The sequence below is a fragment of the Rattus norvegicus genome, chromosome 9 (genome assembly GCF_036323735.1).
Source record: "Rattus norvegicus strain BN/NHsdMcwi chromosome 9, GRCr8, whole genome shotgun sequence".
Lineage (NCBI taxonomy): Eukaryota > Metazoa > Chordata > Mammalia > Rodentia > Muridae > Rattus > Rattus norvegicus.
The window spans coordinates 16687682-16759770 of NC_086027.1; the positions used below are offsets into that span (position 1 = coordinate 16687682).

Below are 72089 nucleotides of genomic sequence, written 5' to 3' on the forward strand. Positions count from 1 at the left end.
TGCCAGGCAGCGGCCAGAAAGAATCAAGGTAACTCTTAGCTCAGTAATTCAGCTAGCTTTCTGTTCCTTGCACACAATGACTCTCATAAGAGTTCCAGTAGCTTGACTTAGTTTACTAGTATATTATTTTATATATTCTATACTTCCATATCCAGGAACCAGTCTGAAATATTATGGAAAATTTATATCCTAACTTCAATAACTTTTCCCTTTCTTAGGGTCCCAATGTTGTCTCTAATTTTCTCTTATTTTCTTCAAGCTATCTTTGCAAGTCAAACCTTATTCTGGAACTACAATTGTGCAGTTATTACATTTTTTCCAAGATGAGAATACACAGTATGCAACTGGGCCTCTAGGGCTATGCTGTGCTGTGCCCCTATGCATCAATTTCCAATTTTCTAAAATCATAACATCAAGGAACATCTAGTTTCACAGAATTCACCAGAGCAGAAGGAGAAAGAAGTAGGAAAGTCAGATATAATACAATAATTGTGCACATCAAGGCCTACTGATAGGCAGTCACACACAAATGAAATCTATACAGCCCTTGTCCAGTGATAAGGTTAGGGAAATGGAAACAACCAGTTTTTACAAAGAGCTACTGTGGGCTACTGAGATGTCTCCATCCCGGACTACTGTAGGCAGCCTCTTATTTCACATGGTGGGCCCCTGGTGGGATGTGTCTCCTGATACTCAGGGTTCCAGAAGCCACCCTACTTTACAAGGAGCTGCTGCAGGCTTCTGAGATGTCTCCATCCCGGCCTATTGCTGGCAGTCCCTGTCATTGTATGTTGTCCCCAGCATTAGCCAAAGCAATCAGACAAAAAGAGGAGGTCAAAGGGATACAGATTGGAAAGGAAGAAGAAAATTATCACTATTGAGGACGATAGGACAGTATAATTGAGACACCCAAAAAGTTACACCAGAGAAATCCTAAGACTGATAAACAACTTCGGCAATGTGCCTGGGTATAAAATTAACTCAAACAATCAGTAGCCTTCCTCTACTCAAAAGATAAACAAGTTCAGAAAGAAATTCGGGAAATGACACCATTCATAGTAGTCCCAAATAACATAAAAATACCTCAGTGTGAATTTATCAAACAAGTGAAAGATGTGTGTGAAAAGAACTTCATGTATATGAAGAAAGAAATTGAAGAAGATATCAGAAAATGGAAAGATCTCCCATGCTCGTGGGTTGACAGGATGAAGAGGGTAAAAAATGTCCATTTTTCCCAAAGTGACCTACAGATTCAGTGCAATCCCCATCAAAATTCCAATACAATTCTTCATAGGTTTAGAAGGAATAATTTGCAAATTCATCTGGAATAACAAAAAACCCAGGATAGCTAAAAGTATCCTCAACAAAAAAAGGACTTCAGGGGGAATCACTATCCCAGAACTCAAGCAGTATTAGAGAGCACTTGTGGAAAACTGTATGGTATTGGTACAGAGAAAGGAAGATAGACCAGTGGAATAGAACTGCAGACCAAGAAATGAACCCACAAACCTACTGTCACTTGATTTTTGACAAAGGAGACAAAATCATCCCGTGGAAAAAAAGATAGCATTTTCAGCAAATGGTGCTGGTTCCACTGGAGGTCAGCATATGGAGGAGTACAAATCATCCTCTTCTTATTGCCCTGTAGAAAGCTTAAGTCCAGGTGGATCAAGAACCTCTACATCAAACCAGATACACTCAAACTAATAGAAGCAAAAGTGGGGAAGCATCTTGAACACAAGGACACTGGAAAAATTTCCTGAACAAAACACGAATGGCTTATGCTCTAAGATCAAGAGTAGACAAATGGGACCTCATAAAGGTACAAAGCTTCTGTAAGACAAAGGACACTGTGGTTAGGACAAAACACCAATCAACAGATTGGGAAAAGACCTGTACTAATTCTACAACTGATAGAGGGCTAATATCCAAAATATACAAAGAACTCATGACGTTGCATTGTAGGGATACTAATAATCCTATTAAAAATTGCGGTTCAGAGCTGAACAAGAATTAACAGCTGAGGAATATGGAGTGGCTGAGAAGCACCAAAAGAAATGTTCAACATCTTTAGTTATAAAGGAAATACAAATCAAAACAACCCTGAGATTCCACCTCACACCAGTCTGAATGGCTAAGACAAAACACTCAGGCGACAGAAGACGCTTGCACGGATGTGAGAAAGAGGAACACTCCTCCATTGTTGGTGAGATTGCAGACTGGTACAACCATTCTGGATATCAGTCTGGAGGTTCCTCAGAAAATTTGACATTGCACTAACTGACGACCCAGCTATACCTCTCTTGCACATATACCCAAAAGCTGCTCCAACATACAACAAGGCACATGCTCCACCATGTTCTTAGCAGCTGTATTTATAATAGTCAGATATGAAAAGATCCCAGATGCCCTTCAACAGAGGAATGGAAACAGAAAGTGTGGTTCATCTACACAATGGAGTACTACAGAGATCTCAAAAACAATGACTTCATGAAATTCATAGGCAAAGAGAATGAACTAATACATATCCTCCTGAGTGAGTAAACCCAGTCACAGAAACACACACATGGTATGCACTCATTGATAAGTGGATATTAGCCCAAATGCTCAAATTCCTCAAGATTCACAGACCAAATGAAATCCAGTGAGGATGACCAAAATGCTGATGCTTCACTCCTTCCTTTAAAGGAGAAGAAGAATCCCTACTGAAGGGATAGGGAGGCAAAGTTTAGAACAGAGCCTGGAGGAATGGCCATTCAGAGTCTACCCCACGAGTGGCCTATACATATACAGCCTTCAAACTAGATAAGGTGGATGGAGCTAAGAGGTGCAGGCTGACAGGAACTGGATATAGATGTCTCCTGAGAGGCACAGCCAGATCATGTCAAATATCTGGTGAATGCTAGCAGCAAACAATTGAACTGAGAACTGGACATCAGTTGGAGGAATTACAGAAAGATTGAAAGAGTTGAAGGGACTTGCAACCCCATAAGAATAACCATGCCTGCCAAGCAGAGTTCCCAGAGACTAAACCTCTACCCAAACACTATACAGGGACTGTGCCATGGCCCCATCTGCATGTGTATCAGAGGATGGTCTTCTTGGACACAAATGGAATGAGCAGCCCTTGGTCCTGCCTAGGCTGGGAAAGTGGATGGATGGTGAAGGGAATACCTTTATAGAAGAGGGGGAGGGCAATGGTATTCGGACTTATTTCTGGAAAACAAGGAAGGAATAACATTTGAATTCGAAATGAAAAATATCCAATTAAAATTCAACAACAACAAAATGGTGTTTAGAGCTTCAAATAACAAAAGCCACAATAAGGAAACAGAGAATTGTATGCCTCTGGTTTTCTTCAAATATGCTCAGGGCCCTATGCTCAGGGCCCGGGTCGGTACTGGGCTCAGGCTGGACCAAGCAGGTTCCTGCCGCTGACTGCTCCTCTATTCCTGTTTCCAGAGGCATCATGCAGATTAATATTGTGCCAGAGATGTGGGCAGAGCTGGGCAGAAGTGGCTTTGTTTCCTGTGGACTCAGGATTATCTGCATTCCTGGGAGTTCAGCACTCTCCGCCATGGAATTTGGGTGCAGGATTCCCGATTGCTTTAAACTCCCTTATACCAGGTTTATATGTCCTGGGAGATGTTACAGAAAAATTAATGTTTATCCCATTAATTTGTTCAACACTCTCATCCACAGAGTATAATTTAGAGGTAACTATATATTTGACAGCAAGCATACACAGTGGGTAATATATGTATGATGAAGTTGAAATTCACAGAGTTGGAAACACAGTGAACTGTGTAATTGCCCTTGAATCTCAGTCTGACTGGGAAGTGATTTGATGCCCAGTCCCCATGAGAATTCAGAGATCCATCCCTCCCTGATCGCTGTGGGACTTCAGATGTTGACACTAATGATCAATAAAGAAGGTTCTTAAGAGTGAAGAGTTTGAAATTACTCCTTTATTCACCAGAATACATCCAATTTACTTGATAGTAACCAGATGCAGGTAGTCAATATATACAGTCTATATCCTTATCAAAATAGAAAAGCAAATGAACAAAACAACAACAGATTAATAACAAATCTTCAAATGAATAGAAGGAAAACCAAATAACCAAATTAACCAAAACCGAAGCAAACTTTAAATAGAGGAATTGCACTAAGCATTCTTTTGCTGCTCCTTTTGCAGAATTGGCTTATAGCCTGTGGCTTGCCTTGGAGACATAGTAGACAAGCAGTTACTGATGGTAATAATATTTTCAAGAGAAGTGGAAGTAGGTCTGTTTTGTTGGAGTGGGGGTATTAAGGCAAAAGCCTACCAATACTGAGTATAAATGATATTACAGACTTTGTTTCATAGTCTTTCCAATGTTGTAAACTGATCTCCATGAAACTCTTCTGGATGACCCATCAGGACAAGTACAAATTTTCACGTGCACAGTCTTTCTGGATGACCAGCAGCTCTTGATTGATGTGCATCAGCACTTCTCTTGGTCCCTCTAAAAGTGCACACTTGCTGGAGAGAGCTGGGGTGAAAGTATGGCCTATTCAGTCCAAAGAAGTTAAACTAAAGGAGGAAAATGCAGTCCACAATTGCTATGGACATTACAGGTGAGATGCAATAGTGGTGTATTTGCTGTGCACACTTAGTTCTCCTCCTGTAGCACTTCTCTCCAAGGGAGATCTTGTCCTGGTCTGTGTCATGTTCGAGTTTCTGCTGGAGAATTTCAGACCTAGCAGAGCAAGGGAATAAAGGTTTAGCGAGTGGTTGTCAATTCAGCTCTCCCTCTTACATCAGCTCTATTCAGTTGGACAATAACCTGAGGTCAGTCCCTGCATCCCCAAGTGTCATAGAGTACCTGGGCTTGGATAAATATCTCAGCTTTTCAAACTGCTAGAATTTGAATTGTGGACTATGCACTGTACTGGAATTAAGAGAAAAATGAGCATATTTTGTCACTGGTCCAGGTTTATTATATTGAATAATAACATTGTAGCTGGGTCTGAATCTGAGTTCAAGAATGGCATGAGCAACCTAGAATACCATGTGGATTCCTTCTGGAGAACATGCACAGAATTGTGGTGAAAGTTCTGATTATGTTAGCACTGAAGGAACCTGCCTAGGTTCAATTTGTAACCACTGAATCTGCAAATACACAGAGAAGCCATCACACTTCAAATTCATGCTCACCGCACAGATCCTGTAATCACTGAGAATGTGCTCCATGCAAATCCTCACAGCATACACAAGGAACAGTAAAGTTTATGGTGATGGAGATACATAACAGCACCCCAGTAAGACTATGGTTATTGTAATGCAATTTGTGAGACAACAGAAGAGAAAATGTCCTCAGATCTTATCATAGAGTTAACAGGAAGAAAGAAGTACAAAATACAAAGAAATCCTGAGGATTATACATATTGTGTCATGGACAAAATTCACATAAACTGTACCAGAACAATACTCTGGGTAGTTCTTTAGGTGACTGATGGGGAAAACCTTGTCAGTGGTCAGCCATCCAAAAAGGATAGTTATATAGAGACAGGAAATCCAATTGGCTTCTTCCAGTCTGTGTTTCTACCTGATCTCAAAAATATCAGAATGCTTCTACAATGTTCCTCCCAAGCCACTTTCCTGGGTGATCGGTTCTTTCTGCTTCAGAATGTCCTGCATTCTTTCCTCTAATACTTCCTTATCCTGGACATCAGATGAGTGTACTGTCAATGGAAGCATGCATGCATGTGTGCACACAGAAACAGACACACAGACACACAGACACACTATACAAACTCGTAAACACACAAGCCATTTGTGCTTACACAATATAAACATAGTACATTGCAGTGTTTACTTTCCCTTTTAATGCTTAAAACAATGATTCCCCAGGATACTCTGCAGGCCTAAAAACAAATGTTGAGTGGGATATGTACATAGTGGTCATAGCCTACAGACAGCTCAGTCAGTGATGTGGTGTCCTCCAATAAGCCGACATAGAATCAGTGTTCTTTCCCTATTACCAATCTGGCTTAGCAAGTTCCCAAGCCTGAGTAGAGCAGTATTGTTTCCCAGCAAAGGATCATATGTTGGTGGTGGACTAGACTCCTGTTCTTGTTCACTGTTTCAGACTGTCCCCATAGTGTGCAGCTTCTTCTAATAGGAGCTGTCTTTACCATACCCTGAGTGACTTCATGCCCAAAGCTATGACCCCAGAATCTTATGAAATCTCCATAACCAGGATCCATATGAACAATGTTTCTACCTATAATGTGATTGTGTCACAGATATTTGGAGTAAATATATAAATGCTTACATGGATAATCTCACACTGAGTCATAACCCATTGAAGGGCTCCAACCTCTCATACAGTTTCCCTCCTTGGACCACTACAACCCAGATGTGCTCTAGTTGCTCTAGTTAGACACCTATTCTTTTCTCTGGGATCTCTGGGTCAACTAAAACTTCTGTTCCACTTAAAGAACATGGCTTCTCACAGGCCTTTTTGATCGTCCACTAACAGACCCATCTGAATTTCATCATTTCTCCTGACTCCATTGAGGCTGAAATTAACTGAGAGAAAATGATGTTGATTGACAACACTTGCAGAATGCTACACAGATAACATAGGGGAGTGCTTTAGATTATCTGTGCACCTAAAGGGGCTCCTGAAACTGCCCTGTTCTTGCACCACAGCATAGCTATGGGACTTTTGCTGGATGACGATACAACTCCAAGCAATTCAAATTCTCAATGAATAAAATCCAAGCCAAATTCCCAGGGGAAGCTGTAGTGTGCCAAGATAGCTGGAAAGAAGTGGTAGCAGGCAATGTGGAAAGCAACCTTGGAGAAGACACAGTGAGTGACACAACATTCCAGTGGGCTTTCACAATTCACAAAGAACAGAAAAGGATCATAAATCAATGGATTTTATAAAGAAGCCCCCCTTACCTCCATGTACTCCATTCCTTTGATGTGATCCAAAGGATTTCAATGCAGATGAGTCATTTTTCCCTAATCACTTGAAAATCTAACTTTAGAAGTGTTTTGGGTTCTTTTGCTGTACAGAGCTAGGTGGAGATTCCAAGTGCTTGGGGTTCTATATTTGATATTCATGGAGGCAAAGTGAACACTTAGATTCTTTTTCTCATGAAACATGGCAATAGAGACTCACCTGTGCAATTATGCACAGGGAAACACACACACACACACACACATACACACACACACACACACACACACACACACACACACACACACACACACATACAAAAGAACCCATACTAGAAGCACTTGAAAAATCATCCAGAATTAAACCAACAACATGAGCATAAAGATGCTGAGCCACAGCTGGTACACACACACACATACACACACATACGCAAAAGAACCCATACAAGGAACACTTCAAAAATCATACAGAATTAAATCCACAACATGAGCATAAACATGCTGAGCTACAGCTGGTACACACACACAGGCACACACACACACAGAGTCACATGTACACACACTCACTAACACACACTCACACACACACAAACACACACATACTCTATCACACACACATACAGACACACACACAAACAAGCACAAACAGACACACACACAAACAAGCACAAACACACACACACACACACACACACACACACACACACACCCCAAAAATCGCAAGTCGGCAGAAAACAATGAAAATCCCATCATACTGGAGGAACAACATAATATAGACTATTCAAAGCAAGTATTTTAAGAGAGGATCACTACTCAGCCACTTTTCCCGAGAGGAACAAAAAGGCCTAGATAGCACTCTTCTTGATGAGAATGGGGGTAGATAACTCTGTTCTTGAAGTCTCAAATCTCTCATGCCAATTGTCAGGTTTTGAGAACACCTTTCCACATCCCTGCTTTTCCAAGCATCTACAGAGTATAAGGTCAAGATATGAACTCTCCAGCAACACTCGAACAAAACAGGACTGACATGCTGCTACTCATTCTCTGTCAGGTACCCATGATTTAGGAAGCATGAAGAGATGGTCTTGATATACAGGGAAAATGGTGGAGAAAGAACGAATCCACCAAAAGATGACAATGACAACCATTTCTTTGGCATTTCCACCAGGCTCTCCTCCTTCTAAACTATTTAGTTCCTGGAATCTCACAGGACCCCTGCAAAGAAAATGGGCTCTGGGCTTTTGCTTCATCCCTCAAAGCCCTGCTCTAGTCTAAAGAGGGGCACCCACATAGCACCCTCCACACATATGGCATGTAGTGCTGTGATGTGTGATCAACCCATCTCCCTTAATAAACTGCAGATTCTCGAAGAGCAGGAGCATTTGCTTTCCAAACACGCAGTTTCCTGAAGAGGGGCTATCTCCACAGAAAGCCATGTAAACCATCACATAAATGAACACTTGGATGAGACCTAGGTCAGGACATAGATCCGTCAATAAACAGTTACATTGGTTGACTATGTTTATGGTAAGACATGAGGACAGCCTGACCCTGAGTCCTAACCCTACCTGCTGTTGCTTGGCACTGGGGTCACAGATGATCATTCCGGCCTCTTCACAGAGCCTCTTTGCCTCCACAGAGGATGCTGGCAGTTCAGTCTGCTCCACCAGCAGTTTTCTCTTCTCATTCAGCAAAATCTGTATATTGTTCTTCAATTGAGTTTGTTCACGCAGGAACTGGGAGTGCCTGATGCTGAACCCAAACAAAAAATGGTAAATCCCAGCCAGCTTCTATTTGCCTGTCACTCTTGCAAGTACAATCATCCCTTTAAGGGTCCTCTTCCCCAGAAGTCCCCAGACTAGAGCCACACTATACAAGTTAGCACCAATTAGAGGAGGTCAAATCCAGAGGACACATTCCCTGTGAATGAAAGTACTTCTGAAAATCCTGACACTAAGACGGTTTATATAAATCAAGGTAGAAGAAATGGTCCATAAGGGAGCTCATATGTCCATAGTATGCTGAAATCATCTGCAAGTAGAGGTCAAATCCCCTCTGAGGGAGGATAGAAGACCCAATAGCTATATAGTCTTTCCATGGGTTTCTCATGGATCACAGGTCTTTAAACCTCCTGTTAGAGTCCTAGAGATTCAGAGTTGATTGATATTCCCATCATGGTGCAAACCTTTTCTATCTAGAGGATCCTTATTGGGGAAAATAACAATTGGAGGGTCTTCTACACCCTTCACATGTAGGACAACTGAGTCCAAGAGCTACAAATCTAAGACCCTTGCCAGGAGGCAGGCTTCTTGTTAAGAGTCAGACACCATGGAACCAGAGCCCTGACTTTTGTTCAAAGTCATACAGGACAGAAGCATTCCCTGCCTAGTGCTGGGTTCTCATCTCTGTCAGCGACTCACCGGTAGGAACTGTTCACTTGTATGAGCTCCTTGTACCTCTCCATGGCATCACTTATTGAGTTGGTCATCATTTGCATAGCCATCATTCTCATCTCATGTTCGGACTGAAGTACTGGCAATTCGACATCCAGCCTGGGTTAGGTCATGGCCAAAGGAACAAATAACGTTTTGAACTCACGATTTCAGAATTAGGAGAAATGTAAATAAAAATATATAATAAAAAAGTTCAAATTCAAGGAATGGTGGAAGGGAAGAAAGTGGCAAAGTCAAAAACCAGACCAAAACCCAACAGTGTGACTCAATCCACAGAAAATATTTCCATGTAAATAAGCAAATTTTGTTTTGAAATAAGGACTCCTTAAAAGCCTGGGGAGATATGGTTCTGCAAAGACTTACTATATAGGAGTGGGCAGAGCCTGAGACCTGCCTGTTTGGAATAACAACTGTCAAGAATTTATTCCCACAGTGACCCTTTCTAGGTCACAATAAACCATCACTGGATAGTTAAAAAAATAAAAAACTAACGATCAAAGCAGGTAAAAAAAATTAGGTGAAATCAGACTGTTCTCTCAATTACTTAAACCCAGTATATAGCACATACTTGCTCCTTTGAAGTAGTTGTACTGATTAAACTTATTATCCTGGGCACAGGAGAACTGAGCCACGGTACCAATTGGAGGGACCTGACCTTCAAGAGCTGGCCAGGTGAGCATGATGGAATTGACTAGTTCAGGAAGAAGATTGCTCCAGTCTGTGCCACAGCTTTGGGCCCAGCGAATGCTGTAATGACATTTCTCTTGTTTTGAAAGCAGGTATACTCAATCCTTGGTTTCTATTGTTACATGAATTCTCAGAGGGCATAACTAAGTTTGACAGGGAAGAGGATTTATAGCACCTCCTACCCTCAGGAGAGTCCTGGGTGCCACCAAGGTATACAGAAGGAGCAAAGTGCTCTTTTGATCAGTGTGGGCCTCCACGTACTCATCACTATCATGACCTGCAAACTGTTGATCAAACAAATCCTCAGACCCCATCAAAGGTCCCAGACGTCCTGATCCTGAGTAAAACACCACATATACTTCCACATACATACATACCAACCCATATCCAAACACATTTAGAATGCCAACTACATGCATGGAGGTGCCATAGAATCAGAGTATAATGAACAAATTCAGAGGAAAGAGTGATGACGTGCAGGCATTTCATTCACACACACAGTTGCAGCAAGTGTGACCAGGTCCTTCTAGCTGCTGACAGAACCAATGCCTCTCCAACCACCTCAGGCTAAACTACAAAAAAGGTTAACCCGAAACACACACAGCACCTAGCTTATCTCACAAGGTAATGCCTGCCAAGGCTCCTTAAAATCCAGGATGAGAGGTGAAACTCTCTCGTGCTATGAGGAAATCTCGGGTTAGCAGAAAGAGAGCACAAGAATGTGAACAGGTTACTGGGCATAATAACTACCTGTGGTCCCACTCATCATAGATATAAAAGTCCAGGATTTGATAAAGTTCATCCCTCTCAAATTGACACTTCTTGATTTCAAATTTGAGCTCCTCCAGTTCCTTTAGAAGCTCCTCTTGCTTACTGATGACACTTTGGGATGATGCCTTCCTACCAAAACCTGTAGATAGATAAACCCAAGTGAATTTGTATATTTGATGGACAACGGGCAGAAAAGATCCTTCTGAATCCCAAGAGGAGGTTGAGGAAGGGAAAATGGTAGAGACTGGGTGAATCCCTAAAAGAGCAGAAAAGCTTTCTTAAAGGTGGATTCTTAAGCTATGTCCCTCTTCCCAACCTCTAATGCCATACTCGTGCCACACTCACTATTACAGGACCCCTCACCCTGAAAAGTATAACCTGACTGATACATAAACATCTGGGACAATGTTATCTCATATCAGATGTGGTGCAGTCAATCCTGGAGTTCATAATGCTTAGCACCATCAAGCTCTAATCATCTCTGTTGCAGCCCAAAGTGTCTAAGAACTCAATTCAAGACTAGGGGTGCATCCTTCCTTGCTCTCGCCATCAGAGACTTATGTAACCTACAGTAATCTAGAGGATGAAGTGCTTCAACTCCCAACCATGGATGGTCACATTGTTAATCTCACAGTGCCTCCTCCTGCCATTCATTGACACTCACAGTTAAAAAGCTTCAAGAAAAGACACTGAAGGCACCACTTTCTGGCTTTCTCTCAAATTAAAGATTAGGAACTCCTGACTCTTGGTTTGCCTTTGAGAAATCCCAAGGCTCCTGCTTGTAAGGCCTAGTCTTAGAAGGCACATCTCAAACCTACCTCCTTGAGGATATTCCCCAACTCTGCCTAGGACTCACCAAGCCTTCCCCAGCATGATTTCCTCCTTCTTGTTTCACTAGAGAGGGGGTCAGCTTCCCTCTGACCTGGTGTGGTCTCTCCTTGATCTCCCCTTTCCTTCGAAATAGCCTGAGCAGCTGGCGAAACATGCCTGCTTGTGAACCCAAAGGGAACTGAAGGAATATCTCAAAGGCAGTTGGTGTCACCACAACACTGGTGACATCACAGAAGATTCTAGGGATCTCTTAGATACAAAAGATTGTCCAGTGAGGGGCTTACTGATGATGTCAATGGAAAGTTCTATGGCCTACCTACTAACCAACTCTCTCCAAAGTGATGAATTTCTGTGGAGACCCATTCCTCCAGTCTCTCATGTGTCACTGGGAATACCATTTGGCAACCTCTATTTCAAAGCTAGATGTTTCTCTCTGCTTAATTAAAAGTCAACAATGCTTTTGCTGGGGAGAGTTGCTTACAACCCTCAATTGGAGAACAGATTCTTCTTAGCACCCAAATCTCTAGGGGCCAAGGGGGAGGCAGTTTTTTCTTTTTTCTTTTTTTTTTGATAGTCTCTTTGAAATTTTATTTCTTAGATTTTACCAACAATTCTGGTACGTACAACATGAAGATACCACCTTTTGCAGCTACAAGTTACTTACAAAATATTTAATGAGTTTGAATTTCAATCACGAGCTGTGTTCTTTAGTGATGTGACCAGAATTTACATGGGGATAAAAGCTTGAATTCTGAAATGACAAGTGTCTAATACCTAAAATATTATCTTCCTTTCTTTTTTTTTTATTAACTTGAATATTTCTTATATACATTTCAAGTGTTATTCCCTTTCCCGGTTTCCGGACAAACATCACCCTCCCCCCTCCCCTTCCTTATGGGTGTTCCCCTCCCAAACCTCTCCCCATTGACCTTTCTGGGAAGAGCTCTGCCTTTTACTACCATCTAGAGTTATACAACATCACTTTACAAAGCTCAGAAGAGAGGGGTGCAGATGTGCACCCCTTAGAAGTTGAGGATCTTTTCTTCTAATTAAGGCACTTGTTTTTCCTATGTAATTTTTCCCTTGCTCTTTTTCTAATGGTGGCTGACTTCTTTCCTGGCCTGAGGTAAACTAGAGTCCAATCTTTTGGATTACTGAACCTTCTATTTTTGAGATGACAGGCCCACCAAGGGTCCTACTGCATACAGAAGGTATGAATAAGTCTCATGGGCTGGAGTAAGTTAAAAACGTCTGTGACAACAAAGAACTGATTAAGAAAACAAGAGACCAGCTTCTCATCAAGATCACAGTTGTATGATAGTAAGAAAATGTGAATAGGCATCAGGTGAAAAGATAAATTAATTAGGAGGTCATAGACCTAGAAGGGTTATCCTTTGCTCTCAGTGGAGCTGCCATTCTCTCTGCCATTCCTCGCCCTCTGCCACAGGACCAGAGACTTACCCAAACAACTGGCTGGCCTTGTCAAAGACCTGGCAGGGCTTCTCCCTGTAGAATAGGACACTTAGAGTCCTTGTGGACTCACCAAGAGGTCTCCTCCACACAGGTTCCTTGTTGTCAAAGGGAAATGTTCCTGCAGAATCCTGCCATGGTAGCAGGAATTTCAACCTGGCTGCTCTTGGTCCAGCTCACTGGATGCAGGCCTGAGGCCCAGGGGTATCTGGGGAAAGAAGCAGCAGGCACTACCTCACAGCTCTCTCTTTGTTGGATGCAACTGCTAGGACTGTGATGGGATTTTTGTTTCTTTGTGTGTTTATTAGAAATACCTACAAAGCTGATTAAAGTTGTAACATGCCTTCATACCCAGCGTGCAGAATGTTTTTAAATCATTGTTGTTCCTGTTTTATGTTTGGATTTTGTTTTTTAATCCCCTCAGGAAATTTCCCTGTGCTTAGAATGTTAAGCATGTGCTTGGGAGGGATCGATTATTTAAGTTAGGCAAAGCTTTTGTTCTCACCATCCACTCCACAGATGATGCCATTTCTTACTTTCAAATAAGAAAACAGTCATAGAGAAGTAAATTAACCTGTAAGCTATCACAGAAGAAACACATCGTGATTGTGGCGTGGCACCCGAGTATTTTGTATTTCCTACGTTATTTTTATTTTAAACTTTTTTTTCTTTTTCTTTTTTCTTCTTTGTTTTTTTTTTTTTCTTTTTTTTTCCGAGCTGGGGACCGAACCCAGGGCCTTTCGCTCGCTAGGAAAGCACTCTACCGCTGAGCTAAATCCCCAACCCCTATTTTAAACTTTTTTATTGGATTTTTTGGGTACATTTCATTTTTTTTAAATCCTTAAAGGTATCTTTTATTCCTCTCCTCCCATTTACAAGGTGGAATTTCACATGTAATTGTTAGTCCAGATAGTTTGGTCAATGGCTTAGATATCACCTTGGCCTAGTTTCCTTGGCATAAGCTGTGTTAGAAGCAGACTCAAAGGTTCAGGACCAACAAATAATGAATTCCACTACATCTGGATCCCTAGCCTCACAGCCAGGAAGGGACTGGATTTCCATTCAGTATTTAAAAAAAAGATGCAGTTCATTAACATGTAAAAATATTTCTCACGTATATTAATGTGTTTACCATGGTCATACAGTTTTTCAAGTACCTGGCATTCATCTTTTTCCAAAGCCTAAAATTTCTTTCTTATTCACATTTTCTTTTTTTTGATTATTTCTTAGTATTATTATCATATTTTTAAATTTTATTTTTTTAATAGATATATACTTTTTATTTACATTTCAAACCTATTCCATTTCCCAGCTTTTGGTCCATAAGCCACCCTGCCGTGACCTCTCCCATATGTATGGTCCCCCAATCCATGCCACTTAGAAACCCCTTCCTAGACATTTCCCTGCAGTCAGGGTCCCACCTTGTTAAGAACAAGGGCTTCCCCTTCCACAGGTGCCCCAACAAGGCTATTCTCTCCTATATATGCAGTTGGACCCCTGGGTCAGTCCATGTATAGTCTTTTGCTAGTGGTTTATTTGGTTGGCATAGAGTTCTTATGGAGTTGCAAGCCCTTCAGCTCTTTGAATCCTTCTTCTAATTCCCATAAAGGGCGTCCTGTTCTCAGTTCAGTAGTTTACTGCTAGCACTGACCTCTTTATTTGACATGCTCTGGATGTGTCTGGAGATATATATCCGGTCCCTTTCAGTAATCACTTTTTAGCTTCATCAATCTTACCTAGTTTTGGTGGCTGTATATATATGGGCCACATGTGGGGCAAGCTCTGAATGGCTGTTCCTTCAGTTTCTGCTTTAGATTTGGCCTCCATATCCGGTCCTATGGATATTTTTGTTCCCCATTTTAAGAAGGAGTGGGAGCATCTGCACTTTGGTCATCCTTCTTCTTGAGTTTCCTGAGATCTGCAGATTGCATATTGGGTAATTCGAGGTTTTGGTCAATATCCACTTATCAATGAGTGCATACTGTCAACGAGGGGTGCTGAGTACCTGGAAGAGAATGAGGGACAAGAGATGCGAAGAAGGACTCCAAGACAAGAGTCTGATCAAGGCGACAATTTTATTTTTCCCCAAGGCTGAATTTGTACCATAAAATGGGTAACAGAGAGAGGAGAGAAGTAAGAAACATTTACGCACGCCAAGGACACAATATTCATGTGGTCAGGGAATCCGCTGATGTTGACAGGTTGTCAGAAAGGTCACAGGTTTGTCATATCTATTAGTCAGCAGGCTGTTGGTTTTTCAGAGAGGTTACAGGTCATGACATTTGGTATCTTAACGTCACACGTTATCATATGATTATTCATCTTGACCACCACATTTGTATTAGTCTTCTGCACCTGGCTGGGGATTTTCCATGAACCCAGACAAACTTAATGCTAACCATAATAATAACATCAATAATGGAGGGCTTTAAGACCATCGCTCCCAACAGCATACCAAGTGTGTTTTTCTGTGATTGGATTACCTCACTGTGGATGATATTTTCTAGTTCTATCCATTTGCCTATTTATTGAACGTAGTCATTGTTTTTGATAGCTGAGTGGTACTCCATTGTTTAGATGTACCACATTTTTCAAATCCATTCCTCTGTTGAAGGACATCTGGGTTCATTCCAGCTTCTGGCTATTATGAATAAGGCTGCTATGAACTTAGTGCAGCATGTGTGTTGTTGTATGTTGGAGCATCTTTCGGGTATATGCCCAGGACAGGTATAGCTCTGTGCTCAGGTAGTGGAATATTCAATTTTCTGAGGAACCTTCAGACTGATTTCCAGAGTGCTTGTACCAGCTTGCAATCCCAGCAACAATGGAGGAGTGTTCCTCTTTCTCCACATAGTTGCCAGCATCTGTTGTTGCCTGAGTTTTTGATCTTAGCCATCCTGACTGGTGTGAGGTGGATACTTAGGGTTGTTTTGATTTGCATTTCCGTGATGACTAAGTATGTTAAGCATTTCTTTAGGTGCTTTCCAGCTGTCAGATATTCCTCAGCTGAGAATGTTTTCTTTAGCTCTGAACCCCATTTATTAACAGGGGTGTTTGGCTCTCTGTTCTCTAACTTCTAGTGTTTTGTGTATACTTTGGATATTACCGTCCATCAGAAGCAGGATTGGTAAAGAGTATAGTTTTTGCTATCCTGGGATTTATGGTATACCGAATGATGGCAAATTGCACTTTCTACCTTTATATAGAATTGAGTAGGAATATTGTTGGTGATGGCATTGAATCTGTAGATTGCCTTTGACAAAATGGTCATTTTTTACCATATTCATCCTGCCAATCTATGAGCATGGGAGATCTTTCCATCTTCTGAGATATTCAATTTTTTCAGAGATTTGAAGTTCTTGTCATACAGATTTTTTACTTGCTTGGTTCTAGTAACAGCAAGTTATTTTATATTATTTGGGACTGTTGTGAAGGGTGTCATTTCCCTCATTTCTCTCAGCCTGTTTACCCTTTGAGTAGAGGAAGGCTACTGAATTGTTTGAGTTAATTTTATACTCGGACAGTTTGCTGAAGTTGTTGATCAGGTTAAGTAGTTCTCTGTTAGAATTTTGGTGTTGCTTATGTATACTATCTTATCATCTTCAAATATTAGTGTTTTGATTTCATCCCTTCTAATTATTACCCTTTGACCTACTTTCATTGTTTGATTTCTATGGCTAGGACTTTAAGTACCATATTGAAAAAGTAGGGAAAGAGTAGGCAGCCTTGTCTCGTCCCTGATTTTAGTGGGATTCCTTCAATTTTCTCAGTTTCGTTTGATATTAGCTACTGGTTGGATGTATTTTGCATTTTCCTATATTTAGATATGGGCCTTTAATTCCTGATCTTTCCAGGACTTTATTAATAAAAGGGTACTGAATTTTGTCAAATGATTTCTCAGCATCTAATGAAATGATCATGTGGGTTTTTTTCCTTTGAGTTTGTTTATATGGTAAATTTCGTTGATGGATTTCTGTATATTAAACCATCCCTGCATCATTGCCATGAGGCCTACTTGATCATCATGGATGATTGTTTGGATGTGTTCTTGGATTCAGTTTGCAAGAATTTTATTGAGCATTTTTGCATCAATATTCATAAAGGAAATTGGTCTGAATTTCTCTATCTTTGTTGTATCTTTGTATGGTTTAGGTATAAGAGTAATTGTGGCTTCATGGAAGGAATTTGGTAGTGCTCTGTCTGTTTGTATTTTGCGGAGTATTTTGGACAGTATTGGTATGAACTCTTCTATGAAGGTCTGATAGAATTCTGCACTAAATCCATCTGGTCCTGGGCTCTTTTTGGATGGAAGATGTTTAATAACAGTTTCTATTTCTTTATGAGTTATGGGGTTGTTTAGATGGTTCATTTGTTCCTGATTTAACTGTGGTACCTGGTATCTGTATAGAAAATTATCCATTTCCTCCACATTTTCCAGTTTTGTTGAATATATGTTTTGTAGTAGGATCTGATGATCTTTTTAATTTCTTCAGATTTTGTTGTTATGTCTCCCTTTTATTTTGGATTTTATTAATTTGGATACACTCTCTGTGACCTCTGGTTAGTATGGCTAAGTGTTGATATATCTTGTTGATTTTCACAAAGAACCAGCTCCTGGGTTTGCTGATTCTTTTGATTCTCGGTTTTATTTCTTCTTGTTTGATTTCAGCCCTGAGTTTGATTATATCCTGCCTTCTACTCCTCTAGGGTTTATTTAATTTTTTTTCTAGAGCTTTTAGGTGTGCTGTCAAGCTGCTGACATATGCTCTCTCCTGTTTCTTTTTGCAGGCACTCAGAGCTGTGAGTTTTCCTCTTAGCGTTGCTTTTATTGTGTCCTATAAGATTGGGTATGTTGTACCTTCATTTTCATTAAATTCTAAGAAATCTTTAATTTCTTTCGTATGTCTCCAATGACCAAGTTGTCATTGACTTCACCCTCCATGTATATGTGGGCTTTCTGTACTTTTTCTTGTTATTGATCAGCAGCCTTAGTCCGTGGTTTTTTGAAAGGATGCATGGGATTATTTCTATCTTCCTGTACCTGTTGAGGCCTGTTTTGTGACCGATTATATGGTCAATTTTGGAGAAGGTACCATGAGATGCTGAGAAGAAGGTAAATCCTTTGGTTTTAGGGTGGAATGTTCTATAAGTATATGTTAAATCCATTTGTTTCATAACTTCTGTAAGTCTTTCTATGTCTCTGTTTAATTTCTGTTTCCCTGATCTGTCCACTGATGAAAGTGGCGTGTTTAAATCTCCTACTATTATTGTTTGGTGCTTTGTATGATTTTTTGGAGCTTTAGAAAGGTTTCTCATTGTTTAGGGACACAACTGCCATATACTTGACAAATATAGCAATAACCCAGAACATCCGCAGGAAGCTGTGACCATTGGCCACATGAGGATGACTGTCTTTCAAAATTCATCATGATTTTTGATAAGATCTTCCACATAATTGGTGGCTTGGCTTCCCACAAACATGTTCCAGTTGTCTAGAATCTCCTCCTTGGACAGTATCTCATGCTTGTTTTTGTCTGACTCATACACCAGATGGTGGGCCTCAATCTGTGCATGGTCATAGTCCTGAGGGAGGATCCAATGGTGAATCTCATCCAAGTCCAGCTTCCCATCCTTGTTCAGATCTGGCAAATCATTGAACTGCTCCCCAGACAAAACCCAGTCTGTCTCAGGGCAATTGTCCTCATGGGAAAAAGATGTCCACAATGTACTCATCCTAGTCCACAAAACCATCCCCGTTCTTGTCGATATCCTCCAGGGTTTCCAGAACTACAATCTCCTCATATGTTCTAAATCCTCTTAGTGTAGAAAAGCAATGAACCCGTCCTGAGTAGCTGTCAGGTCACCGTCAAGGCCTTAAACCTCCTCTCATCTCGTGGAGGCAACTTTTTAAAGTTGTGATGAGCAGAGCTATCTTGGAATTCAGCAAGGTTTCCCAGGTAGTAACCATAGGTGGCCTGCCTGTATTCTTCCCAGGAGATCTTTTCCTCTATGTCGCTATCATAATCCTTCCAGAGTTTAGTCACATTATGGTAGATGTATCTTTTCTGTACCAGTTTGGTCCAAACTTTCAGGTCTTCAGTAGTAACAAGGCCACCTCCATCATTGTCAATTGGATCAACAATTTTCCCCAGCCTCTCCTGCTCTCGTCCAGGCTTAGCTATCAAAGGTCTTGGAGTCCTCCTTGCCCAGGAAGACCTCATGATCGTACAGGAAGCTGTGCTTGTCCTCTGGTGGCCACTGGCCCTACTCTGAATCGGGACAAACCATGTGCTCCTTGTTCATCATGCTCTTGGCCCTGAACGCCAGGACCAGTGCCAGCAGCAGCCCATGGAGTGTCCCAGGCTGACACCATGCACCACAGTTGCGATCAAAGGGAGGCAGCAGGGAAGTAGGGACTCAGAGCACCTTAGCCCCTGTCCATCCAGAGAGGGCTTTTGTTACATTTCCAATGTTATCCCTTTTACTGGTTTCCCATCCAAAAAACACCTTATAACACGCCTCCCCCTTCTACTATGAGGGTCTTACCACACCCACCCAAACATCCAGGTCTACCTGCCTCCCTGTTCTGGTTTCCCCTACACTGGGGCATCAAGCCTTGACAAGACCAAGGGCTTCTCCTCCCATTTGTGCCCAAGAAGGCCAGCCTCTTCTACATATGCAGCTGTAGCCATGGGTCTGTCCATGTGTACTCTTTCGATGGTGGTTTTGGCCCTGGGAGCTCTGGGTGTTTCTTAGTGTTGTTCTTATGGGGCTGTAAACCCCTTCAGCTCCCTCAATCCTTTCTCTTAGTCCTCCATTGGGGACCCTGCTCTCAGCTGAATGGTTGGCCTCAAGCATCTGCCTCTGTATTTGTCATGCTCTTTACCCCACTCTTTTGAGCAGATCACCACAGAGCAACGAAGATGTATTGTCTTGGAGTGATGATGTATAGACAAATAGATGATTTCTTAATTCCTAATGATGGTTCTATAAGAATTCTTAAAATTAGATTAGTAATTTTAAGCTTTTATATTAGGACTGCTATTATGTTCTTTCTGATAATCAAAATTGCATTGAGAACCCTGCCATTCTTAAAGTGTCATGAGTGAATTGCTTCTGCAATACCAAGGAGGCATCTACAAATTAGAGCCCATCCTAAGAGGGTATAAACCAATTAACCAAGGTTCATAAAAAGAGAACCAATGATTTACTATAGGTGAAAGGACTGAACATAAATAATTGACTGGATTTGCCTATAGGTAATTTCACTTATTCTTTTCTCATAAAAATTACAGCTTTTACTCTCCATGAACGTGCAGAGCCAGTAACAGATGGTGACAGTTTATCCTGATGATTACTCTTCATGGATGTGCATGTAAACATTCTATGTCGTAAACTGATTATCCAACTTATGATTTGAATTCCTGTGCAAACTTGTGGTGAACTTTTCACCATGTGATGCTGTGTTCAGAAAGATATACAAATGCTGCAGACAAAGAGAGAGAAAGCTTTTTAGACAGAACTGAACAGAACAGAACAGAACTGAAGAAGAACTTAGAAGTAAAGGCATAGCATTGAGAGTAAGGCATTGAGAGTAAGGAAATCATTGTGTGATAAGAGCAAGAGGAAAGGAGATAAGAAGAAGAGAGCAAGGAGAACCTTTAAAGCCAAACTTTATGGAGGCAAACTTTTGTAGAAATTTTAGGAAAACTGAAGAACTTAGAAATAAAGGTTAAAATCACTGCTCTTCAGCCTTCAGCCTGGCTCACTGGCTAGCCTCTGCTCTTCAGTCAGGCTCACTGGCTAGCCTCTGCTCTTCAGCCTGGCTCAGTGGCTAGCCTCTGATCTTCAGTCAGGCTCACTGGCTAGCCTCTGCTCTTCAGCTAGGCTCACTGACTAGCGTCTGCTCTTCAGTCAGGCTCACTGGCTAGCCTCTGCTCTTCAGTCAGGCTCACTGGCTAGCCTCTGCTCTTCAGTCAGGAGTGGCTAGCCTCTGCTCTTCAGTCAGGCTCACTGGCTAGCCTCTGCTCTTCAGTCAGGAGTGGCTAGCCTCTGCTCTTCAGTCAGGCTCACTGTCTAGCCTGTCCTCTTCAGCTTGGCTCATTGGCCTATGGGGCCCTAGCACATCGCTTAACCATCTGCTCATGACTGCCTGACCACAATGACAACCTGACTGCCCTGACTTCTTAAAGTCGTCCTCTAGAAAGAGCACAAGAAACCAAAGAGAAAAACCACAGGGACCTTTTCCAATGGGCTTTTTTCAACCTTAAGTACTTTCGTTATTTCCTTAAAAAAAGTGAAATATAATTTCTGTAATTCATATGGCCAAGAGAGCTGTGCAGTAGTCATTGCTTTATGGAATTTGGTGCTAAATCAAAAGATTCCTTTATTCTATTACGACGTTATCTGTATGTTGTAAGATGTATCTTTGGAAAACACAACACCAAATTCCTAAAATCTAGATGTTTTAAGACGTCAGCTCATGGACAAACATAACTGCTTACCTATCTAGACTGGCCTTTTTTGCTATACTGCAGGTACAATCAATTTTCCACATTACTTCCATGATTTTCAAGAATGATTAAGAGAAAAATAAGTTGAACATAATGGCCAGAAAGGGGATTCTGTCAAGTTGTCTTGTGTGGGACCAGATACCAAGCTATGACTGGTAAGCCTAAAATCACCTGTTCCCGAAACTGACAGAACTTACAGAAAATACATACTTTCTTATCATTCCTCTGCCCCGATGGTCAGAGATTTAATGAGCACCTACTATGATCCTAGCACTGTGCATCTAAGGGTGTAATGGTTAATCAAAAACTTAATAAAAAGCTTAATTAAGGAATAAAGAAAAATGAACCATAATTTTGAAACTCAGAATTCAATATAGGCAAAACCACCATTTCTTTTTTTTTTTATTAACTTGAGTATTTCTTATATACATTTCGAGTGTTATTCCCTTTCCCGGTTTTCGGGCAAACTTCCCCCTTCCCCCCTCCCCTTCTTAATGGGTGTTCCCCTCCCCATCCTCCCCCCTTGCTGCCCTCCCCCCAACAATCTAGTTCACTGGTGGTTCAGTCTTAGCAGGACCCAGGGCTTCCCCTTCCACTGGTGCTCTTACTAGGATATTCATTGCTACATATGAGGTCAGTGTCCAGGGTCAGTCCATGTATATAGTCTTTAGGTAGTGGCTTAGTCCCTGGAAGATCTGGTTGCTTGGCATTGTTATACATATGGGGTCTCGAGCCCCTTCAAGCTCTTCCACTTCTTTCTCCGATTCCTTCAACGGGCGTACTATTCTCAATTCAGTGGTTTGCTGCTGGCATACGCCTCTGTGTTTGCTGTATTCTGGCTGTGTCTCTCGGGAGAAATCTACATCCTGCTCCTGTCGGCCTGCACTTCTTTGCTTCGTCCATCTTGTCTAATTGGATGGCTGTATATGCATGGGCCACATGTGGGGCAGGCTCTGAATGGGTGTTCCTTCTGTGTCTGTTTTAATCTTTGCCTCTTTATTCCCTGCCAAGGGTATTCTTGTTCCCCTTTTAAAGAAGAAGTGAAGCCCACAACGGCGGATCCCGGACCGCAGCAGCTCTCTGCTCCCAAACCCCGTGGGAGAGAGACCTCACCGCCTGATCAAGTGGGCACTACTGAGGCTATAGAGCGGAGGAGACCACCAACACTGCCCACCCCTGCCCACATCCCTGGCCCAAGATGCAACTGTATAAGGCCTCTGGGTTCCCGTAGGGGAGGGTCCGGGAGCGGCAGGACCACTGCGTCTGAGACACTGCCAGAACCTGAAGGAAACAGACCGGATAAACAGTTCTCTGCAACCAAATCCCGTGGGAGGGAGAGCTGAACCTTCAGACAGGCGGACACGCCTGGGAAACCAGAAGAGACTGCACTCTGTGCACATCCAGGCGCCAGAGGAAAACACCAAACGTCATCTGAAACCCTGGTGCACGGAGGCTCCCGGAAGGAGCGGCACAGATTTTCCCGGTTGCTGCCACAGCGGAGAGGACTTAGGCAGTACCCCACCAGCAAACTTGAGCCTTGGAACCACAGGTAGGACCAACTTTTCCCCTGCAAGAAACCTGCCTGGTGAACTCAAGACACAGGCCCACAGGAACAGCTGAAGACCTGTAGAGAGGAAAAACTACACGCCCGAAAGCAGAACACTCTGTCCCCATAACTGGCTGAAAGAAAACAGGAAAACAGGTCTACAGCACTCCTGACACACAGGTTATAGGACAGTCTAGCCACTGTCAGAAATAGCAGAACAAAGTAACACTAGAGATAATCTGATGGCGAGAGGCAAGCGCAGGAACCCAAGCAACAGAAACCAAGACTACATGGCATCATCGGAGCCCAATTCTCCCACGAAAGCAAACACGGAATATCCAAACACACCAGAAAAGCAAGACCTAGTTTCAAAATCATATTTGATCATGATGCTGGAGGACTTCAAGAAAGACATAAAGAACTCCCTTAGAGAACAAGTAGAAGCCTACAGAGAGGAATCGCAAAAATCCCTGAAAGAATTCCAGGAAAACACAATCAAACAGTTGAAGGAATTAAAAATGGAAATAGAAGCAATCAAGAAAGAACACATGGAAACAACCCTGGACATAGAAAATCAAAAGAAAAGACAAGGAGCTGTAGATACAAGCTTCACCAACAGAATTCAAGAGATGGAAGAGAGAATCTCAGGAGCAGAAGATTCCATAGAAATCATTGACTCAACTGTCAAAGATAATGTAAAGCAGAAAAAGCTACTGGTCCAAAACATACAGGAAATCCAGGACTCAATGAGAAGATCAAACCTAAGGATAATAGGTATAGAAGAGAGTGAAGACTCCCAGCTCAAAGGACCAGTAAATATCTTCAACAAAATCATAGAAGAAAACTTCCCTAACCTAAAAAAAGAGATACCCATAGGCATACAAGAAGCCTACAGAACTCCAAATAGATTGGACCAGAAAAGAAACACCTCCCGTCACATAATTGTCAAAACAACAAACGCACAAAATAAAGAAAGAATATTAAAAGCAGTAAGGGAAAAAGGTCAAGTAACATATAAAGGCAGACCTATCAGAATCACACCAGACTTTTCGCCAGAAACTATGAAGGCCAGAAGATCCTGGACAGATGTCATACAGACCCTAAGAGAACACAAATGCCAGCCCAGGTTACTGTATCCTGCAAAACTCTCAATTAACATAGATGGAGAAACCAAGATATTCCATGACAAAACCAAATTTACAAAATATCTTTCTACAAGTCCAGCACTACAAAGGATAATAAAGGGTAAAGCCCAACATAAGGAGGCAAGCTATACCCTAGAAGCAAGAAACTGATCATCTTGGCAACAAAACAAAGAGAATGAAAGCACACAAACATAACCTCACTTCCAAATATGAATATAACAGGAAGCAATAATCACTATTCCTTAATATCTCTCAATATCAATGGCCTCAACTCCCCAATAAAAAGACATAGATTAACAAACTGAATACGCAACGAGGACCCTGCATTCTGCTGCCTACAGGAAACACACCTCAGAGACAAAGACAGACATTACCTCAGAGTGAAAGGCTGGAAAACAATTTTCCAAGCAAATGGTCAGAAGAAGCAAGCTGGAGTAGCCATTCTAATATCAAATAAAATCAATTTTCAACTAAAAGTCATCAAAAAAGATAAGGAAGGACACTTCATATTCATCAAAGGAAAAATCCACCAAGATGAACTCTCAATCCTAAATATCTATGCCCCAAATAAAAGGGCACCTACATATGTAAAAGAAACCTTACTAAAGCTCAAAACACACATTGCACCTCACACAATAATAGTGGGAGATTTCAACACCCCACTCTCATCAATGGACAGATCATGGAAACAGAAATTAAACAGAGATGTAGACAGACTAAGAGAAGTCATGAGCCAAATGGACTTAACGGATATTTATAGAACATTCTATCCTAAAGCAAAAGGATATACCTTCTTCTCAGCTCCTCATGGTACTTTCTCCAAAATTGACCATATAATTGGTCAAAAAACGGGCCTCAACAGGTACAGAAAGATAGAAATAATCCCATGCGTGCTATCGGACCACCACGGCCTAAAACTGGTCTTCAATAACAATAAGGGAAGAATGCCCACATATACGTGGAAATTGAACAATGCTCTACTCAATGATAACCTGGTCAAGGAAGAAATAAAGAAAGAAATTAAAAACTTTTTAGAATTTAATGAAAATGAAGGTACAACATACCCAAACTTATGGGACACAATGAAAGCTGTGCTAAGAGGAAAACTCATAGCGCTGAGTGCCTGCAGAAAGAAACAGGAAAGAGCATATGTCAGCAGCTTGACAGCACACCTAAAAGCTCTAGAACAAAAAGAAGCAAATACACCCAGGAGGAGTAGAAGGCAAGAAATAATCAAACTCAGAGCAGAAATCAACCAAGTAGAAACAAAAAGGACCATAGAAAGAATCAACAGAACCAAAAGTTGGTTCTTTGAGAAAATCAACAAGATAGATAAACCCTTAGCCAGACTAACGAGAGGACACAGAGAGTGCGTCCAAATTAACAAAATCAGAAATGAAAAGGGAGACATAACTACAGATTCAGAGGAAATTAAAAAAATCATCAGATCTTACTATGAAAACCTATATTCAACAAAACTTGAAAATCTTCAGGAAATGGACAATTTCCTAGACAGATACCAGGTATCGAAGTTAAATCAGGAACAGATAAACCAGTTAAACAACCCCATAACTCCTAAGGAAATAGAAGCAGTCATTAAAGGTCTCCCAACCAAAAAGAGCCCAGGTCCAGACGGGTTTAGTGCAGAATTCTATCAAACCTTCATAGAAGACCTTATACCAATATTATCCAAACTATTCCACAAAATTGAAACAGATGGAGCCCTACCGAATTCCTTCTATGAAGCCACAATTACTCTTATACCTAAACCACACAAAGACCCAACAAAGAAAGAGAACTTCAGACCAATTTCCCTTATGAATATCGACGCAAAAATACTCAATAAAATTCTGGCAAACCGAATTCATGAGCACATCAAAACAATCATCCACCATGATCAAGTAGGCTTCATCGCAGGCATGCAGGGATGGTTTAATATAAGGAAAACCATCAACGTGATCCATCATATAAACAAACTGAAAGAACAGAACCACATGATCATTTCATTAGATGCAGAGAAAGCATTCGACAAAATTCAACACCCCTTCATGATAAAAGTCCTGGAAAGAATAGGTATTCAAGGCCCATACCTAAACATAGTAAAAGCCATATACAGCAAACCAGTTGCTAACATTAAACTAAATGGAGAGAAACTTGAAGCAATCCCACTAAAATCAGGGACTAGACAAGGCTGCCCACTCTCTCCCTACTTATTCAATATAGTTCTTGAAGTTCTAGCCAGAGCAATCAGACAACAAAAGGAGATCAAGGGGATACAGATCGGAAAAGAAGAGGTCAAAATATCACTATTTGCAGACGACATGATAGTATATTTAAGTGATCCCAAAAGTTCCACCAGAGAACTACTAAAGCTGATAAACAGCTTCAGCAAAGTGGCTGGGTATAAAATTAACTCAAATAAATCAGTTGCCTTCCTCTATACAAAAGAGAAACAAGCTGAGAAAGAAATTAGGGAAACGACACCCTTTATAATAGACCCAAATGATATAAAGTACCTCGGTGTGACTTTAACAAAGCAAGTAAAAGATCTGTACAATAAGAACTTCAAGACACTGAGGAAAGAAATTGAAGAAGACCTCAGAAGATGGAAAGATCTCCCATGCTCATGGATTGGCAGGATTAATATAGTAAAAATGGCCATTTTACCAAAAGCAATCTACAGATTCAATGCAATCCCCATCAAAATACCAATCCAATTCTTCAAAGAGTTAGACAGAACAATTTGCAAATTCATCTGGAATAACAAAAAACCCAGGATAGCTAAAGCTATCCTCAACAATAAGAGGACTTCAGGGGGAATCACTATCCCTGAACTCAAGCAGTATTACAGAGCAATAGTGATAAAAACTGCATGGTATTGGTACAGAGACAGACAGATAGACCAATGGAATAGAATTGAAGACCCAGAAATGAACCCACACACCTATGGTCACTTGATTTTTGACAAAGGAGCCAAAACCATCCAATGGAAAAAAGATAGCATTTTCAGCAAATGGTGCTGGTTCAACTGGAGGGCAACATGTAGAAGAATGCAGATCGATCCATGCTTATCACCCTGTACAAAGCTTAAGTCCAAGTGGATCAAGGACCTCCACATCAAACCAGACACACTCAAACTAATAGAAGAAAAACTAGGGAAGCATCTGGAACACATGGGCACTGGAAAAAATTTCCTGAACAAAACACCAATGGCTTATGCTCTAAGATCAAGAATCGACAAATGGGATCTCATAAAACTGCAAAGCTTCTGTAAGGCAAAGGACACTGTGGTTAGGACAAAACGACAACCAACAGATTGGGAAAAGATCTTTACCAATCCTATAACAGATAGAGGCCTTATATCCAAAATATACAAAGAACTCAAGAAGTTAGACCGCAGGGAAACAAATAACCCTATTAAAAAATGGGGTTCAGAGCTGAACAAAGAATTCACAGCTGAGGAATGCCGAATGGCTGAGAAACACCTAAAGAAATGTTCAACATCTTTAGTCATAAGGGAAATGCAAATCAAAACAACCCTGAGATTTCACCTCACACTAGTGAGAATGGCTAAGATCAAAAACTCAGGTGACAGCAGATGCTGGCGAGGATGTGGAGAAAGAGGAACACTCCTCCATTGTTGGTGGGATTGCAGACTGGTAAAACCATTCTGGAAATCAGTCTGGAGGTTCCTCAGAAAATTGGACATTGAACTGCCTGAGGATCCAGCCATACCTCTCTTGGGCATATACCCAAAAGATGCCTCAACATATAAAAGAGACACGTGCTCCACTATGTTCATCGCAGCCTTATTTATAATAGCCAGAAACTGGAAAGAACCCAGATGCCCTTCAACAGAGGAATGGATACAGAAAATGTGGTACATCTACACAATGGAATATTACTCAGCTATCAAAAACAACGAGTTTATGAAATTCGTAGGCAAATGGTTGGAACTGGAAAATATCATCCTGAGTGAGCTAACCCACTCACAGAAAGACATACATGGTATGCACTCATTGATAAGTGGCTATTAGCCCAAATGCTTGAATTACCCTAGATCCCTAGAACAAAGGAAACTCAAGACGGATGATCAAAATGTGAATGCTTCACTCCTTCTTTAAATGAGGAAAAAGAATACCCTTGGCAGGGAAGGGAGAGGCAAAGATTAAAACAGAGACTGAAGGAACACCCATTCAGAGCCTGCCCCACAGGTGGCCCATACATATACAGCCACCCAATTAGACAAGATGGATGAAGCAAAGAAGTGCAGACCGACAGGAGCCGGATGTAGATCGCTCCTGAGAGACACAGCCAGAATACAGCAAATACAGAGGCGAATGCCAGCAGCAAACCACTGAACTGAGAATAGGTCCCCCGTTGAAGGAATCAGAGAAAGAACTGGAAGAGCTTGAAGGGGCTCGAGACCCCATGTGTACAACAATGTCAAGCAACCAGAGCTTCCAGGGACTAAGCCACTACCTAAAGACTATACATGGACTGACCCTGGACTCTGTCCCCATAGGTAGCAGTGAATATCCTAGTAAGAGTACCAGTGAAAGGGGAAGCCCTGGGTCCTGCTAAGACTGAACCCCCAGTGAACTAGACTATGCGGGGAGGGTGGCAATGGGGAGAGGTTTGGGAGGGGAACACCCACAAGGAAGGGGAGGGGGGAGGGTGATGTCTGTCCGGAAACCGGGAAAGGGAATAACACTTGAAATGTATATAAGAAATACTCAAGATAATAAAAAAAAATAATAAAAAAAAAAGAAGGAGTGAAGCATTCACATTTTGATCATCCGTCTTCAGTTTCATTTGTTCTAGGCATCTAGGGTAATTCGAGCATTTGGGCTAATAGCCACTTATCAATGAGTGCATACCATGTGTGTTTTTCTGTGATTGGGTTACCTCACTCAGGATGATATTTTCCAGTTCCGAACATTTGCCTACGAATTTCATAAAGTCATTGTTTTTGATAGCTGAGTAATATTCCATTGTGTAGATGTACCACATTTTCTGTATCCATTCCTCTGTTGAAGGGCATCTGGGTTCTTTCCAGCTTCTGGCTATTATAAATAAGGCTGCTATGAACATAGTGGAGCATGTGACTTTTTTATATGTTGGGGCATCTTTTGGGTATATGCCCAAGAGAGGTATAGCTGGATCCTCAGGCAGTTCAATGTCCAATTTTCTGAGGAACCTCCAGACTGATTTCCAGAATGGTTGTACCAGTCTGCAATCCCACCAACAATGGAGGAGTGTTCCTCTTTCTCTGCATCCTCGCCAGCATCTGCTGTCACCTGAGTTTTTGATCTTAGCCATTCTCACTGGTGTGAGGTGAAATCTCAGGGTTGTTTTGATTTGCATTTCCCTTATGACTAAAGATGTTGAACATTTCTTTAGGTGTTTCTCAGCCATTCGGCATTCCTCAGCTGTGAATTTTTGTTTAGCTCTGAACTTGCTTCAGGCTTTTGAGATGTCTCCATCCAGGCCCTCTGCTGGCAGTCCCTGTCATTGTATGTTGTCCCCAGCATTAGCCAGAGCAATCAGACAACAGGAGGAGGTCAAAGGGATACAGATTGGAAAGGAAGAAGTCAAAATATAACTATTGCAGAGGATAGGATAGTATACATGAGACACCCCAAAAGTTACACCAGAGAACTCCTAAGTCTGATAAACAACTTCAGCAAAGTGGCTGGGTATAAAATTAACTCAAACAAATCAGTAGACTTCCTCTACACAAAAGATAAACAAGCTGAGAAAGAAATTAGGGAAATGACACCTTCCATAATAGTCTCAAATTATATAAAAATACCTCAGTGTGACTTTTATGAAGCAAGTGAAAGATCTGTGTGACAAGAACTTCCAGTATCTGAAGAAAGAAATTGAAGGTCTCAGAAGATGGAAAGATCTCCCATGCCCATGGCTTGACAGGATGAAGATAGTAAAAATGGCCATTTTTCCAAAAGTGACCTACAGATTGAAAGCAACCCCCATCAAAATGCCAAATAAATTGTTCATAGGGTTAGAAGAAATAATTTGCAAATTCATTTGGAATAACAAGTAAGGCAGGATAGCTAAAACTATCCTCAACAATAGAAGACTTCCCTGGGAATCACCATCCATGAACTCAAGCAGTTTACAGAGCATTAGTGATAAAAACTGTATGGTATTGGTATAGAGACAGGAAGATAGACCAGTAGAATAGAACTGCAGACACAGAAATGAACCAGCACACCTATGGTCACTTGGTTTTCGACAAAGGAGACAAAAGCATCCAGTAGAAAAAAGATAGCATTTTCAGCAAATGGTGCTGGTTCCACTGGAGGTCAGCATATGGAAGAGTCCAAATCATCCCCTTCTTATTGCCCTGGACAAAGCTTAAGTCCAGGTGGATCAAGGACCTCTACATCAAACCAGATACACTCAATCTATAGAAGCAAAAGTGGGGAAGCATCTTGAACACAAGGACACTGGAAAAATTTCCTGAGCAAAACATGAATGGCTTATGCTCTACGATCAAGAGTAGTCAAATGGGACCTCATAAAGGTACAAAGCTTCTGTAAGGCAAAGGACACTGTGGTTAGGACAAAACACAAACCAACAGATTGAGAAAAGACCTTTACCAATCCTACAACTGATCGAGGGTTAATATCCAAAATTTAGAAAGAACTCATGAAGTTGGACAGTTGGACTGTAGGGAGACTAATAACCCTATTAAAAATTGTGGTTCAGAGCTGAACAAAGAATTCACAGCTGAGGAATATGGAGTCGCTGAGAAGCAACAAAAGAAATGTTTAACATCTTTAGTTATAAGGGAAATGGAAATCAAAGAAACCCTGAAATTCCTCCTCACACCAGTCTGAATGGCTAAGATAAAACACTCAGGTGACAGAAGATACTTGCAGGGATTTGAGAAGGAAGAACACTCCTCCATTGTTGGTGAGATTGCAGACTGGTACAACCATTCTGGAGGTTCTTCAGAAAATTAGACATTGCACTAGCTGAGGCCCAGCTATACCTCTCTTGCACATATACCCAAAAGATGCTCCAACATACAAGAACGCACACCCTCCACTATGTTCATAGCAGCCTTATTAATAATAGTCATAAAATGAAAAGATCCCAGATGCCCTTCAACAGAGGAATGGAAACAGAAAGTGTGGTACATCTACACAATGGAGTACTACAGAGGTATCAAAAACAATGACTTCATGAATTTCATAGGCAAATAGAATGAACTAAAACATATCATCCGGAGTGAGTTAACCCAATCACAGAAACACACACATGGTATGCACTCATTGATAAGTGGATATTAACCCAAATGCTCGAATTCCCCAAGATTCACAGACCAAATGAAATTCAGGAAGGATGACCAAAATGCTGATTCTTCACTCCTTCCTTTAAAGGAGAAGAAGAATCGCTATTGATGGGGTAGGGAGGCAAAGTTTAGAACAGAGCCTGGAGGAATGGCCATTCAGAATCTACCCCACGAGTGGCCTATACACATACAGCCTTCAAACTAGATAAGGTGGATGAAGCTAAGAGGTGCAGGTTGACAGGAACTGGATATAGATGTCTCCTGAGAGGCACAGCCAGATCATGTCAAATACAGTGGCAAATGCTAGCAGCAAACCATTGAACTGAGAACTGGACCTCAGTTGGAGGAATTACAGAAAGATTGAAAGAGCTGAAGGGACTTGCAACCCCATAAGGACAACCATGCCTGCCAAGCAGAGTTCCCAGAGACTAAACCACTACCCAATCACTATACAGGGACTGTGCCATGGCTCCATCTGCATGTGTATCAGAGGATGGTCTTCTTGGGCACAAATGGAATGAGCAGCCCTTGGTCCTGCCTAGGCTGGGAAAGTGGATGGATGGTGAAGGGAACACCTTTATAGAAGAGGGGGAGGTCGATGGTATTCAGACTTATTTCTGGAAAACAAGGAAGGAATAACATTTGACTTCGAAATGAAAAATATCCAATTAAAATTCAACAACAACAAAATGGTGTTTAGAGCTTCAAATAAAAAAAGCCACAATCAGGAAACAGAGAATTGTATGCCTCTAGTTTTCGTCAAATATGCTTGGGGCCCAGGTAGATTCTGGGCCCAGGCTGAACCAAGCAGGTTCCTGCCGCTGACTGCTCCTCTATTCCTGTTTCCAGAGGCATCATGCAGATTAATATGGGGCCAGAGATATGGGAAGAGCTGGTCAGAAGTGGCTTTCTTTCCTGTGGTCTCAGGATTATCTGCATTCCTGGGTGTTCAACACCCTCTGCCCCGGGATTTGGGTGCAGGATTTCCGACTGCTTTAAAATCCCTCATACCATGTTTATATGTCCTAGGAGATATTACAGAAAAATTAATGTTTATCCCATTAATTTGTTCAACATGCTCATCCACAGAGTATAACTTAGAGGTAACTATATATTTGACAGCAAGCATACACAGTGGGTACGATATGCATGATGAACTGGAAATTCACAGAGTTGGAAACACAGTGAACAGTGACTGTATAATTGCCTTTGAATCTCAGTAAGACGGATGCACAGTGCCCATGAGAATGCAGAGATCGATCCCTCCCTGATAGCTGTGGGACTTCAGATGTTGACATTAGTGATCAATAAAGAAGGTTCTTAACAGTGAAGAGTTTGAGATTACTCCTTTATTTACCAGAATACATCCAATTTACTTGATAGTAACCAGATGCAGGTAGTCAATATATACAGTCTATATCCTTATCAAAATAGAAAACAAAATGAACAAAACAACAACAACACATAAATAACAAATCTTCAAATGAATAGAAGGAAAACCAAATAACCAAAATAATCAAAACTCAAGCAAATGTTAAATAGAGGAATTTCGCTAAGCATTCTTTTGCTGCTCCTTTTGCAGAATTGGCTTATAGCCTGTGGCTTGCCTTGGAGACATAGTAGACAAGCAGTTACTGATGGTAATAATATTTTCAAGAGAAGTGGAAGTAGGTCTGTTTTGTTGGAGTGGGGGTATTAAGGAAAAAGCCTACCAATACTGAGTATAAATGATATTACAGACTTTGTTTCATTGTCTGTCCAATGTTGTGAACTGATCTCCATGAAACTCTTCTGGATGACCCATCAGGACAAGTACAAATTTACACGTGCACAGTCTTTCTGGATGACCAGCAGCTCTTGATTGATGTGCATCAACACTTCTCTGAGTTCCTCCAAAAGTATACACTTGCTGGAGAGAGCTGAGGTGAAAGTAAGGCCTATTCAATCCAAAGAAGTTAAACTAAAGGAGGAAAATGCAGTCCACAATTGCTATGGACATTACAGATGAGATACAATAGTGGTGTATTTGCTGTGCACACTTAGTTCTCCTCCTGTAGATCTTCTCTCCAAGAGAGATCTTGTCCTGGTCTGTGTCATGTTCGAGTTTCTGCTGGAGAACTTCAGACCTAGCAGAGCAAGGGAATAAAGGTTTAGTGAGTGGTTGTCAATTCAGCTCTCCCTCTTACATCAGCTCTGTTCAGTTGGATAATCCAGCATGACCTGTCAGCTGAGGTCAGTCCCTGCATCCCCAAGTGTCATAGAGTACCTGGGCTTGGATTTATATCTCAGCTTTTCAAACTGCTAGAATTTGAACTGTGGAATATGCACTGTACTGGGGTTAAGAGAAAAATGAGCATATTTTGTCACTGGTCCAGGTTTATTATGTTGAATAATAACACTGTAGCTGGGTCTGAATCTGAGTTCAAGAATGGTATGAGCAACCTAGAATACCATGTGGATTCCTTCTGGAGAACATGTCCAGAAATGTGGTGAAAGTTCTGATTATGTTAGCACTGAAGGAACCTGCGTAGGTTCAATTTGTAACCACTGAATCTGCAAATACACAGAGAAGCCATCTCACTTCAAATCCATTCTCACTGAACAGCTCCTGTAATCACTGAGAATGTGCTCACAGCAAATCCTCACAGCATACACAAGGAACAGTAAAGTTTATTGTGATGGAGATACATAACAGCACCCCTGTAAGACTATGCTTATTGTAATGCAATTTGTGAGACGACTGAAGAGAAAATGTTCTCAGATCTTATCAGAGAGTTAACAGGAAGAAAGAAGTACAAAATACAAAGAAATCCTGTGGATTATACATATCCTGTCATGGACAAGGTAGCTGGAAAGAAATGGTAGCAGGCAATGTGGAAAGCAACCTTGGAGAAGACACAGTGTGTGACACAACCTTCCAGTGGGCTTTCACCATTCACAAAGGACAGAGAAGGATCATAAATCAATGGATTTTATATAGCAGCCCCCCTTACCTCCATGTACTCCATTCCTTTGATGTGCTCCAAAGGATTTTGATGCAGACCAGTCATTTTTCCCTAATCACTTGAAAATCTAACTTTACACGTGTTTTGGGTTCTTTTGCTGTACAGAGCTAGGTGGAGATTCCAAGTGATTGGGGTGCTATATTTGATATTCATGGAGGCAAAGTGAACTCTTAGATTCTTTTTCTCATGAAACAGGGCAATAGAGACTCACCTGTGCAATTATGCACAGGGAAACACACACACACACACACACACACATACATACACACACACACACACACACACACACACACACACACACACAGACACACACAAAAGAACCCACACTAGAAACACTTGGAAAATCATCCAGAATTAAACCCACAACATGAGCATAAACATGCTGAGCCACAGCTGGTACACACATACACACATACACACACTCACACACACATACACCCACTCACACACACATACTCTATCACACACCCATACAGACACACACACAAACAAGCACAAACAGACACACACACACACACACACACACACACACACACACACACACACACACCCCAAAAATCGCAAGTCGGCAGAAAACAATGAAGATCCCATCATACTGGAGGAACAACATAATATAGACTATTCAAAGCAGGTATTTTAAGAGAGAATCACTACTCAGCCATTTTTCCCGAGAGGAACAAAAAGGCCTAGATAGCACTCTTCTTGATGAGAATGGGGGTAGATAACTCTGTTCTTGAAGTCTCAAATCTCTCATGCCAATTGTCAGGTTTTGAGAACACCTTTCCACATCCCTGCTTTTCCAAGCATCTACAGAGTATAACGTCAAGATATGAACTCTCCAGCAACACTCGAACAAAACAGGACTGACATGCTGCTACTCTTTCTCTGTCAGGTACCATGATTTAGGAAGCATGAACAGATGGTCTTGATATACAGGGAAAATGGTAAAGAAAGAACAAATCCACCAAAAGATGACAATGAGAACCATTTCTTTGGCATTTCCACCAGGCTCTCCTCCTTCTAAACTATTTAGTTCCTGGAATCTCACAGGACCCCTGCAAAGAAAATGGGCTCTGGGCTTTTGCTTCATCCCTCAAAGCCCTGCTCTAGTCTAAAGAGGGGCACCCACATAGCACCCTCCACACATATGGCATGTAGTGCTGTGCTGTGTGATCAACCTATCTCCCTTAATAAACTGCAGATTCTCGAAGAGCAGGAGCATTTGCTTTCCAAACACGCAGTTTCTTGAAGAGGGGCTATCTCCACAGAAAGCCTTGTAAACCATCACATAAATGAACACTTGGATGAGACCTAGGTCAGGACATAGATCCGTCAATAAACAGTTACATTGGTTATCTATGTTTATGGTAAGACATGAGGACAGCCTGACCCTGAGTCCTAACCCTACCTGCTGTTGCTTGGCACTGGGGTCACAGATGTTCATTCTGGCCTCTTCACAGAGCCTCTTTGCCTCCACAGAGGATGCTGGCAGTTCAGTCTGCTCCACCAGCAGTTTTCTCTTCTCATTCAGCAAAATCTGTATATTGTTCTTCAATTGAGCTTGTTCACGCAGGAGCTGGGAGTGCTTCACGCTGAACCACAAACAAAAAATGGTAAATGCCTGCCAGCTTCTATTTGCCTGACACTCTTGCAAGTACAATCATCCCTTTAAGGGTCCTCATCCCCAGAAATCCCCAGACTAGAGCCACACTATACAAGTTAGCACCAATTAGAGGAGGTCAAATCCAGAGGACACATTCCCTGTGAATGAAAGTACTTCTGAAAATCCTGACATTAAGACGGTTTATATAAATCAAGGTAGAAGAAACGGTCCATAAGGGAGCTCATATGTCCATAGTATGCTGAAACCATCTGCAAGTAGAGGTCAAATCCCCTCTGAGGGAGGATAGAAGACCCAATAGCTATATAGTCTTTCCATGTGTTTCTCATGGATCACAGATCTTTAAATCTCCTGTCAGAGTCCTAGAGATTCAGAGTTGATTGATATTCCCATCATGGTGCAAACCTTTTCTATCTAGAGGATCCTTAATGGGGAAAATAACAATTTGAGGGTCTTCTACACCCTTCACATGTAGGACAACTGAGTTCAAGAGCTACAAATCTAAGACCCTTGCCAGGAGGCAGGCTTCTTGTTAAGAGTCAGACACCATGGAGCCAGAGCCCTGACTTTTGTTCAAAGTCATACAGGACAGAAGTATTCCCTGCCTAGTGCTGGGTTCTCATCTCTGTCAGCGACTCACCGGTAGGAACTGTTCACTTGTATGAGCTCCTTGTACCTCTCCATGGCATCACTTATTGAGTTGGTCATCATTTGCATAGCCATCATTCTCATCTCATGTTCGGATTGAAGTACTGGCAATTCGACATCCAGCCTGGGTTAGGTCATGGCCAAAGGAACAAATGTTTTGAACTCACGATTTCAGAATTAGGAGAAATGTAAATAAAAAATATATAATAAAAAAGTTCAAATTCAAGGAATGGTAGAAGGGAAGAAATTGGCAAATTCAAAAACCAGACCAAAACCCAACAGTGAGACTCAATCCACAGAAAATATTTCCATGTAAATAAGCTAATTTTGTTTTGAAATAAGGACTCCTTAGAAGCCTGGGGAGATATGGTTCTGCAAAGACTTATTATATAGGAGTGGGCAGAGCCTGAGACCTGCCTGTTTGGAATAACAACTGTCAAGAATTTATTCCCACAGTGACCCTTTCTAGGTCACAGTAGACCATCACTGGATAGTTAAAAAAATAAAAAACTAACGATCAAAGCAGGTAAAAAAAATTAGGTGAAATCAGACTGTTCTCTCAATTACTTAAACCCACTATATAGCACATACTTGCTCCTTTGAAGTAGTTGTACTGATTAAGTTTATTATCCTGGGCACAGGAGAACTGAGCCACGGTACCAGTTGGAGGGACCTGACCTTCAAGAGCTGGCCAGGTGAGCATGATGGAATTGACTAGTTCAGGAAGAAGATTCCTCCAGTCTGTGCCACAGCTTTGGGCCCAAGAGAAAGCTGTGATGACATTTCTCTTGTTTTGAAAGCAGGTATACTCAATCCTTGGTTTCTATCGTTACATGAATTGCCAGAGGGCATAACTAAGTTTGACAGGGAAGAGGATTTATAGCACCTCCTCCCCTCAGGAGAGTCCTGTGTGCCACCAAGGTATACAGAAGGAGCAAAGTGCTCTGTTGATCAGTGTGGGCCTCCACGTACTCATCACTATCATGACCTGCAATCTGTTGATCAACCAAATCCTCAGACCCCATCAAAGGTCCCAGACGTCCTGATCCTGAGTAAACACCACATATACTTCCACATATATACATACCAACCCATATCCAAACACATTTAGAATGCCAACTACATCCATGGAGGTGCCATAGAATCAGTGTATAATGAACAAATTCAGAGGAAAGAGTGATGACGTGCAGGCATTTCATTCACACACACAGTTGCATCAAGTGTGACCAGGTCCTTCCAGCTGCTGACAGAACCAACGCTAATCCAAGGAGCTCAGAGTCAAGTACAAAAAGGCTGGCCCTAAACACACAGCACCTAGCTTATCTCAAAGGTAATGTCTGCCAAGGCTCCTTAAAATCCAGGATGAGAGGTGAAACTCTCTCGTGCTATGAGGAAATATCGGGTTAGCAGAAAGAGAGCACAAGAATGTGAACAGGTTACTGGGCATAATGACTACCTGTGGTCCCAATCATCATAGATATAAAGGTCCAGGATTTGGTAAAGTTCATCCCTCTCGAATTGACACTTCTGGATTTCAAATTTGAGTTCCTCCAGTTCCTTTAGAAGCTCCTCTTGCTTGCTGATGACACTTTGGGATGATGCCTTCCTACCAAAACCTGTAGATAGATAAACCCAAGTGAATTTGCATATTTGATGGCCCACAGGCAGAAAAGATCATTCTGAATCCCAAAAGGAGGTTGAGGAAGGGGAAATAGTAGAGACTGGGTGAATCCCTGGAAGAGCAGAAAAGCTTTCTTAAAGGTGGATTTTTAAGCTATGTCCCTCTTCCCAACCTCTAATGCCATACAAGTGCCACACTCACTATTACAGGACCCCTCACCCTGAACAGTATAACCTGACTGATACATAAACATCTGGGACATTGTTCTCTCATATCAGATGTGGTGCAGTTAATCCTGGAGTTCATAATGCTTAGCACCATCAAGCTCTAATCATCTGTGTTGCAGCCCAAAGTGTCTGAGAACTCAATTCATGACTAGGGGTGCATCCTTCCTTGTTCTCGCCATCAGAGACTTATGTAACCTACAGTAATCTAGAGGATGAAGTGCTTCAACTCCCAACCATGGATGGTCACATTGTTAATCTCACAGTGCCTCCTCCTGCCATTCATTGACACTCACATTTAAAAAGCTTCAAGAAAAGACACTGAAGGCTTACCACTTTCTGGCTTTCTCTCAAATTAAAGTTTGGAACTCCTGACTCTTGGTTTCCCTTTGAGAAATCCCAAGGCTCCTGCTTGTAAGGCCTAGTCTTAGAAGGCACATCTCAAACCTACCTCCTTGAGGATGTTCCCCAACTCTGCCCAGGACTCACCAAGCCTTCCGCAGAATGATTTCCTCCTTCCTGTTTCACTAGAGAGGGGGTCAGCTTCCCTCTGACCTGGTGTGGTCTCTCCTTGATCTCCCCTTTCCTTCCGAAATAGCCTGAGCAGCTGGCGAAACATGCCTGCTTGTGAACCCAAAGGGAACTGAAGTAATATCCCAAAGGCGGTTGGTGTCACCACAACACTGGTGACATCACTGAAGATTCTAGGGATCTCTTAGATACAATAGAGTGTCCAGTGAACGGCTTACTGGTGATGTCACTGGAAAGTTCTATGGCCTACCTACTAACCAGCTTTCCCCACACTGATGAATTTATGTGGGGACCCTTTCCTCCAGTCTCCCATGTGTCACTGGGAATACCATTTGGCAACATCTATTTCAAAGCTAGATATGTCTCTCTGCTTCATTAGAAGTCAACAATGCTTTTGCTGGGGAGAGTTGCTTACAACCCTGAATTGGAGAACAGATTTTTCTTAGCACCCAAATCTCTAGGGGCCAAGGAGGGGGCAGTTTTTTCTTAAAAGTAAATCTACTAGCCGAGACAATGCATGTGACATACATTTCGATTCTTAAGCTTTTCCCTTTTGTGGAGGCCAATATGTTTCTTCTATACCTCTGAGTGTATAAAACCGAGAAATAGTTGATTAGTGTGCAGTCCTTGACAGCTGACATTGTTTCCAATTACATATCCATGTATTTCACAAAATCAGTGGTCTATAATCCTATTTTTTTTTGCAATAAAAACTCCTTTTTCTTGGGAACATAGAGACCAACTACAGGGCATATATAAAATAATAAATTTCTTTCCCTTTTATATATTAAGTAGGGCATCCTCCCTTTCTCAAATATAACAAGACAATTAAATTGGACGTCAGTGAGCAAATGTCAACTTGGAGCTTGTGTTACTACATTGTAACTATATAGCCATCACTTCTCCAATATCATTCGTCCTGAATAGGCAAGTCTTGTCATGAGAATATTGGGGGCTGCACCATGATCCTTTACTCCTACTAAACATAAGAATCAGGAGGATGGGAAGGGAGTGGAATGGCCTCAGTTCAGGTTGAACCTCAATCTTAATGGATCCATAAGTTGAGGAGGGAGTCCATTTGGCATTGTGATATATGGATTCTGTCTTCTTATCATAGGTGTTATAATTCTACCTGAATGTGTGCTATAATGCCACCCCACCTCACAGATGTAAGAGTGAAAATCATGTTTGACCTTTCTGGGAAGAGCTCTGCCTTTTACTACCATCTAGAGTTATACAACATCACTTTACAAAGCTCAGAAGAGAGGGGTGCACATGTGCACCCCTTAGAAGTTGAGGATCTTTTCTTCTAATTAAGGCACTTGTTTTTCCTATGTAATTCTTCCCTTGCTATTTTACTAATGTTGGCTGACTTCTTTCCTGGCCTGAGGTAAATTGGAGTCCAATCTTTTGGATTACTGAACCTTCTATTTTTGAGATGACAGGCCCACCAAGGGTCCTACTGCATACAGAAGGTGTGAATAAGTCTCATGGGTTGGAGTAAGTTAAAAACGACTGTGACAACAAAGAACTGATTAAGAAAACAAGAGCCCAGCTGCTCATCAAGATCACAGTTGTATGATAGTAAGAAAATGTGAATAAGACATCAGGTGAAAAGATAAATTAATTAGGAGTTCACAGGCCTAGAAGGGTTAACCTTTGCTCTCAGTGGAGCTGCCATTCTTTCTGCCATACCTCGCCCTCTGCCACAGGACCAGAGACTTACCCAAACAACTGGCTGGCCTTGCCAAAGACCTGGCAGGGCTTCTCCCTGTAGAATAGGAAATGCAGAGTCCATGAGGACTCACCAAGAGGTCTCCTCCACACAGGTTCCTTGTTGTCAAAGGGAAATGTTCCTGCAGAATCCTGCCATGGCAGCAGGAATTTCAACCTGGCTGCTCTTAGGTCCAGGTCACTGGATGCAGGCCTGAGGCCCAGGGGTATCTGGGGAAAGAAGCAGCAGGCACTACCTCACAGCTCTCTCTTTGTTGGATGCAACTGCTAGGACTGTGATGGGATTTTTGTTTCTTGGGATGTTTATTAGAAATACCTACAAAGCTGATTAAAGTTGTAACATGTCTTCATACCGAGCATGCAGAATGTTTTTACATCGTTGTTGTTCCTGTTTTATGTTTAGATTTTGTTCTTTAAACCCCTCAGGAAATTTCCCTGTGCTTAGAATGTTAAGCACATGCTCAGGAGGGATCGATTATTCAAGTTAGGCAAAGCTTTTGTTCTCCCCATCCACTCCACAGATGATGCCATTACTTACTTTCAAATAAGAAAACAGTCATAGAGAAGTAAATTAACCTGTAAGCTATCACAGAAGAAACACATCATGATTGTGGAATGGCACCGCAGTATTTTGAATTTCCTAAGTTATTTTTATTTGAAACTTTTTTATTGGATTTTTTGGGTACATTTCATTTTTTTAAATCCTTAAAGGTATCTTTTATTCTGCTCGTCCCATTTACAAGGTGGAATTTCACCTGTGATTGTTAGTCCAGATAGTTTGGTCAATGGCTTAGATATCACCTTCGCCTAGTTTCCTTGGCATAAGCTGTGTTAGAAGCAGGCTCAAAGGTTCAGGACTCAACAAATAATGAATTCCACTACATCTGGATACCTAGCCTCACACACAGGAAGGGACTGTATTTCCATTCACTATTTAAAAAAAAGATGCAATTCAGTAACATGTAAAAAATTTCTCACATATATTAAAGTGTTTACCATGGTCATACAGTTTTTCAAATACCTGGCATTCATCTTTTTCCAAGTCCTAAAATTTCTTTCTTATTCACATTTTCTTTTTTTCTTGATTATTTCTTACTATTATTATCATTTTTTAAAATTTTGGTTTTTAATAGATATATACTTTTTATTTACATTTCAAACCTTATTCCCTTTCCCAGTTTTTGGTCCATAAGCCCCCCTCCCGGGACTCTTCTCCATATGTATGGTCCCCCAATCCACGCCCCTTGAAACCCTTCCCGGACATTCCCCTGCACTGAGGGTCCAACCTTGTTAAGAACAAGGGCTTCCCCTTCCACAGGTGCCCCAACAAGTCTATTCTCTCCTACATATGCAGTTGGACCCCTGGGTCAGTCCATGTATAGTCTTTTGCTAGTGGTTTATTTGGTTGGCATTGCTGTTCTTATGGGGTTGCAAGCCCTTCAGCTCTTTGAATCCTTCCTCTAATTCCCATAAAGGGGGTCCTGTTCTCAGTTCAGTAGTTTACTGCAAGCACTGACCTCTTTATTTGACATGCCCTGGATGTGTCTCTCAGGGGAGATGCATATCCAGTCCCTTTCAGTAAGCACTTTTTAGCTTTATCAATCTTACCTAGTTTTGGTGGCTGTATATATATGGGCCACATGTGGGGCAGACTCTGAATGGCTTTTCCTTCAGTCTCTGCTTTAGATTTGGCCTCCATATCTCCTTAGTGCTCATGTCTTCGAGACTCTTCCCTACTTTTTATCTATTACTTTCAGTGTATCTGGTTTGATGTGGAGGTCCTTGATCCACTTGGACTTAAGCTTTGTACAGGGCAATAAGAATGGGTCAACTTGCATTCTTCTACATGCTGACCTCCAATTGATCCAGCACCATTTGTTAAAACTGCTATCTTTCTTCCATTGGATGTTTTACCTCCTTTGTCAAAGATCAAATGACCATAGGGGTGTGTGTTCAATTCTGTGTCTTCAATTATGTTCCACTGATCTGCCTGTCTGTATGCCAATACCATACAAACTATTGCTCTGTAATACTGCTTGAGGTCAGAGATGGTGATTCCCCCAGAAGGTCTTTTATTGTTGAGTAGAGTTTTGCTATCCTGGGTTTTATGTTATACCAAATGACAGCAAATTGCACTTTCTACCTTTATAAAGAATTGAGTAGGAATATTGTTGGTGATGGCATTGAATGTGTAGATTGCTTTTTGCAAAATGGTCATTTTTTACCATATTCATCCTGCCAATCTATGAGCATGGGAGATCTTTCCATCTTCTGAGATCTTCTTCAATTTCTTCAGAGATTTGAAGTTCTTGTCATACAGATTTTTTACTTGCTTGGTTCAAGTAACAGCAAGTTATTTTATATTATTTGGGAATGTTGTGAAGGGTGTCATTTCTCTCAGCCTGTTTACCCTTTGAGTAGAGGAAGGCTACTGAATTGTTTGAGTTAATTTTATACCCGGACAGTTTGCTGAAATTGTTGATCAGGTTAAGTAATTCTCTGGTGGAATTTTGGTGTTGCTTAAGTAGACTATCATATCATCTTCAAATATTACTATTTTGACTTCATCCCTTCTAATTTTTATCCCTTTGACCTACTTTCATTGTTTGATTGCTATGGCTAGGACTTTAAGTACCATATTGAAAAAAGTAAGGAGAGTGGGCAGCCTTGTCTAGTCCCTGATTTTAGTGGGATTCCTTCAATTTTCTCAGTTTAGTTTGATATTAGCTACTGGTTGGATGTATTTTGCATTTTCCTATATTTAGATATGGGCCTTGAATTCCTGATCTTTCCAGGACTTTATTAATGAAAGGTTACTGAATTTTGTCAAATGATTTCTCAGCATCTAATGAAATGATCATGTGGGTTTTTTTCCTTTGAGTTTGTTTATATGGTGAATTTTGTTGATGGATTTCTGTATATTAAACCATCCCTGCATCCTTGCCATGAGGCCAACTTGATCATGATGGATGATTTTTTGGATGTGTTCTTGGACTCAGTTTGCAAGAATTTTATTGAGCATTTTTTTCATCAATATTCATAAATCAAATTGGTCAGAATTGCTCTATCTTTGTTGTATCTTTGTGTTGTTTAGGTATAAGAGTAATTGTGGCTTTATAGAAGGAATTTGGTAGTGCTCTGTCTGTTTCTATTTTGCGGAATAATTTGGGCAGTATTGGTATGAAGTCTTCTATGAAGTTCTGATAGAATTCTGCACTAAATCCATCTGGTTCTGGGCTCCTTTTGGATGGGAGATGTTTAATAACAGTTTCTATTTCTTTATGAGTTATGGGGTTGTTTAGATGGTTCATTTGTTCCTGATTTCACTGTGGTACCTGGTATCTGTATAGAAAATTGTCCATTTCCTCCACATTTTCCAGTTTTGTTGAATATATGTTTTTGTAGTAGGATCTGATGATCTTTTTAATTTCTTCAGAATTTGTTGTTATGTCTCCCTTTTATTTCTGATTTTATTAATTTGGATATATTCTCTGTGACCTCTGGTTAGTATGGCTAAGTGTTTATTTATCTTGTTGATTTTCTCAAAGAACCAGTTCCTGGGTTTGCTGATTCTTTTGATCCTCGGTTTTGTTTCTTCTTGTTTGATTTCAGCCCTGAGTTTGATTATTTCCTGCCTTCTACTCCTCTAGGGTTTATTTAATTGTTTTCTAGAGCTTTGAGGTGTGCTGTCAAGCTGCTGAGATATGCTCTCTCCTGTTTCTTTTTGCAGGCACTCAGAGCTATGAGTTTTCCTCTTAGCGCTGCTTTTATTGTGTCCCATAAGTTTGGGTATGTTGTATCTTCATTTTCATTAAATTCTTAGAAATCTTTAATTTCTTTCTTATGTCTCCAATGACCAAGTTGTCATTGACTTCAACTTCCACGTATATGTGGGCTTTCTGTCCTATTTGTTGTTATTGATCAGCAGCCTTAGTCCGTGGTTTTTTGAAAGGATGCATGGGATTATTTCTATCTTCCTGTACATGTTGAGGCTTCTTTTGTGACCGATAATATGGTCAATTTTGGAGAAGGTACCATGAGATGCAGAGAAGAAGGTATATCCTTTGGTTTTAGGGTGGAATGTTCTATAAATATATGTTAAATTCATTTGTTTCATAACTTCTGTTAGTCTTTCTATGTCTCTGTCTAATTTCTGTTTCCCTGATCTGTCCATTGATGAAAGTAGGGTGTTTAAATCTCCTACTATTATTGTTTGGTGCAATTTATGATTTTTTTAGAAAGGTTTCTCATTGTTTAGGGACACAACTGCTATATACTTGACAAATACAGCAATAACCCAGAACATCCGCAGGAAGCCTGTGACCATTGGCCACATGAGGATGACTGTCTTTCAAAATTCATCATGATTTTTGGTAAGATCTTCCATGTCAGTGGCTTGGCTTCCCACAAACATGGTCCAGTTGTCTAGAATCTACTCCATGGACAGCAACTCATGCTTGTTTTTGTCTGACTCATACACCAGATGCCGGGCTTCAGCCTTTGCATGGTCATAGTCCTGAGGAAGGATCCAATGGTGAATCTCATCCTAGTCCAGCTTCCCATCCTTGTTCAGATCTGGGAAATCATTGAACTGCTCCCCAGACAAAACCCAGTCTGTCTCAGGGCAATTGTCCTCGTGAGAAAAAGATGTCCACAATGTACTCATCCTGGTCCACAAAACCATCCCCGTTCTTGTCGATATCCTCCAGGGTTTCCAGAACTACAATCTCCTTCATATGTTCTAAATCCTCTTAGTGCAGAAAAGCAATGAACCAGTCCTGAGTAGCTGTCAGGTCACCTTCAAGGCCTTAAACCTCCTCTCATCTCGTGGAGGCATCTTTTTAAAGTTGTGATCATCACAGCCGTCTTGGAAATCAACAAGGTGTCCCAGGGAGTAGCCATATGTGGCCTGCTTGTATTTTTCCCAGGAGATTTTACAACTATGTCCCTATCATAATCCTTCCAGGGTTTAGCCACATTATGGTAGATGTATCTTTTTTGTACCTGTTTGATCCAAACTTTCAGGTCTTCAGTAGTAACAAGGCCACCTCCATCACTGTCAATTGGGTCAACAATTTTCCCCAGCCTCTCCTGCTCTCGTCCAGGCTTAGCTATCAAAGGTCTTGGAGTCCTCCTTGCCCAGGAAGACCTCATGATCGTACATGATGCTGTGCTTGTCATCTGGTGGCCACTGGCCCAGCTCTGAATCCGGACAAACCATGTGCTCCTTGCTCATCATGCTCTTGGCCCTGAACGCCAAGTCCAGTGCCAGGAGCAGCCCATGGAGAGTCCCAGGCTGACACCATGCACCACTGTCTGGATCAAAGGGAGGCAGCAGGGAAGTAGGGGCTCAGAGCAGCTTATCCGCTGTCCCTTCCCCAGAGAGGGCTTTTGTTACATTTCAAATGTTATCCCTTTTCCTGGTTTCCCATCCACAAAACCCCTTATTAATGCCTCCTCCCCCTTCTACTATGAGGGTGTTACCACCCACCCAACCACTCAGGCCTACCTGCCTCCCTGTTCTGATTTCCCCTACACTGGGGCATCAAGCCTTGACAAGACCAAGGGCTTCTCCTCCCATTTGTGCCCAAGAAGGCCATCCTCTTCTACATATGCAGCTGTAGCCATGGGTCTGTCTGTCCATGTGTACACATTGGATGGTGGTTTCAGTCCTGGGAGCTCTGGGTGTTTCTTATTGTTGTTCTTATGGGGCTGTACACCTCTTCAGCTCCCTCAATCCTTTCTCTTACTCCTCCATTGGGGACCCTGCTCTCAGCCAAAAAAATGGTTGGCTGCAAGCATCTGCCTCTGTATTTGTCAAGCTCTTTACCCCACTCTTTTGAGCAGATCACCACAGAGCAATGAAGATGTATTGTCTTGGCGTGATGATGTACAGACAAATAGATGATTTCTTAATTCTTAATGATGGTTCTATAAGAATTCCTAAAATTAGATTAGTATTTTAAGTTTTTAAAATAGGACTGGTATTATGTTTCTCTGGTAATCAAAATTGCATTGAGAACCCTGCCATTCTTAAAGTGTCATGAGTGAATCGCTTCTGCAATACCAAGCAGGCATCTACAAATTATAGCCCATCCTAAGAGGGTATAAACCAATTAACCAAAGTTCATAAAAAGAGAACTAATGATTTACTATAGGTACAAGGACTTAACATAATTGACTGGATTTGCCTATAGGCAATTTCACTTATTCTTTTCTCATAAAAATTACAGCTTTTAACTCTTCATGAACGTGCAGAGCCAGTGACAGATGGTGACGGTTTATCCTGATGATTACTCTTCATGAATATGCATGTAAACATTCTCTGTCATAAACTGATTATCCAACTTATGATTTGAATTCCTGTGCAAACTTGTGGTGAACTTTTCACCATGTGATGCTGTGTTCAGAAAGATATACAAATGCTGAGGACAAAGAGAGAGAAGCTTTTAAGACAGAACTGAGCTGAAGAGAACAGAACTCAAGAAGAACTTAGAAGTAAAGGCATAGCATTGAGAGTAAGGCATTGAGAGTAAGGAAATTATTGTGTCATAAGAGCAAGAGGAAAGGAGATAAGAAGAAGAGAGCAAGGAGAACTTTTTAAGCCATACTTTATGGAGGCAAACTTTTGTCTTTTAGGAAAACTGAAGAACTTAGAAATAAAGGTTAAAAATCACTGCTCTTCAGCCTTCAGCCTGGCTCAGTGGCTAGCCTCTGCTCTTCAGTCAGGCTCAGTGGCTAGCCTCTGCTCTTCATTCAGGCTCACTGGCTAGCCTCTGCTCTTCATTCAGGCTCACTGGCTAGCCTCTGCTCTTCAGTCAGGCTCAGTGGCTAGCCTCTGCTCTTCAGTCAGGCTTACTGGCTAGCCTCTGCTCTTCAGTCAGGCTCACTGGCTAGCCTCTGCTCTTCAGTCAGGCTCACTGGCTAGCCTCTGCTCTTCAGCTGGGCTCACTGGCTAGCCTCTGCTCTTCAGACTGGCTCACTGGCTAGCCTCTGTTCTTCAGACTGGCTCACTGGCTAGCCTCTGCTCTTCAGTCAGGCTCACTGGCTAGCCTCTGTTCTTCAGACTGGCTCACTGGCTAGCCTCTGCTCTTCAGTCAGGCTCACTGGCCTATGGGGCCCTAGCACATCGCTTAACCATCTGCTCATGACTGCCTGACCACACTGACCACCTGACTGCCCTGACTTCTTAAAGTTGTCCTCTAGAAAGAGGACAAGAAACCAAAGAGAAACACCACAGGGACCTTTTCCAATGGGCTTTTTTCAACCTTTAGTACTTTCGTTATTTCTTTAAAAAAGTGAAATATAATTTCTGCTATTCATATGGCCAAGAGAGCTGTGCAGTAGTCATTGCTTTATGGAATTTGGTGCTAAATCAAAAGATTCCTTTATTCTATTACGATGTTATCTGTTTGCTGTACGATGTATGTTTAGAAAACACAACACTAAAATCCTAAAATCTAGATGTTTTAAGACATCGGCTCATGGACAAACATAACTGCTTACCTATCTAGACTGGCCTTTTTTGCTATACTGCAGGTACAATCAATTTTCCACACTACTTCCATGATTTTCAAGAATGATTAAGAGTAAAATAAGTTGAACATAATGGCCAGAAAGGGGGTTCTGTCAAGTTGTCTTATATTGGACAAGATACCAAACTTTGACTGGTAAGCCTAAAACCACCTGTTCCCAAAACTAACAGAACTTACAGAAAATACATACTTTCTTATCATTCCTCCTCCCCAATGGTCAGTGATTTATTGAGCACCTACTACAATCCTAGCACTGTGCATCTAAGGGTGTAATGGTGAATAAAAACTTAATAAAAAGCCTCAGTAAGGAATAAAGATAAATGAAACATAACTTTGAAACTCAGAATTCAATATAAGCAAAACCACCATTTCTTTAACTGGTGATTTCTGAAAACTTCATCATTTTTTCCATGGGCTTCTACAGTAATGATACTCAGTCTTGATTTTATAAGTCACAAAAAGCAAGTCACACTTCTTTCTTGGCTCCCTTAACTGTCATTTAGAACAGAACTGTCACTGTACATTTTGCTTCCCTATCAATCCTGCTATGGATGGTAATGAATTCCAGTCTTTTCAATATGAAAACAGGCCACCACTTGAGGGGAAAGGTTATTAAAATTTCCAAACCGGTATATTCTCTAAAATTTTCACATAGCATTTTACTGATATCACAATGCAAATTCACCACAAATATTTAACCAATGAAAATATTGAATAGCTCTGCAAATAGGAGCGATAATCATATATACTTGAAAACAACTATTATGGAAACAAAGGACATACTAGGAGAAAAGATACATCACTAAAAGCTACACAAGCAGCAAAAAAAGACACTACATTTCTTGGTTTGAAAGTTAGGTGATACACTTGATCTTTAAAGACAGGCAATGTACTTGATCTTTAAGCCCTTCAACTGTGTGCCGTCCACATTAAACTGCAGTAGATGACAATCTTTTGTAAGATTTATTTATTTATATGTCAGACAATGCAGCTGTCTTCAGACACACCAGAAGAGGGCATCAGTACTCATTACAGATGGTTGTGAGCCACCATGTGGTTGCTGGCATTTGAACTCAGGACCTCTGGAAGAACACTTGGTGCTCTTACCCACTGAGCCATCTCTCCAGCCTCACAATGGCCTCTTACACAGCATCACAGTGGTCTATTACACTAGATGGCTCCAGGGTGATAACAGAGAAACTTTCACAGTTCCTGAGCACTTCTGAGTTCAAACACCACCAGTGCCCACTCTGTGCTGTTGGCACATTCTGACCTTCTCCTAAGGGTTGTCAGCCACAAAAGGGACGGGTTAGCCCCAGACAGCATTCACTGCCCAATCCTAAAAACCCCCTCGATTCTGAAAAAGCCACATTCCATGCTTGCTCCATATTTGAGGAAGCCAAATGGTTGATCTGGCTCAAGGCTCCTCTTTCCTTAGCTCATCAACTTTCTTTTTCCACTTCTTGTCACAAGAAGTATGTTTTTATGCTGCAACTACACTGCAATGTGTGAAGGAAACCACCATCAACTCTGGGTGTCACCTCTTGAAATTTAAAATTCACAAAACAATTCATGGCTTTCTAATCAGCACCATGGAAAATAAACAAAAACAAGCAAAACCATTCCAAAGGAACTTACTGATCTGGAGGCCTGCTCATAGCAGGTAGGAAAGAATTAAATTATGCAGAACTGTAATCTCTCAGAGCTTTGGAGGCTAAAAAAGAGGAAATCTCTGTGTATGTTCCCTTTTTCCAAGTAATTGAAGGAGGGTATTTTACATCCTCCAAATACAATCTCTTGCAAGGGGCAAACAATTACAAAGTATATCAGAAGAAATCTATTAAATAATACATTCATTGCCTGAGGTTTTAAGGAAATATTTTCCCATGATCCCCGTCCTTTAACATACAATGGAAACATTACAGGGATGTGCCACCAGGCTAAGCTGCCTCTGAAAATCCTGTCCTGCCCTGGCAGGTACAGGTCATTTAATTCCAAGTCATCTGGAGAGGTGTGACAGCCCCAAGTTGCTCTGGGGATGTCAGAGCACAGCTCTCATGCACACTCCAAAGCACCTCTCCACTCTTTCCCAATGCCATAGGCTTTCCAATTCCTGCTTCAGCTCTCCATACATTCCTGAACCCTCCCTTCCCCTACCCAGTGGGCTCACTTTGCATTGCCTCCTTCTGCCAATGCTTTCCCAGGGCGGGGGACGGGGGACGGGGGCCAGAAGGAGCCTAAGGAGGGACGCAGGTCTCCTACCTACCTTGATGATGCTGCTCTTAAGGTGCAGCGCGCCCTGCTTGCTGCTTGCTCTCCCTGGGGAGCAGACCGGAGGTCGGGCTAGGGGTCCGCGCGGGCGCCAGGCCTCCAGGTCCCCTGGCAGGACTAGCCTCGGCTTCTTCCCTGGACACTGCAGGGTGGAGTCGCCATTGGAAACCCCGCCGCTGTCTTAGCGCGCCCTCCCGTGGCCGAGGTGACCCCCAACGCCGTTACCGCCCCCTTCTCTGTCAGCTTCTTCTGATTTTTCTTTTCTTTTGTTTCTTTTCTCTTTTCGTTCGCGACGTGGCGCCTGCGAAGAGCTCGCCTCCAGGAAGGAGGACATCGTGCAGGCAGAATAACCTCTGGGCCCTGCCGGGGTTGGAGAGGGAGAGAGAGGAGTCAGCTTGGGAGGCGGCGCCCCGGCTGCGGGCACCTGCGGAAGGAAAACTCGCCCAGGCACACGCGCTGCTGCGGGCGCCAAATATAACGCGCGCGCCCCGCCCCCTCAGGCCCCGCGCTCACCCACGAGCTCCTCGTGCCCTGAGGCCGGGCTCGGGCGCGGTCGTGGGGCGGGGTGGGAAGGACACGTGTGCCCACTCCGTGGGGCAGGCAACACCGGGAGGCGCGACACCGGGAGGCGCGTGGTGAGGAGCTCCTGGCTCCGCTCAGGCCGTCAGTCCCCTCTCAGGGCTCGGAGGAGGCCAGGGCGGCTTCTTCCGGCCTAAAGGCCCACTATGACCTACCCGAGTCCATCACCTCTGGAGCTTCCAGCTGCCCCAGGCTGGAGGCTTGGGCATGGCGATTGTGGTTGCCACTCTCCTAGGCTGGCTCAGCAGGGCACAACCCACCACCTGCTGTCCTCACCTGAAGGCATCCTGATGGGGCTGAGAGCCCACATCCAGCAGGCGAGCCTCAGGGCAGGGGGCCATGGTCTTGGGTCTGCACCTTGTTGCCAGCCCCTCACACATATGGCAGCATCACACATATGGCTCCTTCTACCAACCGCCACTAATTACCATTTTGACATTCCATCACAGTGTTGTCAAGAAGAAAGATGCAAACAAACACGAAAAGAATGAAATTTAAAATCTTTTTTATCAGGCTGGAGAGATGGCTTGGTGGTTAAGAGTGTTGCTTCTCCATTGCTCCCAAGTTCAATTCCCAGCAACCACATGGTGACCCACAACTATCTGTAGTGGGATCCAATGCCCTCTTCTGTCTGAAGCTCTCTTCTGACATTCAGGCACACTCGCAGACAGAGTGGTCATGTACATAAATAAATAAATCTTTAAAAATAAAACCTTCTAATCAGTTAATGTAACTACATCTAGAAGCTAGAAAAGGGTCACAGCAATATTAAAAATAATTCAGAAATGGTAAAGGGATGTACGAGAGTCACAAAATTCACGGGGCAAGATGTTGTATGCCTGGAATCCCAACACTCACAAGGCTGAGGTAGGTGGATTGCCTTGATTTCAACACTAAAGTGTGAGACCTTATATTAGAAAACAAAACAGTTGTGGAGGGGATGGAGAGAGAGACAGAGAGACAGAGAGACAGAGAGACAGAAGAGACAGAGAGAGGGAGACAGAGACAGAGAGACAGAGATAGAGAGAGACAGAAACAGAGAGAGAGAGACGTCGATGTCATTTCGTGCACTGATGACAAGCTACTGAAGAATGTGAATGTCTCCTACCAAACACAGAGAGTGCTAATGACAGAATGGGTTTCTTATTAAGATATCATAAACTATAGATGGAAAAGTAAAGTAATGTATAATAATTAAAAGAGAAATCAGACATTGGAAAGCCTAAATTTAGAAGACTGTATATGTTGAAGTCATAGGGGAGGGGATGAGACGATGTGGGGGAGAGAATAATCAGAATAAATTATATATGCGTATAAAAATGTTAACTAAGAGCAACCAATTAAAAGAGAAAAGCAGGTTTATTTTACAATGAAATTGAATTCCCATATGACACTATGTAACATTTTGTAAATTGATTATATGAATTATCTGCAATAAAAAATCAATTGTTATTAAAGATGTGGTTGTGTTCATATTAATTAGAAATGTTTTAAATTCTTTTTATTTATTTGCTTATTTATTTATTGATTTTTTTTTAAGATAGGGTTTTCCTATATAGACCAGGTTGACCTCAAAAAAACAGATCCACCTGCTTATGCCTTCAAAGTGTTAGGATCAAAAGTGTATACTCACACATGAATGTTACATTCTTAAAGTGATAAAAAAGAAAGTACAGTTATCAACATGGTACAATTATTGAACAGTGATCAAGTGAATGGAAATATCAGAAACACATTTAAGGCATTAGGTCACTGTTGTTAAAAGGATCTTGAGCAGCATATATAATTCAAATCATCCAGGAGACACATTTCGAAAAAAAACAAGAAACTGGGTAAAGATGATTTAAATTTTTTAATCTATTAAAAATTTTAAAGCGCATTCGATATGAAAGTGTAAGTGATATACTTCACATTTTTGCTTATATACCATCTTCAATTTTATGTGCATTCTGCAAATATTGTCCATGTTTATGCAGGCTATTAATATTTCCCCATGACAGATAACATTCACAGAAATCATATTGAGCAAAATGTATATGTTGACGTATAATAGAATTGTATTCTACACAGTATAGCATAGAAATATGTATATATAAGTTCCCATATATGTGTGTATATACATATGTAAATGGTTCAAGAAAATGAGTATCACTTTATCATTGTAGTATTATTTTCATCAAAATCCTGAGAACATTGAAATGGCATCAAATACTGACCAGATTGGCAAAAAACAAAAAAACAAAAAAAAAAAAAGAAAAAAAACTCCAAAAAATAAAACTCTTATAAAGAATTTAACGATACTAGCAAAAGATGCAAAAATATTAAAGTCTCAATGAAAAAAAAGCCCAGATGAAATACTGTATATTTTCTCAACTCTAGGATAATGTATTTCTGTACAACTATCAATAAAAGGCCAGAATTTTGAAGAATTCAAAAGTAGTGCAGTATAATTATGCAGTGGTCAATACTGTTGCATACCATTTTACATAACTGCATACACACTCGTTCTTTTGTTCTGTGGTCTAGCAACGAACTCGGGTAGATTTATGGGGAACCATTGCACTGTAGACTTAAACTGGATTAATTTGGGGATGAGTAAGTCGTATTTTCTTAAAGTCGCTTTAAAAATAAACCGTTGGATATTAGTACGGCAAGTAATTCTCCCTGAAGGAAAAACCAGACACCAGGAACCTAGACCACTGATGTCCAGGAGAAATTTCTAGATGATAGAAATATTCTATATCTGCTGTGTTTCTGGCTATGGATTCTGGCTGGCTGTTTGCCTCCTGGTTTGCCTGCTGTGACTAAAGAGGCAGATTTTAGTTCTAAGTTCAGTTCATCTCAAATAGCCATGTGTGACCAGTGGGTGCTATTTGGACACTGTAGCCACAGAAAACTGAAGCAGTGTAACCAAAGACTCACCTAGGAGTCAGTTGACCTCCTAGAAGTGACTTGGGAAAACGTTGGCAATGATAGCCTCTTGGGGAGCTCACCTTCACCAAAAGCAAACTGTGAATCCTTACTCTTCTGCAATAGTCATAATGCACCTGGTCTCACACCCACCCCAACCCTCACCAAAGACACTTGAGAGGGAGCTGAACCCACTGTGTGCTTTAGATTTCAGTTTAGAAAGCACTTCCTTCAAAGTGGAGCAGACTGAGATTGCCAAGTCCTTTGTGTGGCTCCAGGGACTTGGGCCTGATGTGGGTGAGTAGGAAATGAAGATTGACATTGGACATACATACATGGGGAAGGCTGGGTCCATGGGCTGCAGCATCCCAGAAGCTCAGCATGTTTATTGTATAGAGCTGGCCAGGAAGCAGGGCTGTTGCACAGGGCAGCAAGGAGGTGGGCATTACATGCAGATAAACAAGGAGGGGAGGACTATGCATATGTAACTGACAAGGGGCAGATTTAGCTAATCTCAGTAGGAGCAGTCTCTGCAGGGAGCAGTCTTCAGGAAGTAAATATCCAAATGGGGCCAGGGAGAAAGGTAGAGTAGACTTTTTCTGCACACACTATCAATGCCATCCTGAGAAGGCGTTGTCATGTCTCTGAGTCTCAAGGGGCATGGGGGCCTTTGCCATTTCCCCATGGATAAATGGCTTTGGGTCCATGGCATGGTCATATCATGTTTACAGCACACATCCACTCAGGGCTGCACTTCCTCAGGGCTTCCTCTGTTCCCACAGTGAGATCTCAAAAGAAAAACAGAAACCAAACAAACAAAAAATGTGCTCAGTGAACTGACTAATTCCCTAAAGTATATGGATCCAGTGTCCTAAGTCTAGGACTTCCTCAAAGGCTAGAAAATCCTGTGGACCTAAAATAAGCAAGAAAAAAAAATGAAAAAAAAAGAAAAAAAACAAAACAAAGACCCTTGTCCCCGACACAAGAAATGAATGGGAGAAAAAATTATTAAAGGTTTTCATAGAAAATTGTTTAAGAAAAACACACGGGAATTGTACTTAATAGAATTAGTGTGCTGAGATGTGAGGCCCACTCACAGCATGCAGCATTTGGAAGTCTCAGACAACTTAACAGAAGAGGACTCCTAATTATTCTTTGTGACCACTCTCCACATACTACTCACAGCTTAATACTAACCTTCATAATTGAGTTGGGGATAGTATTCACCATAGCAGATAATTGAAGCATTTGTGCACACAGACACACATACACACACACACACACACACACACACACACATGCACATAAAACACACACACTCACACACATACTCACATACATACACACAGACACACACACATGCACACAAAACACACACACTCACACACACACTCACACATACACACACACTCACACATACACACACAAAACACACACAAAACACAAACAAAACACACACACTCAGGAGCACACACAAGAGAAATGCATATTCTATGAAGTTTCTTGGCATATTTTTATTTGTAATCCTCAATGCTGGAGTATTCTTGGTTTTGCAAAAAGTGGGGGGGGGGAATTGTGGCTTCATTTTCCCCCTTTTGAAATGACAGATATCTGTGTGTTAAACATACTCTGATAGCTGTCCAGGCTGCCTCGGCCTATTTGACAGCATCCAGGTCACCTTGATCAGGACAGTGGTTGTTCTTCTTATTGGCAACTGGTTTGCATCACAAGAGTTTTTCACGTCCTTACCAATATTAGAAGTTTGGTGACACAAGCAGCTTGACAATCAGTAAATTATTGTGGTTTTGCCTTTCTGGAGGACATTAAAATTTACATGTTTTGCATGTGGCTTTTTTTCTTAGCATTTAGTCCTGCATTAGTGCTGTTCAAATGTGGCCATGCAGCCAGCATCCCTTTGCTCCAGGCTCTCAGCACCCCATTCCCGTCACTGATCTGATGCATACTTGGTCCCAGAGATGGACAGCAGAGGGATTTGACACACAGCGTCCACTCTGCTCCACTGCTTTGCTTTTTGTAAATTCTTTACAATGGCTATTTCTTGATTTATTATTACTACGACCATGACTTGTCTTGATATTTTGAGATACGATCTTATTATGCAGCCCAGGCTGGCCTTGATTTCCCAATTCTCTGCCCTTAGTCTTCCACCATTCCCTGATTCTCAATTTGTTATTAGATGTAGTTGTATGGCCCCGTTTCCAAATCAAATGTTTTTCTGGCTTTATGACTTTGCCCTTTCCACAGACTTTTATTAATTATGCAAAGTAGATGGTGTTTAATGTTTAAATACTAGATATATTAACTCGTCAGTCCCCAAGACAACTCTGTGAATTAACACTCGTTATCATCCTCACTGTGCAGATAAGGGAATTGAGTCACACAAAGGTAAAATAACTTCTCCACAGTTGAACATCTAACGGGTGTGAGAGCCAAGCTTTGAGTCCAACTACAAAGTAGATCGGCCTATAATATGTCTGCGGCTGCTGTATATTCAAATGGTAAATTCTGTACCATAAGGTCTGGTTGCTCCAAGACAAGGAGATCCTCATGTATACCAGATTTTCTTTCTTTTTCTTTCTTTCTTTCTTTCTTTCTTTCTTTCTTTCTTTCTTTCTTTCTTTCTTTCTTTTTTTCTTTCTTTCTTTCTTTCTTTTTTTTTTTTTGCCTCCTAAGTTATCCCTGATTGGTTAATAAAATCCCTACAACATGGGCTGGGCAGAAGAAAGGGTACAGAGCAAAGTTTCCCTGGGCCTGGGGGCTCAGGCAGGGTCCACAAGGAGAGGGAAAGGACATGGAGGAGAAGGAAGGAGACACCACCCCATAGGGTAGGTGGATCGTGAGTGTATTGCCATGAGGGGCAGCCTGTCAGAACAGGAGTGGCCCAGGCAGAGCATGGCAAGCCATACCTCGGGGTTATGGACAGGGAAGCAGAAAAAATAGCACAGAGGGTTGATGTCTACTCAGCTCTAGTACTTTAAGGCTTATTCTAAATCTAAAAGTTTTGTGTCTTTTATTTGGGAACTAAATGATCTACGGTGGGGTAGAAACCCCCTAATAATATTTAGTGTAGCAATGGCCACTCAATTATTGTGGTATTTTAAATATAACACACATTGAATTTCACAATTCCGATGCAAGGCTTTTTATATTTCCAATGTGACTGTACACCTGAGGTCATGTCTAGGTATAGAGACAGAACATGGCAGAAATACCTAGAACATTTTAAGGTCATCACACTGACCAAATGAAAGCCACAGGCTATACAGACTATGATGGATGAGGAGAAGGCTTAGTGCTCTCTGGGAGTCCCCTTCCCTAGTCTTGGGATAAGACTTCCAGTAAGCCAAGACCATATTCCTCTTCATTTCTCAAGGAGCCAGGGGTAGACCCACATATATGATTTCTTTGCCTGCAGGGTTTTTTTTTTTCCAAGCGCTGCCCTGTTTGAGGACTTGGAAAAGGTAAGCACCGTCAGAGGAAGGCCAGCATATGAATTCTGTATAACTCTGCTCTGACAGCATGTACCTATCAAGTACTGGAAGCCTTGCTGGAAATATTAATCAACCTCTAGGATCAAAAGGAAACAACCCGAGGGCCATATGGCTGTAAAGCAAGTCTGGAACCATAGCCCAGTATGGAAGTTCAGCCTTGGATCTTACATCAAACAGCGATAGCATCCAAAAGAAAAACGAAACTGAAATGGCAAGGTGTCTGGTAATGACCTCATGGCAAGGATATCTAAGTCATGTGGAAAGATCCCAGTGCAAAGACACATGTCCACGAAGCTTTCACCAAGAATCCCTATTCTGTGTTCTACAACATTATATATACACACACACAAAGAATACTCATTTATGGTCAGTTATGGGGATTGATTCTCTGGGAATCTGACTTTGAGATTGACATAGATGTATAAAGGTGTTTGACAAGTGCTCTTGGGGACCATGGCTGTGACAAAGAGGAGAGAAGAGGATGGGGAGGAGAGCACTCTGGCTCTAATGCAGTCACAAGGGTAAGCAGGCAGCCCTGTGTGGGGCTCAGGAGCTGGCCTGACCCTGAAGTCTTAGCCTGCACTGGAACAAGCAGGAGGCCCAGCCTTAAAGTCTCCATTGGCTAAGGACGAGGTTCCTGGTCAGAACCCAGTTACCATATTGCAACCACATAGCCATCCCTTCTCCATTATCATTCTTCCTGAATTTCCAAGTCCTATCATGAGGATATTTGGGACTCCACTCTGATCTTTTACTCATAGCAAACATAAAAATCAGGTGGATGGGCAGGGAGTGGAATGGCCTAAGGTTAGGCTAAACCTCAATTTTAATGGTTTCATAAGTTCAGAAGGGAGTCCATTTGGCATTGTCATCTGTGGCTTCTGTGTTCTTATCCCGGGTGAGCTGACTCTGTGATATGATGCCACCTCACCTCACAGATATCAGGGGGAAAATCATGTATGACTTTTCTGGGAAGAACTCTGCCTTTTCCTACCATCTGGAGTTATACAACATCTCTATGCACAGCTCAGAAGAGAGAGGTGGAGATTGTGGAGGCCTTAGAAGTTGAAGATCTTTTCTGATTAAGGCACATATTTTTTCCTATGTAATTTTTCCCTTGCTCTTTCCCTAATGATGGCTGACTTCATTCCTGGCCTGAAGTAAACTGGATTCCAAGGTTTTGGATTAGAGAAGCCCCCATTTTTGAGATGACAGGTCCAGCAAGGGATCCCACTGCATACAGGTTCCTATTCCCAAGGAAGTTGTTGCTGCAGAATCACAGCATGGGGGCAGCAGCACAGGATATCTCCCAGCTTTCTCTCCTGCACCTGCTGCAACTGTAATAAGGCTGTTTGTTTGTTTGTTTGTTTGCTTTTCATTGGAAATACATAAAAGCTGGTCGGAGTTAATACATGCCTTTAATACCAGCACCCACAGGTATTTTTGTTTTTGCTTTTGTTTTTGTTTTATTTCACTTCATAATTTCTGTAATTGTTGTTAGGATTCTTAATGTTTTCTTTGGTAATTCCCTCTAGCTATTCAATATGTATATAGAATGTAAAGCCATGCTCTGCATGGTCCTCTTATTCATGTTAAGGATTTTATTCGTACCACCAATGCCACAGATGAACACAATATTTACTTTCAAATCATGGAAACAGGCATAAAGAAGAGAGCTATGTTGTTTGGTCTCAGGTAAGCAGGCAATCAGGAGTGTAGGATGGCTTCCCAATGTTTTGGATTAGGTAAGCTTCTGTTATTGAGATGAAAGGCCTCTGCTGAAACCTTCAGTTGAGTAACAGAGAGCCTGGAAAGACTGAAAGAGTGGTTGCACCTTGAAGGTGAAGGCTGGCCCTTCAGTGCCTCTGCAGCCTGAGGCAGAGTAATTTTGGGAACACAAGAGCACTTGGCCAGAGATCATAGGGGACTGCATTTTGGTTGAGCCCTGAGACCTGGATGAGCAGAGGCTTCCACAGTTTTGAAAAGGGAAGCAGAGTCACATAGATGCGAGGGAACAATGGATCTGTGATCTGCATGTTATCCACTACATTTATCTTTGCAGTGTACTTCATATATGTAAACGACCAGGGCATCCTACTTTATCACATCTAGTCTCTCTAGATATAAAGCATGTGCAAGTGTAAACACAGTAGAGTTAGTTCAGCAATACATTGTGTCCCATTTTGTTAAAGACCTTTATTTTATTTCTATTTATATATTTTATCTTTTTCACTTTACGTTCTGCTCACTGACTACTGATACTTGATTACTCTCTCCCACAATCCTTCCCCAATTCTCCTGGCACTGTCTTCTGTGAGTGTATGAGGGCCAACTGTCTCAGTACCTCCCTTCTTTTACCAAAGCCTTTCCTGGGGGCATTGTTGAGGATGCTGGTTTTGAATGCCTTGGACTTGGCTTTCTTCATGCTCCAGTTTGCTGGCTTTGAGAAGTTTGTGAAGAACTGTCTGTGAACTTGGTACTTCATCCAGATGGCACACAAGAGGCAGTGGTTTTGTTAATATTTTTGAGAGAATATTTCAATCAAACCTCTCCTACTAATATCCTAACAATGACAAAGGTAATGGGAGGCTACACATCTATTTCATTAGTTTTTGAGTTCTTCTCAGACAAGCAGTGTAGGAGCCCACAAAGCTGGCAAAGTGAAGTGAGGTCACACAGGGGTCCTGAGAGCACAGTCCTACTTTCTTAGTGTAACTCCTTGGGAATTACCATATCCATACACTCTTAGCTCCATATGCACTGGACCCCAGGGAAGTGCTCAACATTCATTGCTTTTGTACTCAGTTTGCCACAAACGTTAGAAATCTGAAAAGTTCAGGAAACTTGAAGGTGTGAATAAGTCCCAGTGACTGGAGTAAGCTCAAACAGTCTGTGACAACGAAGAACTGATTGAGTATCCAAGAGGCAAGACGCTCACCAGGACCACAGTTGTACCCCAGTAAGAAAATTTGAATAATAAGGCTTCAGGTGAAAAGGTAAATTAGGAGTTCTAGGCCTAAAAGTTTTATCCTCTGCCCTCAGGGAGCAGCCATTCTGTCAGCCTTTCCTGCCTCTCTCACAGGATCAGAGTTCTCAACTGGAAGCAGGGATATCTGGAAGGTGCATGATACATATTCACAGACTCCTCTTTGGGTACAAACTGACAGGCAATTTCAAGGCTTAAAGTCATTCTCTCTCTCTCTCTCTCTCTCTCTCTCTCTCTCTCTCTCTCTTAGCTTGAGGCTGCACACACTCTGCATTCTTTTGTGCACTCTGCTTTTTTTATTGCAGTTTTCTTTCCCCAAACTCCCACAATCATGCACACGTCTGTTCATTACCCTTTCATTCTCACACACACTCTTCATACACACCTCGTACATATCTCACACACACCACATGCACTCTCCTGTCACGCACACAATCTTCACACACACCTCATACATATCTCACACACACCACATGCACTCTCCTGTCACTCACACACACAATCTTCATACACACCTCACATTCTCTCCTCACTCATTCTCACATGCTCTCCTCATGCTCTCTCCCTGGCTCTCACATTTGTTCTCAGACTCGCTCTCTCATTAGCTCCCTCATTCCCTCCCACATTCACTCTTCACATTCTCTCTCCACTCATTCTTCACATGCTCTTCTCATGCTCTCTCATTCGCTCTCACATTTGTTCTTACATTTGCTCTGTCATTTACTCTCATTCACTCGCTCATGTTCTCTCTCATTTACTCTTCACATGTTCCGTAGCCTATCTCTTGCCCCAGTCCTTTATTAATAATCCAAAAATAGGTAGAAAAAAGACATTGTGTAATCATTGCCAAATCAAATGCAAAGAATGACTACATCTCACCAAGAACTAAGAATTACAACTGTTCTCCAAAGTTTCAGGCTTGCCCTATTCCCAGGCCTGTGGCCAATATAATAATAATAATTGTAAACTTATCATTATTTAAACTTTAACTCTTTACTTTTATACTTCAGAGACCAAATAATAATTGTAAAGTTATCATTATTTAAACTTTAACTCTTTACTTTTATACTTCAGAGTCCAAAGTTCCGAGATCAGCTAATTGCATTTTCCTGTGACACTCTAATGATAAATGACATAGGCAAAACTGCCAGGCAGTGGCCAGAAAGAATCAAGGTAACCCTTAGCACACTAATTCCACTAGCGTTCTGTTCCTTGCACACAATGACTCTCATAAGGGTTCCAGTAGTTAGACTTAGTTTACTAGTATATTATTTTATATATTCTATACTTCCTTAACCAGTCTATAATATTATGTAAAACTTACTTCCTAACTTCAATAACTTTTTTCCTTTCCTAGGGTCCCAATGTTGGCTCTAATTCATTTTCTCTTATTTTCTTCAAGCTGTCTTTGCAAGTCAAACCCTAATCTGGAACTACAATTCTGCAGTTATTACATTTTTTCCAAGATGAGAATACACAGTATCCACCTGGGCCTCTAGGGCTGTGCTGTGCTGTGCCCCTATGCATAAATTTCCAATTGTCTAAGAATCATAACATCAAGGAACATCTAGTTTCACAGAATTCACCAGAGCAGAAGGAGAAAGAAGTAGGAAAGTCAGATATAATACAATAATTGTGCACACCAAGGCCAACTGATATGCAGTCACACACAAATGAAATCTATACAGCCGTTGTCCAGGGCTAAGGTTTGGAGAAATGGAAACAATCAGTTTTTACAAAAAGCTACTGTGGGCTACTGAGATGTCTCCATAGTATGTTGTCCCCAGCATTAGCCAGAACTCAGACAACAAAGGGAGGTCAAAAGGATACAGATTGGAAAGGAAGAAGTCAAAATATCACTGTTTTAGAGGATAGAGTAGTATACATGGGACACCCCAAAATTTACAACAGAGAACACCTAAGCCTGATAAACAACTTCAGCAAAGTGGTTGCATATAAAATTAATTCAAACAAACCAGTAGCCTTCCTCTACACAAAAGATAAACAAGCTGAGAAAGAAATTAGGGAAATGACACCTTTCATAATAGTCCCAAATCATATAAAAATACCTCAGTGTGACTTTTATCAAACAAGTGAAAGATCTCTGTGACAAGAACTTCATGATATGAAGAAAGAAATTGAAGAAGATCTCAGAAAATGGAAAGATCTCCCTTGTTCATGGCTTGGCAGTATGAAGACAGTAAAAATGGCCATTTTCCCAAAGTGACCTACAGTTGCAATGCAATCTCCATCAAAATCGATTCCAATTCTTCATAGGGTTAGACAGAACAATTTGCAAATTCATTTGGAATAACAAGTAATGCAGGATAGCTAAAACTATCCTCAACAATAAAAGGACTTCCCTGGGAATCACTATTTCTGAACTCAAGCAGTTTACAGAGCATTAGTGATAAAACTGTATGGTATTGGTACAGAGACAGGAAGATAGACCAGTGGAATAGAACTGCAGACCCAGAAATGAACCAGCACACCTATTGTCACTTGATTTTTGACAAAGGAGACAAAAGCAGCCAGTGGAAAAAGGATAGCATTTTCAGCAAAGGGTGCTGGTTCAAATGGAGGTCAGCATATGGAGGAGTATAAATTATCCTCTTCTTATTACCCTGTGTAAAGCTTAAGTCCAGGTGTATCAAGGACCTCTACATCAAACCAGATACACTCAAACTAATAGAAGCAAAAGCGGGGAAGAATCTTGAACACATGGACACTGGAAAAAATTTCCTGAACAAAACACAAATGGCTTATGCTCTAAGATCAAGAGTAGACAAATGGGACCTCATAAAGCTACAAAGCTTCTGTAAGACAAAGGACACTGTGGTTAGGACAAAACAGCAACCTTTACCAATCCTACAACTGATAGAGGGCTAATATCCAAAATATACAAAGAACTCATGAAGTTGGACTGCAGGGAGACTAATAACCCTATTAAAAATTGCGGTTCAGATCTAAACAAAGAATTCATAGCTGAGGAATATGGAGTGGCTGAGAAGCACCAAAAGAAATGTTCAACATCTTTAGTTATGTGGGAAATGCAAATCAAAACAACCCTGAGATTCCACCTCACACCAGTCTGAATGGCTAAGATCAAACACTCGGGCTATAGAAGATGCTTGCACGAATGTGAGAAAGAGGAACACTCCTCCATTGTTGGTGAGATTGCAGACTGGTACAACCATTCTGGATATCAGTCTGGAGGTTCCTCAGAAAATTAGACATTACACTAGCTGAGGACCCAGCTATAGCTCTCTTGCACATACCAAAAGATGCTCCAACATACAACAATGCACACCCTCCACTATGTTCATAGCAGCCTTATTTATAATAGTCATAAAATGAAAAGATCCCAGATGCCCTGCAACAGAGGAATGGAAACAGAAAGTATGGTACATCTACACAATGAAGTACTACAGAGATATCAAAAACAATGACTTCATGAATTTCATAGGCAAAGAGAATGAACTAAGACATATCATCCTGAGTGAGTTAACCCAATAATAGAAACACACACATGCTATGCACTCATTGGTAAGTGGATATTAGCCCAAATGCTCAAATTCTCCAAGATTCACAGACCAAATGAAATTCAGGAAGGATGACCAAAATGCTGATTCTTCACTCCTTCCTTTAAAGGAGAAGAAGAATCCCTATTGATGGAGTAGGGAGGCAAAATTTAGAACAGAGCCTAGAGGAATGGCCATTCAGAGTCTACCCCACATGTGACCTATACATATACAGCCTTCAAACTAGATAAGTTGGATGAAGCTAAGAAGTGCAGGCTGACAGGAACTGGATATAGATGTCTCCTGAGAGGCAGATCATGTCAAATACAGTGGAGAATGCTAGCAGCAAACCATTGAACTGAGAACTGGACCTCAGTTGGAGGAATTACAGAAAGATTGGAAGAGCTGAAGGGACTTGCAACCCCATAAGGACAACCATGGCTGCCAAGCAGAGTTCCCAGTGACTAAACCAGAACCAATCACTATACAGGGACTGTGCCATGGCTCCATCTGCATGTGTATCAGAGGATGGTCTTCTTGGGCACAAATGGAATGAGCAGCCCTTGGTCCTGCCTAGGCTGGGAAAGTGGATGGCTGGTGAAGGGAATACTTTTATAGCAGAGGTGGAGGGCGGTGGTATTCAGACTTATTTCTGGAAAACAAGGAAGGAATAACATTTGAATTCGAAATGAAAAATATCCAACTAAAAATCAACAACAACAAAATGGTATTTTGAGCTTCGAATCAAAAAAAGCCACAGTCAGGAAACAGAGAATTGTATGCCTATGGTTTTCTTCAAATATGCTCAGGGCCCAGGTAGGTCCTGTGCCCAGGCTGAACCAAGCAGGTTCCTGCCAGTGACTGCTCCTCTATTCCTCTTTCCAGAGGCATCATGCAGATTAATATTGGGCCAGAGATGTGGGCAGAGCTGGTCAGAAGTGGCTTTCGGTCCTGTGGTCTCAGGATAATCTGCATTCCTGGGTGTTCAGCATTTTCTGCCCCAGGATTTGGGTGCAGGATTCCCGATGGCTTTAAACTCCCTTATACCATGTTTATATGTCCTGGGAGGTGTTACAGAAAAATTAATGTTTATCCTACTAATTTGGTCAAAACTCTCATCGACAGAGTATAATTTAGAGGTATCTATATATTTGACAGCAAGCATACACAGTGGGTAATATATGCATGATTAAGGTGAAATTCAGAGTTGGAAACACAGTGCACAGTGACTGTATAAATGCCTGTGAATCTCAGTCTGGCTGGGAAGTGATTTGATGCCCAGTCCCCAAGAGAAAGCAGAGATCCATCCCTCCCTGATCGCTGTGGGACTTCAGATGTTGACACTAATGATCAATGAAGAAGGTTCTTAAGAGTGAAGAGTTTGAGATTACTCCTTTATTGACCAGAATACATCCAATTTACTTGATAGTAACCAGATGCAGGTAGTCAATATATACAGTCTATATCCTTATCAAAATAGAAAAGCAAATGAACAAAACAACAACAGATAAATAACAAATCTTCAAATGAATAGAAGGAAAACCAAATAACCAAAACAATTAAAAATTAACCAAACTTTAAATAGAGGAATTGCACTAAGCATTTTTTGCTGCTCCTTTTGCAGAATAGACTTATAGCCTGTGGCTTGCCTTGGAGACATAGTAGACAAGCAGTTAGTGATGGTAATAATCTTTTCAAGGGGAGTGGAAGTAGGTCTGTTTTGTTGGAGTGGGGGTATTAAGGAAAAAGCCATCCAACACTGAGTATAAATGATATTACAGACTTTGTCACAAAGTCTTTCCAATGTTGTGAACTGATCTCCATGAAACTCTTCTGGATGACCCATCAGGACAAGTAAAAATTTACACGTGCACAGTATTTCTAGATGACCAGCAGCTCTTGATTGATGTGCATCAGCACTTCTCTGAGTCCCTCAAAAAGTGTACACTTGCTGGAGAGAGGCAAGGTGAAAGTAAGGCCTATTCAATCCAAAGAAGTCAAACTAAAGGAGGAAAATGCAGTCCACAATTGCTATGGACATTACAGATGAGATGCAATAGTGGTGTATTTGCTGTGCACACTTAGTTCTCCTCCTGTAGTTCTTCTCTCCAAGGGAGATCTTGTCCTGGACTGTGTCATGTTCGAGTTTCTGCTGGAGAATTTCAGACCTAACAGAGCAAGGGAATAAAGATTTAGTGAGTGGTTGTCAATTCAGCTCTCCCTCTTACATCAGCTCTATTCAGTTGGACAATCCAGCATGACCTGTCAGCTGAGGTCAGTCCCTGCATCCCCAAGTGACATAGAGTACCTGCGCTTGGATTTATATCTCAGCTTTTAACACTGCTAGAATTTGAACTGTGGACTATGCACTGTACTGGGATTAAGAGAAAAATGAGCATTTTTTCCCACTGGTCCAGGTATATGACATTGAATAATAACATTGTAGCTATGTCTGAATCTGAGTTCAAGAGAGGTTTGAGCAACCTAGAATACCATGTGGATTCCTTCTGGAGAACATGCCCAGAATTGAGGTGAAATTTCTGATTATGTCAGCACTGAAGGAACCCGTCTAGTTTACATTTGTAACCACGGAATCTGCAAATACTCAGAGAAGCCATCTCACATCAAATCCATGGGAATTGCATAGATCCTGTAATCACTGAGAATGTGCTCCATGCAAATCCTCCCAGCGTACACATGGACATTAAAGGTGATTGTGATGTAGAAACAGAACAGCACCCCTGTAAGTCTATGGCTAGTGTAAGGCAATTTGTGAGAGGACAGAAGAGAAAATGTCCTCAGATCTTTCCGGAGAGATCACAGGAAGAAAGGAGTAGAACATACCAAGAAATACAGAGGATCATATATATTGTTTCATGGGCAAAATTCACATGAACTGTACCAGAACAATACTCTGAGTAGCTCCTTAGCTGCCTGAGGCTGAAATCCAGGTGGGGTGGTCATCCACCCAAAAAGGGTATTTATATAGGGCAGGATATTCAAATGGCCTCTTCCAGCCTATGTTCCTACCTGAACATTAATGCTTAATGTAAAGATTCCCCAGGATTCGCTGGAGGCATAAAAACAAATGTTGAGTGGGATATGTACATAGTGGCCAGACCTATAGACAGCTCAGTCAGTGATGTGCTGTCCTCCCATAAACCGTCATAGACTCAGGGTTCTTTCCCCATTAACAATCTGGCTTAGCAAGTCCCAAAGGCTGTGTAGAGCTGTCTTGTTGCTCAGCAAAGGATCATATGTTGGTGGTGGACTAGACTCTTGTTCTTGTTCACTGTTTCAGACTTTCTCCAAAGTGTGCAACTTCTTCTAATAGGAGTTGTCTTTACCATAGCCTGAGTGACTTCATGCCCAAAGCTAGAATCATAGGAAATCTCCATAACCAGGATCCAAATCAACAAATTTTCTCCCCGTAATGTGATTGTTCCACAGATAATTTGAATAAGTAAGTAAAAGCTTGCATGGATTATCTCACACTGAATCAGAATCTAGGGAAGGGCTCCATCGTATGGTACACTTTTACTCCTTGGCTGATGGACTTCTGGATAGATTCTCCTTCAAGGTTACTCTGGGACCACTACAACATTGATGCTCCTTAGTTGCAATGGCAATACCTACTCCTTGTTGTGGAATCACTGGGTTAACTAAAACTTCTGTTCCACTTTCTGAACATGGCTTCTCATAGGGCTACCTGTTCTTACACGGTCAGACCCATTTGAAGCTCAAAATTTCTCCTGACTCCATTGAGGCTGAAATTAACTGAGAGAAAATGATGTTGATCGACAGCACTTGCAGAATGCTACACAGATAACATAGAGGAGCGCTTTGGATTATCTGTGCACCTAAAGGCGTTCCTGAAACTGCCCTGTTCTTGCACCACAGCATAGCTATGGGACTTTTTCTGGATGACGATACAATTCCAAGCAACTCAAATTCTCAATGAATAAAATCCAAGCCAAACTCCTAGGGGAAGTTGTAGTGTGCCAAGGTAGCTCGAAAGAAATGGTAGCAGGCAATGTGGAAAGCAACCTTGGAGAAGACACAGTGAGTGTCATAACCTTCCAGTGGGCTTTCACAATTCACAAAGAACAGAGAAGCAACATAAACTCATGGATTTTATAGAGAAGCCTTGCCCTTACCTCCCAGTACTCCATTCCTTTGATGTGCTCCAAAGGATTTCAATGCAGATCAGTAGTTTTGCCCCTAATCACTTGAAAATCTAACTTTACAGGTGTTTTTGTGTCCTCTTTTTGGGGGTTGCATTTCTAAAGTATTGTAGTGTCCTGTTTCTACACCATAACATAAAGGGACCTGCTAGCTCTAGGCCTGCACCATTTGTTATCCCTGTGAAACAGGACTCACTTGAACATATTTAAATTCCTCCCCCAGACTTCACAAGATAATTCTGTTCTGAAATTTTTGGAAATAGAATAAATTAGTAATTTAAGAGTCCTTTTGCTGTACAGAGCTAGATGGAGATGCCAAATGACTGGGCCGCTCTATTTCATGTTTCATGGATGTAAAGGGAACGCTTAGAGTACTTTTCTCATGAAACTTGGAAATAGAGGGAAACACACGTTCACTACTGCAAACACACACACACACACACACACACAAATATACCCACACACACACCACACACACACACACACACAAACACACACACAAACACAGACACACAGATACACACTCCCATGCACAAATGAAAACTTTGTTCTTATGCAGCACATTTCCTGTTGAGTGAGGAATTAGTGGGAACAATGCTGTGTACAAGTCTCTTAGACTCAAGCAAGATGTGCTGCCCTGGCCTGTACTCATTTCCACTTCAGGAAACCTTTCTATGCAGATACTTGCTGGTCCGACAAGTAAGTTACATGTTCTGCACAGATAGCCTAAACAACACAACATCAAATCCCCAAGAGAGAGATTGGAAAAAACTAGGAAAAGACTCCATCAAGCTCTATGCTGACTCATCATAGGCCCCTCACTAAAACTACCCTGTTTCCTTCGTAGAAGACTTTGGAAGCATCAGAGAAGACAGTAACTCACGGTCAGTTACCAGGAACATTTCATCACATTAGAGTTCCTGTGTTATTAAAACAACCTCAGTGTCAGTCAGAAAAAGGCTAAATAAATAACATACAGTGAATTTTCTGAAATGCAGCACTGTGTACAATATTGAGAGGGAATCTATCCTGAAAGAATGCAGTGCCCATGATATAGTCAGCAAAGCAATGTCAGCAGAGGGTTGCACTCTAGGATTCCATGCAAGATCATGGTGAAGCCAATAAGACAATCCAGAATCTTCCCGGGGGATAACTCTGTTCAGGTAAAGTGAAGAAATCTAATCCTTATTTTTAAAATAGCTGAATGGTTTAAGAATGTGTTGAGACAAATAAGAGAGGGGGCTCCACTTGGAACTGGATGAATGATGCAAAGACTGCTGGCCAGCACAAAACAGGAAGCTTCATGTTTGTTGAGAGACCTAGGCTTAAAGGACTAAGTTAGATAATGACTGGACAAAAAACTGCATGTCATGAACTGGCCTCCCCACATGCTCCCTAAGATGCAGGTCAGCACAGCAATGCACCTTTCTTGGTGATAATTGGGGGTACATACGGATAACTTTGTTCTTGAAGCCTCAAGTCTCTCATGCCAACCCTAAGACTTTGAGAAACCTTTTCCACATCCTTGCTCTTCTAACCAGCTTCAGGTTGTAAGGCCCAGTTATGAACTCTCCAGGAGAACTCAAATAAGACAGGACTGACATGCTGATACACAGGCTCTGTAGTTACCCAAGATCTATGAAGCATGAAGACACCATCTTCATATACAGGGACATGAGGGGAGGAAGAACAAAAGCCACCACAAATGACAATGAGAACCATTTCTTTGGCATTTCCAGCAGGCTCTCCTCCTTGAAAACTACTTACTTCCTGAGTCTCACACCATCCCTGAAAAGAAAATGAGCTCCAGGCTTTTGCTTTATCCCTCAAAGCCCTGTTCTAGTCTAAAGAGGGACTCACACATAGCACCCTCCATACATAATGGCATGTAGTGTTGTGCTGTGTGATCAACCTATCTCCCTTAATAAACTGCAGATTCTCGAAGAGCAGGAGCATTTGCTTTCCAAACATGCAGTTTCTTGTAAAGGGGCTATCTCCACAGAAAGCCTTGTAAACCATCACATGAATGAACACTTGGATGAGACCTAGGACAGGACATGGATCAGTCAATAGACAGTTACATTGGTTTGTCTATGGTTATGGTAAGACCTGAGGACAACCTGACCCTGAGCCCTAACCCTACCTGCTGTTGCTTGGCTCTGGGGTCACAGATGTTCATTCCGGCCTCTTCACAGAACCTCTTTGTCTCCACAGAGGATGCTGGCAGTTCAGTCTGCTCCACCAGCAGTTCTCTCTTCTCATTCAGCAAAATCTGTATATTGTTCTTCAATTGAGTTTGTTCCCGTAGGAGCTGGGATTGCCTGATGCTGAACCACAAACAAAAAATGGTAAATCCCAGGCAGCTTCTATTTGCCTGTCACTCCTGCAAGTCCAATCATCCCTTCAAGGGTTCTCATCCTCAGAAATCCCCAGAATAGAGCCACACTATACAAGTTAGCACCAATTAGAGGAGGTCAAATCCAGAATCCACATTCCACATGAATCAAAGTACTTCTGAAAATCCTGACACTAAGACGGTTTATATAAATCAAGGAAGAAGAGATGGTCCATAAGGGAGCTCGTATGTCCATGGTATGGTGAAACCATCTTCACGTTGTGGGGAAAGCCCCTCTGAGGGGTAGTTGATGACCCAATAGCTGTACAATCTCTCCATGTGTTTCTCATGGATCACAGATCTTTAAATCTCCTGTCAGAGTCCTAGAGATTCAGAATTGATTGATATTCCCATCATGGTGCAAACCTTTTCTATCTAGAGGATCTTTAACGGGGAAAATAACAATTGGAGGGTCTTCGACACCCTTCACATGTACGACAACTGAGTCCAAGAGCTACAAATCCAAGACTCTTGCCAGGAGGCAGCCTTCTTGTTAAGAGTCAGACACTACAGAACCAGAGCCCTGACATTTGTTAAAGTCATACAGGACAGAAGCATTCCCTGCCTAGTGCTGGGTTCTCATCTCTGTCAGCGACTCACCGGTAGGAACTGTTCACTTGTATGAGCTCCTTGTACCTCTCCATGGCATCACTTATTGAGTTGGTCATCATTTGCATAGCCATCATTCTCATCTCATGTTCGGATTGAAGGACTGGCAATTCGACATGCAGCCTGGGTTAGGTCATGGCCAAAGGAACAAATAATGTTTTGAACTCACGATTTCAGAATTAGGTGAAATGTAAATAAAAATGTATAATAAAAAATTTCAAATTCAAGGAATGGTGGAAGGGAAGAAAATGGCAAAGTCAAAAACCAGACCAAAACCCAACAGTGAGACTCAATCCACAGAAAATATTTCTCTGTAAATAAGCAACATTTCTTTTGAAATAAGGACTCCTTGGAATCCTGAGAGATATGGTTCTGTAAAGACTCACTATATAGGAGGGGGCAGAGCCTGAGAGCTGCCTGTTTGGTAATAACACTGTCAAGACCACAGTGACCATTTCTAGGTCACAATAAACAATCCCTGGATAGTTAAAAAAATAAAAAACTAAAG

The 72089-nt window shown here is 41.6% G+C and overlaps 1 protein-coding gene across 1 annotated transcript; it reads right to left on the reverse strand.

Annotated features, from left to right (window-relative positions):
• Window positions 1–33029: 33029 nt before the first annotated feature.
• On the reverse strand, window positions 33030–51431 carry Girdinl2 (girders of actin filaments like 2). Its single transcript, XM_063268054.1, has 6 exons — window positions 50881–51431; window positions 39304–41289; window positions 38426–38585; window positions 36962–37093; window positions 36109–36292; window positions 33030–33821 (listed from the first exon to the last, which is right to left on the reverse strand). Exons 2-6 carry the CDS (start codon window positions 39431–39433, stop codon window positions 33816–33818), a joined length of 612 nt encoding a protein of 203 aa, XP_063124124.1. The 5' UTR covers window positions 39434–41289; window positions 50881–51431; the 3' UTR covers window positions 33030–33815.
• Window positions 51432–72089: the final 20658 nt, after the last annotated feature.

What these genes read in the sequence shown, in the direction of transcription:
- Girdinl2 (XM_063268054.1), bottom strand. Translation starts at nt 39,433, where the DNA reads ATGTTTCGCCAGCTGCTCAGGCTATTTCGGAAGGAAAGGGGAGATCAA. An exon ending in TATGATGATTGGGACCACAG is followed by an intron (nt 37,094 to 38,425) that starts GTAGTCATTATG and finishes GACCTAACCCAG; the next exon opens with GCTGGATGTCGAATTGCCAG. An exon ending in CAAGTGAACAGTTCCTACCG is followed by an intron (nt 36,293 to 36,961) that starts GTGAGTCGCTGA and finishes TTTGTGGTTCAG; the next exon opens with CGTGAAGCACTCCCAGCTCC.